Source organism: Phyllostomus discolor, chromosome 13 (assembly GCF_004126475.2).
Source record: "Phyllostomus discolor isolate MPI-MPIP mPhyDis1 chromosome 13, mPhyDis1.pri.v3, whole genome shotgun sequence".
NCBI lineage: Eukaryota > Metazoa > Chordata > Mammalia > Chiroptera > Phyllostomidae > Phyllostomus > Phyllostomus discolor.
Genome location: NC_040915.2, coordinates 2,348,644 through 2,420,732, shown reverse-complemented (window position 1 = coordinate 2,420,732; position 72,089 = coordinate 2,348,644). Strand labels below are relative to the sequence as shown.

The 72,089-nt window shown below is 46.9% G+C and overlaps 1 pseudogene; it reads left to right on the top strand.

Moving 5' to 3' along the window:
* Positions 1-33,067: 33,067 nt before the first annotated feature.
* LOC114510368 lies at positions 33,068-58,777 on the top strand (annotated as a pseudogene).
* The last annotated feature ends 13,312 nt before the right edge of the window (positions 58,778-72,089 follow it).

The following is a 72,089-nucleotide window of genomic DNA, read 5'->3' as shown; positions in this document are numbered from 1 at the left end:
ACCCGTAAACTTTCGGTTTATGAGACGACCCTCCAACCAACTGAGACACACCAGCAATTACTGTGGAACTTCGCGCAAATGCCTGCATGTTCTGCTCTTGGAAGAGTTAGTTCATTAGGTAGGAAACAAGCTTTGGGTCTCACTCCCACTGGCAACCGAGGTACCAGGCACTCTCTGTGGTCTCGTAAAGCCATAAAACGTCCCTGTCTCTAGGATGGTATAGTTAGGTTCCAAAAATATATAGCAGAACAGTCATGAAAAGAGATGTTTTCCCTTTCTTTTCTGAGAGTACATATATGCATATATACATGTAAATGTGTGTACGTATATATGTGTGCTTTTTCTCATACAGATATAAATAGGTATGGGAATATGTCTATGGACACAGGGCAGAGAGAAAGGTTTACAGTTGTTTGTATGGAAAATAATGCAATTTTTAATAAATAATAACAATAATAAATACTGTGTTTCACCTTCTCGCAACTGTAAATCTATTGTAGCCCCGCCCTGCGTGTGAGGGCAGGGGCGTGGAGGAGTGGGGGTCCTGCCTCCGGATCTGTTGTTAAGCCGGGAGAGGTACCAGGCTGAAGAATTCTAAGCATAATGCTTCCTAAAAAGAGACAATGTAAAAGAAAAACAGTTCAATATATGTAAAGTGTTATATAACAGATACTTAATAAAGTGGAAAATAACATTTAAAAGGATGGAAAAGAATACAGCTTTTATTATAATTAAACCACAAAAAAATGAAGATGTTATTTCTTATACCAAGCAAAATATTTCAAAAGCCACAAGTGCCCTGATTATACAATGCCTTCTGAGAAGGTGCAAGACATTGTAAGTATACACATATGCAGTATTGATTTCCAGAATGTTTAATGGAAAAGAGTTGTCGGACCCAGGCCTTGAATTTTTCAGACTGGAAGAAGCCCATCTTGGGGGGAACCTCCAGATAGGCAGGGTGCGGATGCGCCATCACACCTTACAGAGCGCCAGACCGCCCTGTCCCCCCCCCCCCCCCCCAGGAAGTCCTCACAAAGGAGCTCGTCTCCTCAGGACACCTCCAGGAGGCCGCCTCTGGTTTTGGATTCTCGCCTTTATCAGTGGGTTTGTCAAAAGCTGCGTCCGAGGTCTGGGGTGTTTTGGCAGAGTGAGAATCTGCACAGACTCACAGGGAGGCTGCAGATTCTGCGTGACAACTCTCGGAGACATAAACATGGGGAGCAGGAAACACCCGGGGACCACAATTGTCCGAATTCTCCGCAGGGACAGCTTGGCTCATTCTGGGGCACCAGGGACCCTGCACCTCCTCTTGGCCTCCTCAGTGGGCTCTCGACACCTTTGTCCTCTGAATGTAGAACCTTTGCTCAGGCTGAAGTGCCTGCCTTGGGAGCTTCCGGCCAGGGTGCTGGGGGATAGGAGACAAGACCAATTCCACAGCCAACTATAGACAAAACAAAAACAAGAACCCTAGAAATAATCCTCAGAAAATGACGCTTCAATATTAAATTGCCTTCTAATCCCAACCCCACGTTTCAGTTTGGTCTTCTGAAGAAATGACTTCTAGTTTCTCAACCAGATAAAAACACGTCGATGGTGTAGTCCCTGAACTGAACCCTGGGAGGGGAAAAGGAGGGCTGGAGACCCAACTGCTGCAGCAGGGGAGCTTGGTTTTTCAGCAATCGTTAGAAAGCTGAAACAACCCTCAGACACGCGACCCCCTCCGCCAGCACGACCAGGAATCGAGGTCTAGCTAACGCTGGTATTTAAGAAGCACCTGGAGCCGAGGACGTTTGCAGCCCGCGACACACAGGCCATCGCAATCAGTTCCCAGTTCCCAGGAAGAGGCAAAGCACGTAGTTGCTTCACCTGGGGTGGGGGAGCCTTAAGCTCCAGAAACTGAAAACTGGGGAAGAGGAGGGGACAGTGCCCGACTCCCGAAGTTCATGTTTCACACGCAGTGGGCGCAGCTCCGGGGAGCAAGCCCTGAAGCCCACACTCCCGCAGTCTCTGCCTGCATTTGGCAGCTCCTGACACGGCCACCACTGCACCGCCCTGCGGTCACGCGTCGGCCCTTGACCCCGCCTCTCCAGCGCACAACTGGTGACCCTCGGACAAGCACCTCCTCCCACCAACCTGAGGCTGTGGAAAGCGGCGCGCTCCTTCCCAGCCGGTGAGGCACGCAGGGCGCAGCTCCCGGGCAAGGCGGGCACCTGAAGGGCGTGGAGGGGACGGGGACAGAGGAGAGGGGTGGCGGGGCGCAGGGCCCTTCCGCAGGACCCCCTGGATCTGCGGCGGCACAAGCGACCTCGCCTCGCTGGCTCTACGCGAAGCCATCCAACAGGTCCGTGCGGCACCAGGAACTTGCGGCGCCTGTGGAGCCGGTCGGGATGGGGAGCCTGAGGATGAACCGCTCATAGCCCGCGCCCCGTGGCAGAAATGAGGGCCGTGCGGAGACCGAGAAGCAGGAGAGCACGCGGATTGTGACAATGGCGCTCCTGAGCTCCGGTTGGGGACCATCACCGCCCCCAACCCCCCACACCTCCGCTGCTCCCATCAGCAGTCTCCGAGGCCGCCAAAGCTCCCACTCCGTTTGGTGCGCCTCCAGGCGCAGCCCGCAGGCTCCGAGGGCTGTTCTTGGGGGTCCTGGCGGTGCACCCAGGAGAGTGAGCCTGTGCCCGCCCCCTGCCACTTGCTATGGGCTTCGCGGCTGCTGTCCCCGCTCGCGGCAATCCGCCCCGGAGAACCAGGTCTCTTGGCAGATAGGGACCGCCACTGCCGCCGAGTGCCCTGTGACACCAGGATTTGCACTCCCCCTTCTCCCAGCTCCCCGCACCCTCGAAGGAGCAGTGTAGTCGTGGAGTTCAGAGCTGTGCTTGGGGACGCAGGGCCGCCCCGCTGAGAAGCGTCACCTGTGGGCCTGTGCGGGGAGGAGCGCGGCCCTTGAAGACGGCGGCAGTGACCTTAAAACCAGTGGCGTAGGCTGGTGGATGTGCTAAGAAGGGCAGCCGAGCTAAACAAGCTTCCTTAGGGCCCTCCGAGGCTCAGAGTTCCATGCCTTTTCAGAACGGTGGAACACGGCATCACTTGCAACGGATGTGAGATCTTGACGTCCCTTTATCTGGACCCAGCTTCTAAGAGAACTTCGTATAAACAGGGTTAAGAGTAAAAATCAGAACTTTACAGTCCTCGCCTTCTGAACACTGTAAAGCACAATAGTTAACTGGAATTAGATCAGCAGACACTATGAACGAAGCCCCCTTAACATCAGCTCGTGGGAAGAGAGGCCAGTAAGTTTAAACATAAAATTATGTTTTAGAATTTAGAGGTTTCCTCTACTTACAAAATACTAACTTTTAAGGCAGGGTTTCTCATTATATTGCTGTCATTCGGAATGGCTACTGCTTCTTCTTTTGCAGCATCCCTACCCTCTATCCACTAGGTGCCAGTAGCGCTCCACTCCTCCCTAGTCCTGACCCTCCGAAGCCTTTCCAGACATTGCCAAATATCCCCAGGCGGCAAATTTGCCCCCAGCTGGGAACCACTGCTTTCAAGTGATGCTAAGAGCATCTTTTGGCCTTTATTACTCTCTTGTACTCAAGCTACTGAAAATAGTTTGTTTTCTAATTTATCATCAAATGTGGAGAGATTCCATTTAAAAGCTCCTGGCTGAATGCATCAGACCCAAAATTATATTTTTGCGGCTATTACTCCATTGCAAGGCCTTCCGCATGCAGACGTGCAAATCGGTGCTAATGAGAAAAAGGTTCCTCTAAGCCAACCTGTTATACAAGGCACTGGTCTGGGCAGACTAATCAGAGAAGTGTTCCTTCCCACCTGTCTGGTTCTTCCCACCAGAGCCCTGGCACCCACAGCAGTGCAGCCACCCAAGACCAAACTACCTCTATTCCTTCTGAATACTATCCTCAAAAACTGTGCCCATTTTTTTTTAGATTTTATTTATTTATTTTTAGAGAGGGAAGGGAGGGAGAATGAGAGAGAGAGAGAAATATCAATGTGCGGTTGCTGGGGGCTGTGGCCTGCAACCCAGGCATGTGCCCTGACTGGTAATTGAATCTGCGACGCTTTGGTTCGCAGCCCGCGCTCAATCCACTGAGCTATGCCAGCCAGGGCCCCATTTTTATTTTGTACCCCAAAAGTTCCTTGACCACATGGCATACACAGTAGTACTTCTTTAAAAATGTAATTTCAGAGTGGGCCACTTTCTGTTCAAAGTCTTCAGTGCATAGAAACAGATCTCAAGAAAATCCAAAGGTTGAAATTAAAGAGAAAAGAACTTTATAGCACTTATTATCAGTGCATTTAAGAATGTAAAAAAGGACAGCACCCATTTATGATAAAAACACTCAGCAAAGTGGGAATAGAGGGAGCATTCCTCAACATAATAAAGGCCATATATGAGAGACCTACAGCCAACATCATACTCAATGGGCAAAAACTTAGAGCTTTCTCACTAAGATCAGGAACAAGACAAGGATGTCCGCTGTCACCACTCCTATTCAACATAGTATTGGAAGTCCTAATCACAGCAATCAGACAAGAAAAGCAAACAGAAGGCATCCAAATTGGAAAGGAGGAAGCAAAACTGTCATTGTTTGCAGACTACATGATAGTGTATTATAGACTCCACCAAAAAACTACTCGATCTAATAAGTGAATTTGGCAAAACAGCAGGATACAAAGTCAATATTCAGAAATCAAAGGCATTTTTGTACACCAACAAGGAAATATCAGAAACAGAAATCAGGGAAAAAGAACCCATTTGCTATAACAACAAGAAAAATAAAGTACCTAGGAATAAACCTAACCAAGGATGGAAAAGACCTGTACTCAGAAAACTACACAACACTGAAGAAAGAAATTAAGGAAGACACAAACAAATGGCAGCATGTACCATGCCCGTGGATTGAAAGCATTAACATTATCAAAATGCCCATGCTACCCAAAGCTATTTATAGATTCAATGCCATCCCTATTAAAGTACCAATGGCATATTTCACAGATACAGAACAAACATTTCAGAAATTTATATGGAACCATAAATGACCCCAAATAGCTGCTGCAATCTTGAGAAAGAAGAACAAAGTAGGAAGGATCACAATACCTGATATCAAACAAGTCCATTGTAATCAAAACAGCCTGGTACTGGCATAAGAACAGACACATAGACCAATGGAACAGAACAGAGAGCCCAGAAATAAACCCAACTCTCTGTGGTCAATTAATATTTGACAAAGGGGGATGAAGCAAAAATGGAGTAAAAATAAACTATTTAATAAATGGTGTTGGGAGATCTGGACAGCTACATGCAAAAAAATGAAACTCAATCACCAACTTACACCATACACAAAAATAAATTCAAGGTGGATAAAAGACTTAAATATAAGTTGTGACACTATAAAAGTCCTAGAGGAGAACATCAGTAGGAAAATCTCAGACATTTCTTGAGCAACATCTTCACTGATATGTCCCAGTAAGGAAGGAACATAAAGGAAAGAATAAACAAATGGGACCCCATCAAATTAAAAAGCTTCTGCTTGGCTAAAGAAAACAGCATTAAAATGAAAAGAGAACCAACTATATGGGAAAACGTATTTGCCAATGATACCTCGGACAAGGGTTTGATCTCCAAAATATATAAAGAACTCACACGATTTTACTCCAGGAAGACAAAAAGCCTGATTAAAAAATGGGTAGAAGACTTGAACAGACGCTTCTCCAAGGAGGACATACAGAGGGCCCAGAGACATATGAAAAGATGCTCAGCATCATTAACTATTAGAGAGATGCAAATTAAAACCACAATGAGTTACCACTTCACACCGGACAGAATGGCCATCATAAACAAATCAACAGACAAGTGTTAGAGAGGTTGTGGAGAAAAGGGAACCCTAGTGCACTGTTGGTGGGAATGCAGACCGGTGCAGCCACTGTGGAAAACAGTATGGAATTTCCTCAGAAAACTAAAAATGCAACTGCCTTTTGACCCAGCATTTCCACTGCTGGGATTATATCCTAAGAACCCTGAAACACCAATCCAAAAGAACCTATGCACCCCAATGTTTATAGTAGCAGAATTTACAATAGCCAAGTGCTGGAAACACCCTAAGTGCCCATCAGTAAATGAATGGATCAAAAAACTATTGTACATTTACACAATGGAGTACTATGCAGCAGAGAGACAGAAGGAGCTCCTACCCTTTGGGACAACATGGATGGAACTGAAGAGCATTATGCTAAGGGAAATAAGCCAAGTGGTGAAAGAGAACTACCATATGATCTCACCTTTAACTGGAACATAATGAACAAAAGAAAAAAGCAAACAAAATGTAACCGGAGACATGGAAATTAAGAACAATCTGATAGTAACCAGGGGTAGGAGGGAGGCGATAATGGGTGGAAGGGTTTTCAGGAACTACTATAAAGGACACATGGACAAAACCAAGGAGGAGGGTGGAAGCAAGGGAGGGAGGTGGGTTTGGCTGCGGTGGGAGGGAGTGGTGGTGGGGAAATGAAGACAAATGTAATTGAACAACAATAAAATAATTTTTTAAAAAAGAATGTAAAAAAGGGTCATATGAATGAACAGATGGAGAATATCAGAAGAGAAATGAGAATGACAAAAATAAATATGTTTCGAAATCGAAAAGCACCATATGCGGAACAAAAAAATCCACTGGGTAGTGTAAACATCAGGTTACAGGCTGCAGAAGAAATGATTAGTGAAATTGTAAGCATGTTAATAGAAAGCATCTAATGTGAAGAACAGAAAGATTTGGGAGGATGTCATCTCCATTTTATTTGTTAACTTAATTGCTATTTTACTTTTAAATTTCATTTTCAATTATAGTTGGCACATACTAGTTTCAGGTGTAAAACAAAGTGATCAGACATTTAGATACTTAGGAAGTGGTCACCCCAATAAATCCAGTACCCATCCAACACCACACACAGTCATTACAAAACTGCCGAGTACCCTCCCTCTGCCGCAATTACGGCCCCAAGACTGTTCCGTGACTGCCCATTTGTACTCAACCCTTTCCCCATCTGTATCCAGTGCACCACGGCCTCCCATATGGTGACCGTCCCTTTGTTCCCTGCACCTGTGAGGGTGTGTCTGTTTTGTTTGTTCATTTTGTTTTTAGATCCCACCTACAAGTGAAACCCTATGGTGTTTGTCTTTATTGGCCTGACTTTTTTCACTTAGCACAATACCTTCTAGGTCCACCATGTTGGCACAAATGGTAAGATTTCGTTTTTTTTATGGCTGAGAAATATATTCCATTGTACATATGTGCCACTCCTTCTTCATCCATTTGTCTGTTGATGAACGCTTAGGCCACTACCAAGTCCTGGCTGTTGTAAATAGTGCCGCAGTGAACACATGGGTGCATATATCTTTTCAAAGTAGTGTTTGCGATTTCTTTGGATAAATACCTAGAAGCAGAATTGCTGTGTCCTACGGTAGTTCTACTTTTAATTTTTTTAGGGAACTTTGTGTTCTCCACAGTGGCTGCACCAGTTTGCAGTCTTGCCAACAGTGCATGAGGGTTTCATTTCCCCCATATCCTTGCTCACACTTGTTTGTTGATTTACCAGTAATAGCCATTCTGCTAGGCGTGAGGTGAAATGTCATTGTAGTAGTTTGGATTTGCATTTGTCTGATAGTTAGTGATGTTGAGAACCTTTTTGTATGTCTCTTGGCCATCTGTATGTCCTCTGTGGAGAAATATCCATTCAGGTGCTCTGTCCATTTTTTAATGAGGTTGTTCATGTTTTTGAAATTAAGCTGTATGAGTTCCTTATATATTTTGGATTTTAACCCCTTGTTAGATGTATTGTTTGCAAGTTTCTTCTCCCATTAGGTAGGTTGCCTTTTTGTTTTGTTGATGGTTTCCTTGTGGTGAAAAAGTTTTTTGGTTTGATGAGGTCTCATTTATTTACTTTTTGCTCATGTAGTCTTTGCCCAAGGAGACATCTCCAAGAAAATACTGCTAAGACCAGTGTCAAAGGGTTTATTGCCTATGGTTTTTTTTTTTCCAGGAGTTTTATACCTTCAGGTCTTACAGTTAAATCTTTAATCCATTTTAAGTTTATTTTTTGTATATGGTGTAAGAAAGTGGTCTAGTTTCATTTCTTGCATGTATAACAGAAAGAGATTTTTCAAATATTAAGATAGCTTTAGTGGAAGGGTAAGATTTAGTGGAAGGGAGAGAGGAAGGGAGCGAGAGAAACACTGATGTGAGAGAGAAACATCGATTGATTGCCTACTGTGCATGCCCAGACCAGGGATCGAACCTGTGCCCTGACTGGGAATTAAACCAGCGACCTTTCAATTACAGGATGACACTGCAACCTACTGAGCCATACCAGCCAGGGCAAAAGAGACAGGTTTATGGTGCAGTGGGAGAGAGGAAGGCTGAAAGAGTACAGTCCGCGGAAAGATGGAATCCAGAGCATAGAGGCAGGGCTGAGCTTCCCGTCGCATCAGGGACACTTGTTCTATTGAGAGTGAAAGGCAAAGAGTTTAGGTGAGTATATAGGCAAATTCGTAAATTTGGGATAAGAAAACGAGGGAAGTGTCTACTTATATTTTCTTTATTGTATACCATTTTGTATACTATTCTTAAATGCTTATTATCCTTAATGCGTGGTATAATTTAGAATTACATCATTGTATTAAGGCAGTGATAATTTTGGTTTGTATGGTATTCCTAATTCCATCTTTATCTTCTTTTCAAAGAACATTCTCGCAGAGCCATGTCTCTATTTTAATATATTCCCCTTGCCATGACCATCTTTTGAAGATAGAAAAGTGTTTCTAAATTTATCATATCTCATACTTCACGATGTCTGTCTCTCAGCAGGGAGTTTCTGTCCGATGCCCAATCCTGTTTAGTTTTCAATCAAGGGGCTCCCGGGTGGTCAAGAAAATGCAGAATTATCAACTCTTTTTTTTAAAAATAGATTTTAATGATTATGCTATTACAGTTGTCCCATTTTCCCCCTTCACTCCTCTCAGCCCTGTACACTCTCTCCCCCCACATTCCCCCCCTTTAGTTCATGTCCATGTGTCATAAGTTCTTTAGCTTCTACATTTCCCATACTATTCTTGCCCTCCCCCTGTCTATTTTCTACCTACCATCTATGCTGCTTATTCTCTGTACCTCTCCCCCTCTCTCCTCCTCCCACTCCCCTGTTGCTAACCCTCCATGTGATCGCCATTTCTGTGATTCTGTTCCTGTTCTACTTGTTTGCTTAATTTTTGTTTTAGGTGTGGTTGTTAATAATTGTGAGTTTGCTGTCACTTTACTATACATGTTTTTTCTTTATCTTCTTTTCTTAGATAGGTCCCTTTAACATTTCATAAAATAAGGGCTTGATGATGATGAACTCCTTTAACTTGACCTTACCTGAGAAGCACTTGATCTGCCCTTTCATTCTAAATGAAAGCTTTGCTGGATAGAGCAATCTGGGATGTAGGTCCTTGCCTTTCATGACTTGGAATACTTCTTCCCAGCTCCTTCTTGCCTGCAAGGTCTCTTTTGAGAAATCAGCTGACAGTCTGATGGTAACTCCTTTGTAGGTGACTGTCTCCTTATCTCTTGCTGCTTCTAGGATTCTCTCCTTCATTTTAACCTTGGCTAATGTAATTATGATGTGCCTTGGTGTATTCCTTCTTGGGTCCAACTTCTTTGGGACTCTCAGCTTCCTGGACTTCCTGGAAGTCCATTTCCTTTGCCAGATTGGGGAAGTTCTCCTTTATTATTTGTTCAAATAACTTTCCCACTTGTTGCTCTTGCTCTTCTCCTTCTGGTACCCCTATAATTTGGATGTTGGAACGTTGGATGTTGGAACCTCCAGATGTCCTGGAGGTTCCTACACTTCTCATTTTTTTGAATTCTTATTTCTTCATGCTTTTCTGTTTGGTTGTTTCTTTTTTCCTTCTGGTCCACTCTATTTTTTTGAGTCCCAGTTTCCTTCCCATCATTATTGGTTCCCTGTGATTTTCTTTTATTTCTCTTATTGTAGCCTGCATTTGTTCATCTAATTTGCGACCAAAATCAACCAATTCTGTGAGCTTCCTGATCACCAGTGTTTTGAACTGTGCATCTGATAGGTTGGCTATCTCTCGGTCACTTAAAAGGATGGATTCTGGGGCTTTGATTTGTTCTTCTATTTGAGCCATCTCTCTCTCTCTTTCTCTCTTTTTTTTTTTAAAGATTTTTATTTATTTATTTTTAGAGAGGGAAGGGAGGGAGATAGAGAGAGAGAGAGAGAGAAACATCAATGCGCGGTTGCTGGGGGTCATGGCCTGCAACCCATGCATGTACCCTGGCTGGGAATCGAACCTGGGACACTTTGGTTCCCAGCCCACGTTCAATCCACTGAGCTACGCCAGCCAGGGCTTTTCTCTCTCTCTCTCTTTTTTTTTGGTCTGGTTGCGCCTGTTACAGTAAGGGGCAGAGTCTTAGGTGTTCACCAGGGCAGGGCACTCCAGTTGCTGGGTTGTGAGTTCTATGTGGGGGTGGGGTCGAGAGGGAACAATGGCGCTTGCTCCGTTCTTCATGGGACCTCAGTCCCTTCTGCTGCTTCCCCCTGAGCAAACTGGGCCCCTCTGGTGCCAATTCCCATGTGGGTGGGCTTGTGCATGCCGTGGGACCCTCCAAGGACCTCTCCTGTGAGGCTGGGTGTCTCTCTGTGCACCTCAACTCCCACAGGTGTCCTTACACTGTTGTTTAGGGGAAATGACAGGAAAAGCCTGTACGTGTCCAGCACAGATGCACAGATGCAGCCATACATAGTACATGTCAGCAACAATGTAACTTTTTTCCCGATATTTTTGGTCCACAGTCGACTGACTTTGTGAATGTGGAACCTGTGGATACAGGGGGCTGACAGCAGCTGTGTCTCAGTATGCTCCGAGATCCCTGAACCCAAATCATTGACGATCCACATTTATTTGTACATATTGTGTGAGCCACAAAGACTTCACTTGCAAGAAACAGAATGCCTGATGAGTTATTTCCATTTGCACATGACCAGAAGTCCAGAGAAGGGTGCTGGCTGCAGGAGGGGCAGCGGCTCAACAATGGCATAGTTCAAGGTCAGCGCCTAATTCTCTGGGCCTTGCTCCCATGATCCTGGGGTCGGTGCTGTGGCTCTAGACACTGCACGGCTGTACTCAGGGTCTAGGGGCCAGGGCAGTGCAAGGGAGAGACAGTGCTCTGTTTCCCTTGCCGTGGTTGAAGAAAGAAATATTTTTCCTAGAACCTACCCCCTAGCAAACTTCTCCTAGCATGTCATTGGCCGGGACGGGGCCACATGCCCACCTCTCAACTTACAAAGAGGAGTTTCAGTACTAAGAAAGGAGGAGGGTATGGCTTCTTGTGGACAGAGGGCTATAAACTAGCCCTTCCTCTTTTAGCCACATTTGGCCTTCCCTCTTGGCTTTGCTTAGTGAGGGCAGCAGACACAACTGCCCCAGCTTTCACTCCATTACTCGACTCATGATCTTGGAACATGTCTCAACACATAAGCATCTGACTGAAGCAGACAGGGATCGAACCTGGAATGTGGGTATGTGCCCTGACCAGGAATCGAACTCACAATCTTCTGGTGCACAGGACGATGCCCTAGGCCACTCAGCCATCCAGCCAGGGCTCTTCTTAAATGTTTAAGACAGACCCTTCTAGAACAGCTTGCTAGACTCCTGAATCCCCAATATCCCAGGCTAAAGCTTCTTCTGCAGCCCTTACATCCCAGGAAAGATGGGCATCCTCTGGCCTCAGGCTTGTCACTCTCCTGGCAGGCAGCCCCTAGAGTGTTATTAGAAGTGGCGTTGAACTGAGGTTTATTAAATATCCCCAGATTCATCTCTTATTGAGTTTATGTTGGACTAGGAATATATGAGGTTCAATTTTCCATACTTTTTTGCCTATTATTTTGCAGGCTGTCTCTCTCTTTGCCAGTCTCATGGTGTATCTAGTGATATTTCTCTGTGGTTTTACCTTTCACTGATTAAATATGAGGTTAAACACTTTCCATATTTTAATTAGACATTTAGGTTTTATCATAACTTAATTTTAATTATTTGCCATTTGTGTTTATGTTTTACTTATTGATTTGGAGTGTTCTCTAAATTTTCTTTCAAAACTAAACTTATTTTAAAATACAAGCATCCCAAAGTCATTGCCTGATATATTATTTAACAAATAAACTTAAAAATCAAGGAAGTGAGGTAAGCTTCATGGCAGAGTGAGAAGTCTCCTTTGTTTCCTCCTTCAAATGTACAAGTCAGACAACTATAACTCAACAGAAGATCCCCTGCCCAACACACAAACACGACTGAAAGATCCACCCGTGGAACATTTGAAGGTGGGCAGATTGGAGGGGTAAGGGAAGCCAGACGGAGGGAAGGACAGAGACAGTTGCCACAGATGCAGCTTCACCACCTGAGAATCCTGCCAGCTCGGGAGCAGCGGAGAAACCAGGCTACAGGACTCACTCTGCAGCCCGAAGCACGAGATGGGCAGGAACAGTGGTTCCCCCCAGAGGAGATACCTATCTCTCTCCCTCCCCATCATGGCAGCTCCCAGTAGACAGGGCTGGGAAGCACTGCTGACAGCCTGGGGCCTTTACTGGAAGAGGAGTGAGCCCCAGGATGGGGAAGCTGCTCCACAGCCCCCCTACCCATGACAGAGCCAGGTAGAGAAAACTGAATGCCTTAAGCACTACACAGTACAGTGGGGCTGTGAAATTGTCACGTTGTCCCCTCCACCCCTTGCCACCTGCTCCACACCCTGGCAGGGCCTGGTGGAGACACCTGCAAGAGCACAGTGGGGCCAGTGACCTCGAGAGAAAAGGAGGCAGAGCTGGGAGCTGGGACCACAGTTCCTCACCGCAATGCAGCGCCAGTAACTGTAAGCGAGGTGAGTGCGTCTCAGACAGGGCAATCTCCGTTCTGTGGGTGTGGATACACAGCACTTCCCTTTGCCAAAGTCCCACTGCTCCCTTGAGGCCCGTGGCACAAAGAAGTAAGAGAAAATGAAAACTCGTGTTATACCACCATCTGCTGGAAAACAAAAGAAGTACCCTGTCTACCAATCTGAACTATGGACAGCAAAACAGCATTTCAGCAAGAAATGAACTCCTTACTTCAGATACGCAGGCAGACAGACCATCCGTCAAATACCACGAACAGCCTGACATGGGAGCACAGAAGGAAAGTGAGAAGTCTGCAGAAACAAATCTCAAAGTCGCAGAAGATGGTGACAACGTGACAGAGCTGCAGCCTGCAGTCATGAAGCAGCTCTGGGAGATACGAGAGGACACACTCGGGAAGACAGTCCAATGGGCTCAGGGAGAAAATTAGCGAATGAAAGGAGTACTTTGCCAAAGAGATTGACACCTTATGAACAAATCAAACAGAAACTCTGGAGCTGAAGACCTTGATGAATGAGACAGAGGCGTTCCTTAGAGAGTGCTGGAATCAGGGCAGACCAGATGGAAGATGGGCTGAGCAAGCTCGTGCCAGACACCTAGAAATGATGCAAGAGGGGGAAGAGAGGGGACTGAAGGTTTAGAGAAAGTGAAGGAACTCGATGAGAACAATCCGACTGCATTAGAAAGAGCAACCTGAGGATGATGGGTGTGCCAGGAGGAGAAGAGAAGAAGGGGACAGAGACCCTATTCAAACAATCGGTGAGAACTTTCCAAACCTATGGAAAGAACTGGACTCTCCAATTCAAGAAACTAACAGAATACCTCATTACCTCAGTGCAAAAAGATCTCTGAGACACATTATATTAAAATTGTCAAAAGTTAGTGGCAAAGAATTCTTGAGGAAGCCGGGGAGGAAAGGCCATAACATACAAAGGAAACCCCATTACATTATCATCAGAAACCTGACAAGTCAGGATAGAGTGGGATGAAATATTCAAAATATTGAAAGAGAGAAAGCACCACACACAAAAATTAACTCTAACTGGATTGCAGACTTGAAACAATAAAATAAAAGAAGAAAACACAGACACCAAACTTTCAGACCTTGATCTCAAAAGGCTTTTTGTGAAGTTGGCTCCAAAGGCAAGGGAAATAAAAGAAAAAAAATAAATGAATGGAACTACATCAGACTAAAAAGCTCCTGCACAGCAAAAGAAATCATCGATAAAACAAGTCGCCACCAACTCAATGGGAGGAGATATTTAAAAACAACGCTTCAGGCAAGGAGTGAAATATATATCCGACAATATCCCACAGTATAGCAGACAATATCCAAAATATATAAAGAAATCATACAATTAATAACAACAAAAACAATTTGATAAAAAAGAAATGGACAGCCCTGGCTAGTGTAGCTCAGTGGACGGAGTGCCGGCCTATAAATCAAAAGGTCAACAGTTCAATTCCCAGTCAAGGCACACAGCTGGGTTGCAGGCCAGGTTGCCAGTAGGGGGTGCACAAGAAGAGGCAACCACACATTGATGTTTCTCTTCTCTTTCTTCTCCCCTTCCCCTCTCTCTAAAAATAAATAAATAAAACCTTAAAAAAAAGAAAAAGAAATGGATAGAGGATCTGACTGGACACCCTCCCAAGGAAGACATACAAGTGAACAACAGATATATGAAGAGATGCTTGATATTACTAGTTATAAGGAAAATGCAAATAAAAACCACCATGAGATACCACCTCACACCTGTGAGAATGGCTTTCATGAACAAGACAAGACATAGCGTGTTGGCGAGGATGGGGAGAAAAAGGAACCCTCGCACACTGCTGGTCGGAGTGTAAATTTCTGCAGCTTCTGTGGAGAACAGTATGGAGGTGCCTCAAAAATGAAGAACAGATACTATATGACCCAGCAATTCCCCTTCTGGGTATCTACCCTGTGAAATGTGGAAACACTCATTTATGAATATGTATGTACCCCTAGGCTCATTGCAGCATTATTCACAATAGCCAAGACATGGAAACAACATAAGTGTCCTTCAGTGGATGACTGGATAAAGAAGTGGTACATATATACAGTGGAATACTACCCAGCCATAAAAAAGATGAAATATTGTTGTTTCTGGCACCATGGATGGGTCTCCAGAGCATTATGCTAAGTGAAGCAAGTCAGATAGAAAAGGATAAGAGCCATATGATTTTACTCCTACTTGGGATGTAAAACAAGAAGCAACAAATGCACAAACAAAACCAACCAACCCACAGATAAACAGCAGAATGCCAGATTCCTAGGTTTACGGGTTGGGGGAGAATGAAGAGGGGAAAGGGGGTCAGAAACAGGAGGACAGGAGGACACTAGACTGCAGGTGGGGAGCACACAACAGAATAGACAGACGTCGTATCACAAAGTTGTGCACCCAAAACTCTCAGCGTTGTTAGCCAGTGTTACCCACAAGGACTGTAATAAAACCGTGAATGTGTACAGTTAAAACAGTGAGCAGCCCTGGCTGGCGTAGCTCAGTGGATTGAGCACAGGCTGGGAACCAAAGTGTCCCAGGTTCGATTCCCAGCCAGGGTACATTCCCGGGTTGCAGGCCATAACCCCCAGCAACCGCACATTGATGTTTCTCTCTCTCTCTCTCTCTCTATCTCTATCTCCCTCCCTTCCCTCTCTAAGAAATAAATACATAAAATATTAAAAAAAAACAAAACAGTGAGCGTACGTGATGTAGTGAGCCCTGTGCTTCTTTACTGACACATCAGGCCACAGGGTCGAGCAGTCCGACAACCACCGCAGATGCGGAGCCACAGGGAGAACTGACCGTCCTCCCGCTCTCGGCAACAGTGGTACGTGACAGGCAGCTCCTGCTGACGCCCACGTTGGCACAGTCCCAGGTGCTGCTCGCAGGGCTGTGACCTGTGGCCTGTGTTAGAAGCGGGAGAAAATGGCGCGGTTCCGTGGAAGGCAGGGTAATCCGTGATGGGACTGGCCGGCTTCCCACTGAGGATTCCCAGCCCCGGGAACCACCGGGCCCCATCCCTCTTGAGTCCCGGCAGTGAGGAGCGCTGTGTCCCCGGCCTGGGTTTCTGCTGCCGGCTCGCAGCAGGGCCCATGCAGCATCCAGCAGACCTGGGTGGCCCTCAGCTCTGCCACAAGTCTCCGTGGGCAGCTCAGTGGACTGACTCCTTGTGCCACCCCCACGCTCTTTCTGGATGGCACAATTGCGCAACATAAATACTTTCTTTTTCTGGTCATTTGTTGTCCCTGACACTTGCATTACCTTTTTGCTGTCTCATTTTCCTGGTTCTGTTTAACGTAAGCAGAATCACCAGGGAGATGAGACCAAAATCCACATGAAAAGAAAATTCAGGTATCAGCCGAGTCAGACTGCGACATGTGAGACTTGTCACAACCAAACAATGGCTCTGTCTGAGTGCTGGGTCCCTTTTTCATTGTTCAGATGGGGGAGAAAGGCCAGAAATGCTCCTTTGTTTACTCCGTGATGGCTGCCTGTGCTTTTCTCAATGGTGGTTTTGCTGTGAACCATAAGCTAAGGTGTCGTAAGTGCTGTCCTGGCCTGGTGGCCTGGGGCACAGACCCTAAGGACCCCAGAGGACCGTGCAGGCCTCGGATCCCAGGTTGCACCCCTCTTGGTGGCCACTAGCCTCCTGCTCAGTTGTCACCCCAACTCCCTGCCCCCCTAAATCCAAACCACTCCTGTCCCCACTGACAACAGCTCTTTCCAGGCTTTTCTGATTATCAAAAAAATTTCAAACCACAAAACAGAAAAAAAAAACCCCCTCAGCTCAGTGAATGCAAAAGCAGAAAGGGTCCTCAGGGACATGATGCATTGCAGAGAGTGGGAAGGGTAGGCTGGGACTGAAATCACTGTGACTCCAGCGTCCCCTCCATCCCCTGGTGGAAGCGGCTGGTTTAGGGTGGCCCAAGTTTGAATCCCAGCTTCTCCTGCCTCCCTGTGGAATGGAGCAGGACTGCTGGCAGATGTCTCCTTGTCTGTAGGCCCAGGTCCCTCGGAAGAGTGAATGAGACACCTACTCTTTGGCCTGGGACAGGCAGGTGCTCAGCAAACAAGCCCTTCTCCTGCTCACCTCTCATCATCTGCTCTGCTGCCCTGGGCAGGCTCCTCCACAGCACCCACACCCCATCCTGTTTCCCATCTCGGACAATGTCCCACCTGTGACCATAATGAAAGAGACTGGGTGTCCAGCAGAGGCTGGCCGGTCCCTTTTACACCTGCCCAGCAGGTCTGAGCCAGCAAAAGCTGCAACAACGGAAGAACCCCTCAGGGCTCCAGGGGCTCAGCTGGCCTCACCCTCCAGGCCTCACCCTCCAGGCCTGACTGGATACTCCAGTCTGTCTGGGGGTGAGGGGGTTGGTCAGCAAATGTCTAATATTAGAATATTGGCCTTCCTCCATGGCCCTTGCTCCCGGGATGCAGAAGTCAAATAGCTGGCTAATGGGTTTTCCCATTAAAGCTGTGATCGCTCTTATGGAGGAGGCTCCCTGTTGAGGACGCCCTGGGCTGACTCATGCAAAGCCTTTGGCTTGGATGAGCCTGGATAGCTGTTTGGTTGATGACTTGGTCCCTTTGACACACTCAGATCCAAAGGCTGGTGTGAGCTTGACCTTCACACATCTGATCATGGCCATGGGCCTCCACCAGCCTGCAATGACAAGCAGAGGCCATGTAGCATCATGGTGCAGAGCTTGCTTGAGCTGTAGATCCTACCTCTAGTTCCTCCATGGCTTGCGATGCATTTCAAGACATTGAGCAAGTCCTGGCCCTCTCTGGGCTTGCCTTCCCCATCTGTAAAATGGGGTGGGTAGCCTCTAACAGTCCTTTCTGCCCTTCTCAAGCTCAGCGATGGCCTCTGGGTCAGGAGAGAACAATTCCCTGGGGAGCTCTCTTTCTGGCGTCCACCATCACCCCTCTCCTCACCCCTCAGGCCCTCAATTCACATTTTTGAGAAAAATATGAACATAACATAAAATTAACTATTCTGAGTGAGTCACTGAAGGGTATTTCGTACATTCATGAGGTTGTGCAACTACTGTCTCTGTCTAGTTTCAAAACACCATCATCGGCCCAAAAGGAAAGCTCTTGCCCATTACCCGGCTTCTGCCCTGGCCCAGGCAACCACCCGCCTGCTTTCTGTCTCCGTGGTTTGATCTCTTCTAGGCATTTCACAGGAATGGACAATATGTGACTTTTTGTGACTGACTTCTTTCATTTAGCATGATGTTTTCAAGGTTCATCCATGTTGTGGGCAATGCAGCACTTCATTCCTTTCGATGGCTGTGTAATGTTCCATCGCGTGTATATATGGCACAGCTCCTTTGTCCACTCATTTGTTGATGGCATTTGGGTTGTTCCCGCCTTTCAGCTACTGTGACTTGTGCTGCCAAGAACACAGGTGTGTATGTATTTGTTCGAGCACCGTTTTTGATTCTTTTGAATATGTACCTAGGAAGGGAATGGCTGAATCCTTGCTAAGTCTATGTTTAGTTTTTTGAGGAACCACCAAAGTGTTTCCCTCAGCAGCCAAATCCTTTTCCCTTCTCCCCAACAGCCCACAAGGGTTCCAATCTCTCCATTTCCTCACCAACACTTGTTTTCATTTTTTTTATGAAGGTCGTCCTAGTGAGTATGAAGTGGTAGCTCATCGTGGTTTGGTACTGGTAGAAAAAAGTGAAAATGCATGGCTCCCATGTCCGTTAGCTCATTTCGACCCTGCCAACACCTGGGGCAGGTGGGTACAGCTGAGGAGTAATGGCCTGCTTTTATTGTTTTTAATTTCATTGAATTTATTGGGGTGACACTGCTTAAATAAATGATAGGTCTCAGGTGTACAATTCTATAATATGTCATCTGTGTATTGTAGTGTGCATTCACCACCCAAAGTCAAGTCTCCTTCCATCACCACTTATCCCCCCTCCAACCTCTCCCACCTCTCCCCCTGGTAGTCACCATACTGTTGCTTGTGTCTATGAGGGCTTCTTGTTTGTTTAACCCTTCACCTCATTCGCTCAGCCCCCCAACACCCTCGCCTCTAGCAACTATCAGCCTGTTCTCTGTCTCTGTGAGTCCATTTCTATCTTGCTCGTTTGCTTAGTTTCTTCATTAGATTCTACAGGTAAGTGAAATCATATGATACTTGTCTTTCTCTGGCTTATTTCACTTAACATAATATTCTCCAGGTCCGTCCACATTGTCCCAGAGGGTAAGATTTACTTCTTTTTTCTAGCTGAACAGTGTTCCACTATGTAAATATAACACAGCTCTTTTTATCCACTCATCTACTGATGGGCACTTGGGCTGCTTCCAGATACCAGCCATCACACATACCACTGCAATGAATGCAGGGGTGCACATATTCTTTTGAATCAGGGTTTCAGGATTCTTCAGATATATTCCCAGAAGTGGAATTGCTGGGTCATAAGGCAATTCCATTTTTAATTTTTTGAGGAAAACTCCATACTGTTTTCCAAAGTGGCTGTACCAGTCAGCATTCCCACCAACAGTACACGAGGTTTCCCTTCTCTCCACATCCTTGCCAACGCTTGTGGTGTGTTGATTTATCGATGATAGCCATTCTCACAGGTGTGCAGTGATAGCTTATTGTGGTTTTAATGTGCATTTCTTTGGTAACTAGTGACGTTGAGCATCTTTTCATATATCTGTTGGTCATCTGTGTGTCCTCTTTGGAAAAGAGTCTATTCAGGTCCTTTGACCATTTCTTAATTGGACTGTTGGGGAGGGTGTTAAGCTTTATAAGTTCTTTATGAAATTTAGATATTAATCCTTTAATGCATGTATCATCAGCAAATATGTTCTCACATTCAGTGAGTTGTCTTTTAATTTTGTTGATTATTTAATTTGCTGTGAAAAAACTTTTTAGTTTGATGTAGTCCCATTTGTTTATGTTTTCTTTTGTATCCCTTACCTGATGAGACATAGAAAAAAATATTGCTATGAGAAGTGCTTGAAATTTTCCTTCTAGGATTTTTATGCGTTTGAATCTTATGTTTAAGCCTTTAATCCATTTTCAGTTTATTCTTGTGTGTGGTGTAAGAATAGACTGATTATACCTAATGAAATTGAAGCAGTAATAAAAAACCTCCCAACGAACAAAAGCCCTGGACTGGGTGGCTTCGTAGGTGAATTTTACCAAACATTCCAAAAAGAACTAACACCTCTCCTTCTCAAACTATTCCAAAAAATTTAAGACAAGGGAAGACCCCCCAAGCTCCTTTTACAAGGCTAGCATTATCCCAATTCCAAAACCAGATAAGGATACTACAAAGAAAGAAAATTATAGGACAATAACCCTGATGAACATAGCTGCTAAAATCCTCAGCAAAATATTAGCAAACCAGATCCAGCAACACATTAAAAAGATTATACACCATGACCAAGTGGGATTTATTCTGGCGATGCAAGGTTGGTATAATATTCACAAATCAATAAATGTGATATGCCTCATAAACAGAATTGAGGATAAAAATCACATGATTATTTTGGTATATGCAGAAAAAACATTTGATAAAATTCAGTACCTATTTATGATAAAAACTCTCAGCAAAGTGAGAAGAGAGGGAACATACTCCAACACAATAAAAGCCATACATAACTAACCCACTGCCAGCTTCATACTCACTGGGCAAAAACTATGAGCATTTCCACTAAGACCAAGAACAAGACAGGGGTGTCGGCTTTCACCTCTCTTGTTCAACACAGCACTGGAAGTCCTGGCCACCGCAATCAGACAAGAAGAAGAAATAAAGGGCATCCCAATCGGAAAGGAAGAAGGAAAACGGTCATTATTTGCACATGGTATGATATTGTACATAGAAAACCCTATGGACTCCAACAAAAATGACCAGAACTGATCAATGAACTCAGTACAGTTACAGGACACAAGATAAAAATCCAGAAATCAGTTGCATTTTTATAAGTCAATAACAAACTATCAGAAAAGGAAACTAAGAAAATCTCATTTACAATTGCATGAAAAATAAAGTAAAATAAACTCCCAAGGAGTTTTATAAATTTAACCAAGAATGTAAAAGATCTGTACTCAAAAAATTACAAGACACTGAAGGAAGAAAGCGAAGAAGATACAAGTAAGTGGAAGCGCATACTATGTTCATGGATAGAAAGATGAATATCATTAGAATACCTATATTTCCCAGAAATGTATATATTCAAGGCAATTTCTATTAAGATACCTCTGTCATATTTCACAGAACTAGAACAAATACCACAAAGGACCCTGAATAGCCACAGCAACCTTAAGAAAGAAGAACAAAGTTGAAGGAATCATGCTATCTGATATCAAACTGTACTACAAGGCCATAGTAACCAAAACAACATGGAACTGGCATAAAAACAAACATGTAGAGCAATGGAATAGAACAGAGAGCCCAGAAATAAACCCATGCTCTTATTTTATTCAACGAAGAAGGCAAGAACATATAATGCAATAAAGATAGTCTAGAATAAACAGTGTTGCAAAAATTGGACAGATATGTGCAAAAAAAAAAATGACCTGCTTTTACCAGGTTGAAAAACAGAGGCTCAGAGGAATGAAGTGATTTGCCCAGAGACACACCCAAACCAGTGTCCAAGACGTGGCTTTGTTTTTCTTTCCAGCACTTATCACCACTGAACTCTAATCTACCAAAGGATTTCTGGGCTCTTTCCCCCACAGAAAGTAAGCAGGGTGAGGGCAGGGGTTTGTCTTGGTCTCTCTGCTGGGAGGCCGGAGATTGTGTTGGTCAAGAACTCAGACTGTGAATCTAGATTCTCTGGGTTTGCCCCTCACTAGCTCTGTGACCTCTCCATGCTTCAGTTTTCTTGCCTGTCAAATGGGGAAAATTGTGGTCCTTAGCAAGGAGACTTGCTTTGAGAATTAAATGACTTCATGTATGTAAACAGCCTGGCATCTACAGATGATCGATCAGTGCTCGTTGAATGAACAAAAGCCAGGTCCATGTGGCGGGAACAAAGACTGCGAGCACAGCACTCTGTTCTGGTGGGAGTTGAGGAGGGAGCTGTTCTTGACATCCACACACAGCAACGCTGGGCCCTGCCCCCACCAGCCAGCATAGGGAACAGGCCTGCTAGGCCTGCTAGCCCGTACGTGTCAATCACTCCCTACTCTGGCCCTTCTTCCTTCCTTTCTGAGTTCCTTGAGCTCTGGGCCAAGTTCTTTGCTAGATCCTAGCAAAGACATGCAGTTGGCTAGACAATATCTCTGCCTTCAAGGAGTCTGTAGCATCACCTCCCGGCCTCTGGTAGAGGAACACCGTGCTGAGCACTGTGATGGGGAGGACAGAGGAGCTACAGGGGACCATGGTAGAGGAGAGGCACTACGAGCAATCCTGTGCCCTCCTATCCTTCTGCCAGCCTGAAGTCCCCTACACCCTGTGCCCTCGGAGGGCCCCAGTGCCAGGACCAGGGCCAGAACCAGAACCTCAGCTGGAACCAAGTTCTCAGCCAAGGAGCATCGCAGGACCTCAAGTCCCTGTCCAAACCCAGGGCCAGGAAGCCAAAGCTGTGGCCAGGCCCTGGGCCGGGACCAGCTATCCCTGGGACGGGTGCCCTTTCTATAAAGCAAAGCCCCAGCAGTGGTCAGTCCACAGGGCGGGCCTCCCCCAGCCTGCAAGAACGCTGCTATTGGCCATTCCAGAGTCACATGCTCCCATTTTACAGGGCACCCATAGGGGCAGGGCCTGTGCTGGGTCCTACCACCTATGAGGCTGGTCAGGATAGTGGGCGGATGTGGGTGGGATGTGGTCTTCTTTCCTTGTTTAAAATGAAAAATAGGACCTTGTCCAATTGGATACTGAGTGTTGGGTTTCTAGAACATTCTTAGAACACAGAAATCTCCCACGTGGAAAGAGTTCCATTTTGAGTCTCAGTTCTGACCTTGGACAAGTCACTTAACCACATGAGCCTCCATTTCTTCACCATAAAATGGGAATCAATAATGACAACAACTAACTTCACAGAACTGGTGGAATGATCAAGTGGGAATAGGACTTGAAAATGCTTTCTAAATTGTTTAATCATCATCAAAGAATGATGGTGAGCATCTTTCCACATGCTTATTAGCCACTCAGGTATCCTCTTTGGGGAAGTGTCTGTTCCTTGTTTGCCCATTTTTTTTTTTTTATCATCAAATAGTTTGTTTTCTTATTGAATTTTGAGAGCTCTTTATACATTTAGGGACAAGGCTATTGTGGGATGTGGGATATGTGCTTTGTCAGTACTTTTTCCTGGTCTGTGGTTTCTCTTTAAGGTGCTTTGAAGTGGTAATATGTTGCCTACAGGTTAAGGGTGTCTCTGGATGACTCAGAACAGAAACCCCAAGAAGTCCCCTTCCATCTGCAGTGTGTTTACCCTAGCCGGCTTCCCTGGGAAACATTGGGCTTCTCTCATGAGGTCAAGGGTTGGAGCCCTGAGTTCCCATGGCTAGGCTTGGGGCAGGGTGGGGAGCGAGAGAACAGAATTGGAGCATATTTCTCATGCTTCCCTGTTCTTTGGCTGGTTTCTGCAGGTGCCTGCTGGGTCTTGTCCTCGGCAGCCTGAGCCCCGGTCCCCCCTGGGAGCTCGTCATTGCCCCCTCTCACCGTCGAGCTCCACACTCCACACGGTCTGGAAGGGTAGGTTGTTGTTAGGCTGCGGGGACAGGGACAGGCTGAACCCAGCCTTCTGGGATATGCAGGCTCTGGAACCCTCTGCCCTGGAGAAGAGCAGCTGAGACCAGCCTGAGGCTTCCGGCCCTCACCAGGCACTGCCCGCCCCAGGCTCCTCCTCAGCTCTCTGGGGGACTTCTCTAGAAGCCCCAAAGCCCGTCCTCCTCCTCCCCCTTCTCAGTTCCTCCCTCCCCTCTCTCCCTCCTTCCTTCAGGCTGCTCTGAGCTGGTTTCCACAGAAGGGGAAATTCTGCAGGAAACCACAATTGGAGTGGTCAAATTTCAAGAGGAAAAGTAGGAAACAACCGAAATGTCCACCCATAGATGTTTAATTAATAAAGTGAATCTAAAGTTAAATAAAGGTACAATGTTTTTTTTCCACGGACAATGTAAATTCATGTTTGTGGGCACAGAGCAAGGACCACAGCACATTGGGTCTTTTTTCAAAAAGGTTACAGAGCCCTGGCAGGTGTGGCCGAGTTGGTGGGAGTGTGGTCCTGGGCACCGAAAGGGCATGGGTTCGACCCCGAACTGGTGCCGGGGGCAGCCGATGGGTGTTTCCCTCTTGCATTGACGTCTCTCTCTCCCCCCCGCCCCCATCTCTCTCTAAAAGCTCTGAAAAAAGTCCTCGGATAAGGTTAAAAAATAAAAATATAAATAAATCAATAAAGGTTTCAGAACAGCTTGAGCCTGTGTTGTGGACAGATGCACGGAGAGCTCACCAGGAAGGGTGCTTGGCCAGCTGAGCACATCTATTCAAGCACATCCATTCGTCTGAGCGGTGGGATTCCGGGTGATTTGTTGTTCAGCTTGCTTTAAACTTACCAGTGTTGCCTGAAGTTTTTTCAATGAGAAGAGCTGTTCTAAGGATGTGAACTTACATTTTAGGAAGGAAAAGCAAATATACATCAGAGGCTTTCTTCCCAGCTCACTCCCCACCCCAGGGCGGTGGTGGAAGGTCCCTCCTGGCATATTCCAGAAACTGCATTTCCAGCTGTGCTTTGGCACCTTGGGAGAAGGGGGACCAGCTCCCTCCCTCCCAGGACAGGTGTGAGATGCACCCTGGCAAATCGAGCAAAGTTCCTAGTGTGCTTCTTGGAGACCAAACACAGACATGGAGTCTGAGCCCAGAACGGGCCCCTTGTCCCTGAGACCCCTGGAGTTCTGCAGGGACAGCCTGAGCGGCCACTGCTGGCAACTTCCTCACAGGCTCTGGAAAGGAACACAGGCGCCAGGACAGGCTCCTCTGAGCAGAAGGCTCTGGAACTGCGGCAGAGAGCAGCTGGGACCTGGACAAGGAATTCTCCGAGCTCAGCTCAGCTTGAAAAAGTCTCTGATTCCAAGCCAACTGGAGATTTTCTAGTGAATTATGCATTCGATGGGATCCCAGAAATATGGTGGCCAAGGCTGCTGAAGACAGATCTCTCCATCTGCATTGCTTTCTTTTTCCTTCTGCATTTGAGATTATAGCTCAATCTCATTTGACACTAAAGTGTCCCTTTCACTTTCTCAAAAATTTCAGCTTTTCATCTCCCCCTCCACCCAGCCCCGGCATCATCCCTTCATCGAGAAGTATTTATCATTTTTCTAAAGAGAGAGTCTCTTCACCTTCTGTGAATCTTACAAGGTCAAGTAAAGCCCAGTGTCTGAAAAGCTCAGGGGGATTCAAGCTCCAGCTCCTCTGGGCAGTCTCTAATTCATCCATCCATCCATCCATCCATCATTCATCATCCACCCACCCACCAGATCGTCCATTCATCTGTCCATTCATTCTTGCATCCGTCCATTCAGCATATCTTAGGGCACTCCCTCTGGGGCCAAGGACTGGGCTGCGGCAAACCTTGGCCTTAGTCTCCTCCTATTCTCCTGCCCTCTGTGAAGACAGCATGTCCCCATGGAGCTATCGCAGGGAGTGGCAGCATCAGGCTGGACACATAGGACTGTCCTTGAAGACCCACCTTACTGTTTCACCTGGGATGGTAACCCCACCTATCTCACCAGGCCGCTGCGCAAGCGAGGTGATCATTGTGGATGCAAAGGCCCTGTGTGACTGGTGGAGCCCAGGCACTTGGGCGATGCAGGTGTGAGTTCTGAATTCCTTGGGTGCAGGGAGCCTGCCTGGTTCACCCCGTACTTTGAGGAGGCCAGCACAGCAGGTGCCCAGTAGCTGCCCCTGGAGGGAGCCTTGTCCACAGCCCAGGTCCTCAGGCACCTGGTGTGAGGAAATGGCCACACACGACCCTGGACTCTGGGAGCGATTTCCGCTTCTGCTACTCAGAGGCTCCAAATAGAAGAAAAATAGACCATTGTTTTAGGAAATAATGATGGTATGGAGGATTTCAGGTTCTGATTTTACTGGAGACCCTCTGCAGCCCATGGCTTCCTTTGCTGTCTTTCCGTCTGTGCTTTCCTTTCCCTGATATCCCCCTCCCTCCACGTCCCCTGGTTCTGGGCTGGAGAGCAGCCACCAAGAGTCTAAAATCAGCTCCATGAGGGTCAGCATCTGGGAAGGTAAAGTCCCTCCAGACCCTGGGGACTTTCTGACACATGTGAGCACAGACACACACAGAGAGGCAAAAACAGAGAGACAGGTATGCATACATAGATGCACGTGTGCTCGAGTGCGTGCGCACCCACCCACCCACCCACCCACACACACAAGCTCCCAGCACAGAGGTGGAGCACGATTCCCAGCGGCCTTCAGCAGGGACCTGTGGATCCCCAAAGACCGATCTCCAGCACGAAACCTTCTCCGGACCCCCTGAGTGATTGTGCCAGCAACTCTCCAATTTTGGGGCTCCTTTTTAAAAACCTCTTTTATATATAGAATGTATAGGCATATATAAATTAGTAGTGATGTCCCAAGTTGGGGGGATGGTGAACGCAGTCAGCTGGGCTATGGACAATAAGGGGACGTTGCTCTCCACAGCAACAGCGATGGTGAATGCTCCTCCCTGCCAGGGGACTGCCCCCACGCCACGGGGAGGGTCTGGGGAGTAGGGTGGGGGGCACTGTAAACAGCAGGGAGGGCAGGGCAATCCCTCACGATGGCCCTGGATCCTGTCATCCGGAACCCCCTCTTTGGACACTACCACTCACCGGACACTTCGGTTTAAAGCCATGGCATCAGTTTCAGTTGTATTTTGTCACCTACCACCACCTCCACTGGTCACCGAGTCCTGCCCAACTTCAAACTGACTGGCCTTTGCTGCATCCCCGCCTCAAGGTCCTTGAGGCACGTCCTCCTTCAGAGGGTCTACCCCTGAACTCCACAGTTCACCCTCTCAGAGCCCCCCCTTCTCCGCACCCCTCGCCTCCCGGAACCAGAGCGGCCTGGGGTCAGACCCTCCTCTCTCCACGCGGACCCCCAGCTGCCTTCTCGCGGCTCCTCATCTCACCTCCCCAAGGCTCGCCCAAACATTCCAAACTGACGCGCTCAGGGTGACTGCTGATTTTGTGAGATGTGGTCGGGGTCCCTTGGTTTTAGTTTTTAGAGTCTCATCTGTTAGAGATTTGCCCTCAATATGGGAGAGATGATCTGATGTCTGAGATGGCCTTTAAAACACTGCAGCAAAAATTAATAAATAGAAGATGAGGAAGGCAGGGGGAGAAGAAAGAAGGTGGTGATGGGTGGAACCAAGTCACAGGCACTTGAAGCTTCTTTTGCACTGTTCTCTCTGCTTTTATGGATTTGGAACTTTCCATAAGGAAAAAGTAAACAGGACCCAAAAGCAGCACCGCCCTGCTGAGGCCTCGGCGCCCCCTGCTGCTCCAGGACAAAGTGCAAACCCTCTGGGAGTGGGGGACCAGGTCGGGGCAGCTCGCCAACGTCTCAAGTTCCTAGCTCATGCTAATAAGAGGCAAACAGACTTGCAGTCAGTTGATCATTGGCTTAAACCCCCTACAGACAGGGCCACACCTTGTCGCCTGGATCAGGGTGGGCAGCTCCTGCCCCAGCCCTGACCCCATCACTCCTCTGACAGTCCTGGATGGCCTCTGTTTCCTGGGAACGGTGGCCATTGCCTTGCCTCAGAGCCTTTTCCTAGGCTATTCCCTCTGCCTGCATTGTCTTTCTCACAGTTTTTCCCCTGCCAACTCATGCTTTTCCTGAGGACTTGGCTTCAGCAATGCCTCCTCCAGGAAGCCCTCCCTGACCTCCCCAGCCCTATGTTGTCCCAGTAGCTGTTCTGCTTCCGCTGTGCAGGGAGGACCCATCTCTGCTCCTGATGGGAGGGCAAGGACCATGTCACCTTGCTCACGATTGCGTGCCTGGGCCCGGCACACAGTGGAGACTCTAAATATTTGCTCGATAAATACATGAAAGTTTGTTCCCATTTCCATTTCACCACAAAGCAAACCCACCATCCTATCTTCTTGCCACGGGAACAAACGTTTGTTAACTGCTCGACATCAGCTTTAAGCCCACTGCTGGGACTTTAGGAGGAGGGCTCTCAATCTGGCCATCCCCAAAGCTGAGCAGCCGGATGCAACCCTTCCTGGAGGCAGACATCCCTGCCCCTCACCTTTAATAGTTCACTTGAGGGTGTCAAAAGGCTGCAGCTGCAGAGCCTGCAGGCCCCAGCTCTGAGGCTCCTGTCTGCACCTCACAGCAGTGAGCATCACCTGGAGACCTCCCCTGCCCCCCCACCCAGCCCCCACCAAGACCAGCTCATCTCTGGGCTACGGCCCTGGCACACAGCGTGTTCGGAGCTACTCACTCATTCCAATGTGCATCCAGAGTAAGAACCATTGGCTTAAGTCAGAAACCAACCTCGTGGGGCCAGGACAAATGCTCCCAGACACCTGCCTCCTCCTGAGGGCGGAGAGCAACTGTACCTCGCTGCCAGGTGAGTAGCCAGCATCCGTGTGTGTGAGGGTGCCGGGGTCCCTGGGGTGGCTGTGTGCTCCCCACGCCCTCTTTCTAGGGCTTGAGCAGACACCTTGCTCTTGTTTGGGTAATGCGCATGAAGCTGTTTGGGGACCCTAGCAAGGTGCTGCCGGTCCTGCTCCTCCCAGAGCCTGTGGCTCCCAGGTGGCCATGGTGGGGTGACTCCTTGTTGGACTCGGCCTCGGTTTACAGAAGTTGTGTTTGGAGTCCTCCGCTCGTTTTCAGGATGGGTGAGGACGATGTGGCAGATGGCGGGTGCCCATTTGCTGTGCAGAGCCTAGCGGGGAGCCCTCAGGGTGCGTAGAGCCTCGTGTGACCACACGGCAGCCTGTATGGCCTTTGTTCGTGTTCTCCCCCACCCCGACTGTCCCTCTGGACATTCGCACCTGGGGGAGCTTTCCACCCAGTCTGACCCTCCCACAAAGCCTCCCCAAGCCTGGGAGGTGGGGTCACTGGGAAGAGGGCCTGGTCACCTGCCTCCTCCTTTGCTGTGACAGCGGCCTCCCCTCCTGGCCAACGTGAGCCCTGGAGGGAGGCCCGGCTGTGTGCCTTCCTGCCTCAAACTCGGTGTCTGCACTTGTCTTACCCACGTTGGCAAAGCCCTGTGGGGAGTCAGAGTATGCTGAGATGGGGCCGGCTTCCTGGGGCCCCCACAACCCCTGACGGCACCCCACCCCCCAGCCCTGAGGCGTCTGTGTGCAGACCTGTGGCCTCGGAGCCGCGGTCAGCTCAGGCCTTCCTGGGGAATAAGCCTCATTCCCACATGCAGCTTTAGCTTCAAACAAATCCTATTTTGTTTGAGAATGTCTGTTAGTGACATAGATCTCAACATACTGACATCAAAGATGTCCACTGTACAGGTGAGGAGAAACATGTCCCCAAACCGTGTAGGTAGTCCCCTCCATGCATGTGCAGAGAGCTGGGGCATGCGGACGGTGGTGCAGGATTCAAAGGTTAACTTGGAGCACAAGTGGGGTCACTGGGAGTTCATGCTCAGCACATTTCTGAAGGCTATGTTAATTGAAAATAGAAAAATACTGCGTTAGAGAAGCCAGCTCTTGGATGTTGAAATAGATCTTAATTTAATGCAGTTCTGAGTTCATGAAAGATGCTAGCAGCCAGAGCTTGGCGACCTCGAGAAAAGCATAGGAAAAAAACCCCAAAATGTCCTGTAATGTCCCAACCAGAAAAAGTGACGGGACCATGAGCAAGACTTGGCCACCCTTGGCTTGGATTTGCCTCCTGACACCCAGGGCAGGGCTCTGTGTGGGGAGCAGCAGAGCCAGCCTGAGGTCGGGGCGGGGCGGGATGCAGACACAGCCCTGCAGTTTGGTGGCCTTTGCAATAACCAGCTTGGCTTTCTCAGGAGCTTAAATCCAGAGGCTGCTGGTAAAGGATGACGGGGCTGCTAGCTGTCCCCGCTGCTGCCAATAGCAGTGTGAGGGAAGGAAACCGCTTTGAGCTGTGAGTAGAGAGGCCTGTGAGAGCCAGAAGGGTTCTTTTTGCAGCTGGCTTTGCAGACTGTCTCCAGATGAAGTGGTTTGGCCAAATCTGTGTTTTTTTAAACTGCTCCCTCAAAATGCCTCAGGGAGAGGAGAGCACCCTCTCTCTGCTCATGCCGCCTCATGCTCGGCATCTGATTTGAAGGAGAGCAGCTGCCTCCTGAACGCGACTCCACTGCCGAGGCTCCTTGTGGCCATACCCGCTGGACTGTGGCAGAAGGATGCATGGTTCCGATGGCAAAGGTCCTAGAGGAAGGTATTTCTCTCCTTGTACCAAACTCCTTTCTGATGCATGTTCGGTCTCAGGAACTGAGCTGTCGGGTCACTGACAGCAGACGAGACAGCAATGAGGGGGCCTCCACGGCTCCTGTTGCCTAAAACATGCGCTTTCCTGTTTTCCAGCGTCTCACCCCATGTTGAGTGTCGTGGTGGTGACTTGGTGTTTTCCTGTCCAGACTTCTTTTTCAGAGTGTTTGCTGCAAAGCTTAGTGACCCCAGCCTCACGCAGGGGTCAGGTGCATGGAGGCTGGAGGCCAGGCTCTAGCGTGTAGCAGCTGTGGGGGCTCTGGGTTTCTGTGGGAAATGACGTCTGAGATGGTTTTCCCACCTGCACAATGTGACCGTCTCTATCTTACTGCTAATGTTGTTTCATTTACTCCTCAGCACCCAGCACTCTGGCACGTAACCAATGTGTTCTGGCCATTGCTCTCTGAAACAGTCCCCTAATGCTAGGCTACTCCAGACTGATAAAATGCCTCATGTCTTCTCTCTTGGAGATGTAGGATATGGCTTCTCATCAAACCCAAATCTCAGACTGTCCCTGACAACCCTCTTGAAACTGGTGATTACAGCAACTAGAAAACTCTTTTGAGATGGTGTTTTCAAGGAGGTCAGAATTCATAACAATGATTTACCTTTCAGTCCTAAAGAGCAACCCCTTTCTTCTTTCTGGGGCAGCACTGAGATTACCTAAAAGTGTAGAGGAAAGGAGAGGACAGTTACTCTCTGGCCTGAGCTTCCAGGGCTGAGATGGTCCTGCAACACAGGCCCCCTCTTCCTGAAGTGCTGGCTTCCGACGTGTTGCTACAGGCAAAGCTGCCTCCAGCTCCAACTGTGAATTGAAGTAATCTAAAGCCTGAGATTGTTTTAAGCCAATTGGTGTGAGGTGCTTCTCCTGCTAAATATACAGCCGCTGAGGGCCCCTGTACTCTGCAAGGCAGGTGGGGATGGGGCAGGGGGCCAACATGGCCTCGTCAGGTCAGCAGAGGGGTTGAGGGCTTCCTTGCTGTTCCTTTGAAAGGTTCTCACCCTCCACTTCCCCAGGCCCAGCTGTGGGGGTGGGGCGGGCTTGTGGGAGGGATGGGTCAGCTCCAGGAAGTCATTTGCATGCTTCATTTGCGACTTTGCAGACCAGCTGTAGGCTGTTCTTGCTCAAGCTCCTGAGGGGACTTTAAAACTGGCCCTGTCACCCCAACGAAGCACAGCCGACATGCTGTGGCTGGTGGTGCTTTGGTCTTGGGACTTGCCCCTGGCCTAGCAGCCAGCTCCTCCCAGGAGGGCCTGTGACACTACATTCTGTCGTTCTGTCTCCAGCTCCTTTTGTCCTGGTCTCTCACTGGTTCTTGGTTCTCTCAGGCACTAATGTGAATGCCGCCAAGACTCAATTCTTGGCCTGTTCTCATACAGAGTTCATCCCTTTTCTTAAGACATCAGTCTTGGCTCTCTACTCACGGAATTCTCCAAGTTGTCTGCACTCTCCCTTCCAAACTGGTATGTCTAAGTTCATCTCGCCCACCAAGCTTACTCTCAGCTGCTGTCCACTCAAGAACAGAGTCAGCAGACTCTGGTCCTCTCTATGCAACTTTCTCTCTGCTGCAGTGTAGCTTTGCCTGTTCCGCATACTTGGAAACGCTACACACCTTTAAGAAAGCTCCTCCCTGTGTACTTGTAGAAAGTTCAAACTTGGTCTGATTTTAATAACGTCCTCACATTGAGGGACAATTCCCTTTGTGACCTTCTCGCCCACCACTGTTAGCCAACAAATACTTGAGAACCTGCTTGCTATCTGCCGTGCATTGCCACGGGCCTGAGGAATTGTGCCTGAGAGGCACACACACGGTCCCGTTGTGGTTGGGAGCAGGGGAGGAACAGGCATGAGAAACAAGGAAACACTGGGCTGTGGTAAAAGCGGTGGAGAAAATGAAACGGACGGAGTGGGGAGAACTCAGATTGTTGGGTGGGAGAAAGCTGTTGGAGAGGGAGTGGGCTGGGGCCAGCTCACGCAGGGCATCATGGAGAGTTTGAGTTTGCTGCTAAGATGGATGGACAGGCAGGAGAGGGTTCTTAAGCGGGAGAAATCCCATGATCAGATTCTTGTCTTTAAAAGATCATGTGGCTTCTGTGCAGAGAACAGATTCAAATAAGGCAGTGGCGGAAGCAGGGAGAACAGTTGGGAGGCGACTGCCACAGCATGGCTGAAAGATGGCAGTGGGCTGGTTCGGGAAGAGACAGTCACTAAACAATTAAAAGGCATGGGTCACGCTTGGGACTGTCCTGACCCAAAGGACCAGGTGGATGGGGGTGGGGGAGAGGGCCCCCTCCTCCCGCAGGCTGGTTGGACTCCTCACCACCCTGCACCTCCGCACCGTAGAGAGCTCCTTGGACGCAGCCACGTGGAAGGGGTCCATGCTTTCTTTTCAGCCCTCCCTAGCCATGGGAGGCCCTGTTCAAGCCCAACTGGCTCTGAAAGGTTTCCTTCCTCCTGCAGCCGGGGACTGGTCCCCTCGGAGCCCCCACAGTGCTGCTCACCTGCCGAGCCGGCGTGGTAATACTCCAGGAAGCCGACCCCCTGAGCCTGCTCTCTGTTCCACTGGGAGCCCCTTAAGGACTTCGAGCCTGGGTGGGTTTAACACAGTAACCCACACACCGGGCACTGAAAATCTCTTCATAACTGTCCTACCGGTGGTTTACTTTGTCCATCAGTATGTCGACTTTGGAAGTTCCTGAAGAGAGGCTGAGAAAATTTAAATACTGAGGCAAATACGCGTCTGTGAGTGAGTATGAGGCAACTGCCCCGTCCCATCAAAGATGAGCGCAGTGAAAAGCACATGGTTGAAGCACCTCAAAAATAGAGTGGCCCTCACTTGGTGGCTCAGGTGCCTGGAGCATCTTCCCATATACCAGAAGGTTGCAGGTTTGATTCTCAGTCAGGACTCGTATCCAGGTTGCAGGTCCAGCTGGGGCGTGTGTGGGAGGCAATCAAATGATGTTTCCCACATTAATCTTTCTCTCTTTCTCTCCCTTCCTCTCTCTCTCAAATCAATAAATGAAAAAAAAAAAAAAAGAGTATCCTCAGGCGAATATTTAAAAAAACTAATGGAGAGTTAGGGAAAAAAGGTGGGTGACAAAGCAAATACAGCAAAATGTCCATTGTGGAGAGGTGTGTGGTGTTCACCGAATAATCCATTCAACTTCTCTGTCTGTTTGACATTTGCATCGGAAAACGTTGAGAGTAAGGGGACAAAAGCTCAGGGACTCGAGGAGTCAGGCAGCTGTGGACTGAAGTCAAGGTCTCCATGTGACCGTCAGAGCTCCAGTGTCTCTGCCTGAAGAACAGGCCAACGCCTCCCTCTCCCTCGCGGGGACAGGAGAGTAGCCTGCATGACTGGCACTGAGACGCTTAACTGCAGCCCCTGACGTCAGGGAGGCTCACCAAGGAGCTAGCGGCCAACCGGATGCCTTGTAGAAGTCGGACTTGGAACTGAAGAGTCCAGACTCCTCTTTTGCCTGCTGTGCTGAGCCCAAGAGCCTGGGTCAGGGAGCCTGAGTGTGGATTCGAACCCTCACCCCCCCTCTGGGTTCAGTTTGGGGCTGGAGCTCTGAGTCCTACATCCATGTACTTTGACTGTGATGTCATACACCTTGGGACTCTGAAAGGCAGCTGAGGAGGGGAGAAGCCCTCTGGGCAGGGCACCGTCCAGAGCCACCTCACTCTCACACCCCATCCAATAGGCATGGCTGTCTGGCTTCCATGCAGATTAAAGGAAACCAAACAAAGGAATTGAACCCTCTAGGTGGGGAGCAGCGGGAAGGGCCAGGGGATGAGAAAGGAGAATGCAGGGGGCGGGGCCACTCAGTGACGGGCCAACAGTACAGCTGGCTCGGTGGGCCCCGGGAGTGCTCCTGCCTTGCTAGGTGTCACCAAAGTGACCCTATTTCCCAGCAAGAACTACATGGCTCGTTGAAGGAGCCAGAAGTATCTAATACACATAAGCTTTCTTAAATTAATCCTGAAGTCTTCAGCCTAAAACTCCTCTATCCACACAGGTGAGGTCATTTCTCCAGGATTCTCCATCCTATAAAGCCTGAGTGTTACTCGGTATGAGAAAAGGTTTGTTTTTATTTTAAATTTTAATCTCCCTCAGTCTGGTGTCCAAGTAAAATCTCTTGAGACTGGACTAAGATCTGAATGACCTGGAGAGGGATGCAATCCCAACGGACATGGTTGGGGACCCCTGGGCCCGGGAGGTCTGTTGGCAGCCGTGCCCAGATCCCCGAAGTTGGAAGGCCCAGCCCTGCTCTTCGGGAACTGATGGGCACCAGTGAAGATGTGCTCAGGGCCACAGGACACTCTGCTCACATGTCTCTGCAGCTGAGGGTCCTGGCCTGTCGGGGATGTGCCTGATCTTCCTTGACTTTGGGAGGAAGGCTGGCTATTCTTGTAGATGTGGGGCACTAGGAGAAGGCAGAGGAGGGAGAGGGAGCTGGGGCTATTTTCAGCTGTGCGATCTTAATTCTTCCAGCCTGTGGAACCTGGAAAGTGAAGCCAGGGGCTGCTAGCATGCTGGAAAGGCTGATGTGCCCACAGCCCGACTTCCCAGCCCTTATGCTCCAGCTTTTTCTTTCCCTCACCAGTTGCAGCAACGGCAGCGGAGAGCAGTCAGCCTGAAGCTCCGGGAGGCCAAGAAAGACGAGCAGGTCTTTGAGAGGAGAAACATCACCAGTCTTTCTACTGACCCAGCTTCTCAAGAAGAGACCATCTGGGTACGTTGGGGTTGTGTGTTTCTGCAGCAGTCGTGTGTCAACTACGGGCTTAGGAACTCTCTCTGGTTTGAAATGTTTGATCCAGAACCTGCAAGCTCTGATGGGGGCCTTGAAGGAAAGGGGTGGAGAGATCGTAGTTAGAGCCACACTGGTGTTGTCAGAAAGCCACGGGCCATCACCTCTGCGGCTGTGAGTCTGGGATGTTGCTTCTCCCATGGGGAAAGAAACCATGGGGTTTCTGATCGAGAAGACCCCACTTGCTGCCTCTCAGCCAGAAGCAGAGGATGAGGATCACGAAGGGTCTCTCTCAGCAGAGGCACCACGCTGCTCACCGTGGAAGGTCTTGCCTCACTCAGCCTTGAGTGCAGCCTGCCCCGGCCTTCCCCTCTCTGTCCACCCCAACCTCGATGATACAAACCCTGGGTTGACTTCCAGGCTTCTGCTGGCTTTTGTGATCCTTTCTGGAATGTCCTTCCCCTTCTTCCACCTCCAGTGGCATTATATCTGCTGGCCATTGCGACTATGTGCCTTTGGCGATCTTAGAGGGCAGAGATGGCTCCAGTCTGGGTTGGTGGACTTGATCATGGGTGTTCGGGCATCAAATAGAGTGGCTGCGACCACTCCCTGAACTGTCTCGGGACTCAGAACCGTATCTCTACGTACCTTCCTGTACCCAGAATAGTCCCCAAATCCCCCCATCCAAGAAAGATGAAACGATGGAAGAGTTATTTTCCTTTTTGTCCTATATTACCATGACTTAAAAAATATTGAAATATAATTCATGTACTTTGGAATTCACCTTCTTAATGTCTGTAATTACTGTTTTTTGGTATATTCACCAGGTGGCACCTCCATCCCCACTAGCTCATTTCAGAACACACTCGCCACCTCCAATGGAGACGCCACACGCAGTAAGCAGTCACTCCTCGGTCCTCCTTCCCTCTCCCCAAGCTTCTGCTGAGCATGCGTCCACTTTCTGCCTCTGCATTGACCTATTTGGGTATTTCGTATGTATGGAACCGTACAATACACGCCCTTTGGTGACTGGCTTCTTTCACTCAGCAGCATGTTTTCAGGGTTCAGCCACGTCGTAGCCGGTGTCAGCCTTCATTTCTTTCAGGGCTGGATACGTCCTTGTGTGGAGAGACCACTGTTGGTTTGTCCACTTATCCGCTGGTGGACATTTGTGTGGTTTCCACATCTTGGCTGTTATGGACGGCACTGCTTCAAACATTTGCATACTAGTTGTTAGGAGACCATGTTTTCAAGTCTCTTGGGTACATGCCTACAGGAGGCATTGCTGGGTCATACGGTAACTCTGTTCTATCCATTGAGGAACTGCCTGTGGTGAGCTGAATAATTGCCCCCATCTTCCAAAGGTCTCCATCTCCTAATCCCCAGAACCTGTGGGTGTTACCTTGTATGATGAAAGGGACTTTGTGCATATGGTTACAGTAAGGATCTCAAGATTGGGGAGATTATCCTGAGTTATCTGATGGGCCTAATGTAATCACATCAATCCTTCTCATCAGAAGGATGAAGAACAAGCCAGAGCAGAAGGAGACAGATGACAAAAGCAGACATTGGTGTGCTGTGCTTTGAAAATGGAGGAGAGGGTCCCAAGCCAAGGAACACAGGCAGCCCTACTAGAAGCTTCCTCTGCAGGAAACGCGGCTTTAATCCAGGGAAATGGACTATGGATTTCTGACCTCCAGAACTGTGACAAGTGTTTTAAGCCAGCAGATTTTTGGCATTTTTTACAGTAGCAATAGGAACTATGCTGCCAAACTGTTTTTCCCAAGTGGCTGCACCATTGAACATTTGGGTGTTCTAACCAGCATTTGTTACTGCCCATTCGTGGGTTGCAGCCGCCCACTGCGTGCACAGGGCTGTGCTGGTGTGGTTCTGACACACATTTCTGATGACCAAGGAGCGTGTTTTCATGTGCTTTTTGAGTGTTTGTTTCTTTGGAGTTTTGTCTATTGTAAACCCTTTGCCCATTTAAAAAATCATGTAATTTGTCTTTTTAGTCTTGAGTTGTAAGAGTTCTTTATATATTCTGATACCAGACTCTTACCAGGTATATGATTTGCAAATATGTGCTCCCACTCTGCTGGTCATCTTTTCACTTTTCTGATAGAATCCTTGAAGCCTAAAAGTTTTTAATTTTGAACCAGTCCAATTTATCTACTTTTTTCTTTTCTTTTCTTTTTTTTTTTTGGTTGCATGTGCTTCGGGTATCAAATCTGATAATCCATTGCCTCATCCAAAGTCCTGAGACTTATGCTTTGTTTTTTTCCTAAGAGTTTTATGTTTTGCCTCTTCTATTTAGGTAATTGGCCCATTTTCAATTTCTGTAAATGTGAGTAGGTCTCTAATTTCATTTTCTGCATGCGGATATCCAGTCATCCCTGCGCCATTTGCTGAAAAGACCGTTCTCTCCCCATTGAATTGTCTCAAGACCTTGTCACACGTCAGCTGACTATAAATTTGATGGTTTATTTGTGGACTCTGAATTCTCTTCCATTGATTCCCATGTTCATCCTCATGCCCACACAACACAAATGTAGTTACTAGAGTTTTTTAAAAAAGATTTTATTTATTTATTTTTAGAGAGGGAAGGGAGGGAGAAAGAGAGAGAGAGAGAAACATCAATGTGTGGTTGCTGGGGGCTGTGGCCTGCAACCCAGGCATGTGCCCTGACTGGGAATCGAACCTGCAACACTTTGGTTTGCAGCCCATGCTCAATCCACTGAGCTATGCCAGCCAGGTAGAGTTTTATAGTAGATTTTGAAACGAGGAAATATGAGTCTTTCCTTTTTCTTTTTTAAGGTTATTTTGGCTATTCTAGATGCCTTGCATTTCCATATGAATTTTAGAACCAGCTTTCCAATTCCTTGAATTAACCCAGCTTTCAGTGGAGATTGCGTTGAATCTAGAGATCAGTTTGTGGAGTTTGCCATCTTAACAATATTAAGGCTTCCCATTCATACACATGGGATATTTTAAAATTTTCTTAGGTCCTCTTTACATTTATTTACAATTTTCAGCATATGTGTTATACTTTTGTTAAAGTTATTCCCAAATACTTTTATTGGCACTAGAGTAAATAAAATTGTCTTCTTTTAATTTTGAGTTGTTCATTTTTAATGTATAGAAATAAAATGGACTTTTGTATGTTAATCCTGTAACCTATCTAAACCTTGTTCATTAGCGCCAAATTTCTACATCCAAGGTCATGACATCTGGAAATAGAGATGGTTTTACTTCTTCCTTTCCTTTTATTTCTTTTTCCTGTCTAATTAGCCTGTCTACAATTTCCAATACTGTGCTGAGTGAAAGTAATAAACGTGGACATCCTTGTTCCGTCCCTGATTCTCGGGGGGGAAGCTTCCAGTCTTTCACCGTTGAGTATGATGCTAGCCCTGGGGTTTTCATGGCTCTTTTTATAGGTTTAAGGAAGTTCCCTTTTTATTTTTAGTTTGTTGATTTTTTTTTTTCTAATCACAGGAGGGTGCTGGATTGTTGGATGCTTTTTTTGTATTTGTCGAGACAATAATGTGGTGTTTTCCCTCTATATTCTATTAATATGGTGTACTATATTGATTTTCCCGTGTTGGATGACCCTTGCATTCCTGAGTTCAATCCCACTTGGCCATGGTGTATGATCCTGTTCATATGCTGGTGCATTCTGTTTCCTAGAATTGGTTGAGGATATTTGCATATGTATTTATGGGAGACATTGGTCTCTACTTTTTCTTGTAATGTCTTTGTCTGGTTTGGTATCAAGGTAAAGCTGGACTCATAGAATGAGCTGGGAAGTTCCCTCATCTTTTATTTTTTGGAAGAGCTTATGAAGGATTGCTTTAACTCCCCTTCAAATATTTGGGAAAATTCAGCAGTGAAGACAATCTGGGCCTAAGCTTCTTTTTGTGGATGTTTTTTTTTTAATTAATAATTCATTTGTTACAGGTCTATTAAGATTTTCTATTTCTTCTTGAGTCACTTTGTGTATTCCTAGGAACTTTTTCTTTATCAGATAATCTAATTTGTTAGCATACTTTGTTTATCTAGTCTCTAATCTTTTTTATTTCTCTGGGTTTAGTAGTAATGACCCTACTTTCATTCCTGGTTTTAATAACTTGAGCCTTCTCTTTTTCTCTTGGTCAGTCTAGCTAAAGATTTGGCATTTTGTTGATCATTTGAGCCAACTTTTGGTTTCATTGATTCCCTCTCCCATTCTGTTATTCTCCGTTTCATTTCCTTCCATTCTAGTGTCCGTGTTTTCTCTCTGCTGCTGGGTTTGGGTTTAGTTTGCTCTTATTTGTCTAGTTTTTCAAGGTGTAAAGTCAGATTATGGATTTGAGATTTTTCTCCCTTTTTGACATATAGATTTATGGCTATTTCCCCCTGAGCTGCACTTTAGCTATGTCTTACTGGTTTTATGTTGTTTGTTTCATTCATCTCAAAGTATTTTCTACCCTCCCTTGTGGCTTCTTCTCTGAGCATGTCCTTTAACTTCTACAAATCTGTGAATTTCCCAATTTTCCTTCTGTTATTGGTTTCTAATTTTATCTCATTGTGGTTGGAGAACATACTTTGTGTGATTTCAGTCCTTATAAATTTGCTGACCTGTTTCATGTCACATGATCTGTCATGGAGAACATTCCACATGCCCTTGAAGAGAACGTGTATTTTGCTGCTCTTTAGTGTAGACGTCTGTTAGGTCTGGCTGGTCTGTACTGCTGTTCAAGTCTCTCACCAACTTGTTGATATTCTATCTAGCTGTTCCGTCTACTATTGAGTTTGCGGTTTGATGTTTCCACCTACTGTGGGCTTCTCTGTTTCTCTCTTTAATTCGTTTGTGTTGCATGTGATTTAGGGGTTGTTGACAGGTGTGCATATGTTTATAACATTTTCTGATGACTGAGCAGACTATTATAAAAAAAATGTCACTGACTTTAGTAACAACTTTTGCCTTAAAGTTTGTTCAGTCTAACATTAGTTTACCCACTCCAGCTATCTTTGGTTACTATTTGCACGGCATATTGTCTTCAGTCCATTTATTGTCAATCCATTTGTGCCTTTGAATCTAAAATGTGTCTGTTGTAAACAGCTTACAGTTGGATCACAATTTTTAAATCCATTCTGGCAATCCTTGCTTTTCGTTGGGAATGTCTAATGTATTTACATATGCACTTACTGATAAAAATAGGACTTCTGTCTGCCATTTTGCTAGTATGTCCTCTTTGTGCCCCTGCTCCTTTATCACTGTCATGTTTCGTGCTGAATAGTTTAATATCTTAATTTCCCTGTTTCTTTTGCTATATTTTTAATTTAAAAAATTTCTGTGCTCTTATTGCCATGCAAGTTACCTCTTTACATGTGTACCCATCAACATACATTTATAACTATTGCTTTGAGTTGTCTTTTAAATTATGTAAAAAAGAGTTATAATCAAACATCTTCATATTTTTGTCTTTAGTATTTACCAGTATGCATCTTTACTGGTGTTCTTGATTTCTCCTTTTTTAAAATATATTTTATTAATTATGCTATTACAGTTGTCCCATTTCCCCCCTTCACTCACCTCCGCCCTGTACACCCTCTCCCACCCACATTCCTCCCCCTTTAGTTCATGTCCATGTGTCATACTTATGAGTTCTTTAGCTTCTACATTTCCCGTACTATCCTTGCCCTCCCCCTATCTATTTTCAACCTACATTCTATGTTACTTATTCTCTGCACCTTTTCCCCCTCTCTCCTCCTCCCACTCCCCTGTTGCTAACCCTCCATGTGACCTCCATTTCTGTGTTTCTGTTCCTGTTCTAGTTGTTTGCTTAGTTTCTTTTAGTTTTGCTTTAGGTGTGGTTGTTAATAATTGTGAGTTTGCTGTCCTTTTACTATACATGTTTCTTCTTTATCTTCTTTTCTTAGATAAGTCCCTTTAACATTTCATAAAATAAGGGCTTGGTGATGATGAACTTCTTTAACTTGACCTTATCTGAGAAGCACTTTATCTGCCCTTCTATTCTAAAGGAGAGCTTTGCTGGATAAAGCAATCTGGGATGTAGGTCCTTGTCTTTCATGACTTGGAATACTTCTTTCCAGCCCTTTCTTGCCTGTAAGGTCTCTTTTAAGAAATCAGCTGATAGTCTGATGGGAACTCTTTTGAGGTTACTGTCCCCTTATCTCTTGCTGCTTCTAGGATTCTTCGTTTTTACCTTGGATTACCTTGAAGGATTGCTGCTCCTTCGTTTTTACCTTGGCTAATGTAATTATGATGTGCCTTGGTGTGTTTCTTCTTGGGTCCAACTTCTTTGGGGCTCTCTGAGCTTCCTGGATTTCTTAGAAGACTATTTCCTTTGCCAGATTGGGGAAGTTCTCCTTTATTATTTGTTCAAATACGTGCTCAATCTGTTGCTTTTCCTCTTCCCCTTCTGGTACCCCTATAATTTGGATGTTGGAACGTTTAAAGATGTCCTGGATGCTCTTAAGCTTCTCCTCATTTTTTTTGAATTCTTATTTCCTCATGCTTTCCTGCTTGGTTGATTCTATCTTCCTTCTGGTCCACTGTATTGTTTTGAGACCCAGTTTCCTTCCCTTCACTATTGGCTCTCCTCCATATATCTTCCTTCATCTCTTTTATGGTAACCTGCATCTTTTCATCTATTTGCGCCCAAAATCAATCAATTCTGTGAGCTTTCTGGTCACCATTGTTTTGAATTGTGCATCTGATAGATTGGCTATTTCTTGGTTGCTCAAAAAAATGAGTCCTGGGGGACTGATCTGTTCTTCTGTTGGAAACATATCTCTCTCTGTCTCTCCTTTTTTTTCCTTTTTTTTTTCTGGTCTGGTCGCTCTTGTTACGGTGGGGGGTGGAGCCTTAGATGTTCACTGGGGCTGGGCACCCCAGTCGCTAGATTGTGACGTTATATGTGGGGGCTGGGGCGGGAGCAGGGACGGGAGGGAACAATGGTGGTAGTTCCGTTCTCCTGGGATCTCAGTCCCTTCTCTGGGATCCTAGGTTGCATGCTCTGCCCTGGTCCACAATGCCGCCTCACTGGGTCCGCCAGCCGCAGCTTGCGTACTCAGGGTCCACCGCTGCGTTCCTGCACGCCCCGGATGGCTTATGCGCCGAGTTTGCGCCAGGTTTTCCCTGACCTCCTTGTGCCGCTGACCCGCGCCCGCCCCTCAGCTCCTCCTACCGTTCTGGATGCACGGGTCTACTTCAACTTCTTGGCTGTCCGACTTCCATTCAGATAAATCCCCTGTCAGTTCTGAGTGTTATTCTGGCTCTAAATTGTTGTTGTTCTAATCTTGGTTGTGTGTGGAGGTACGGTGCGTCCACCTATTCCTCCATCTTGCTGGAAGTCTTGATTTCTTAAAGTGATTTTAATTATTGTCTACTTTTTAGTACCTGAGGAACCTTTTTTGTCCAGTCGACTTGCTAACAACGGATTCTCTCTGTTTTCCTTTACCTGGGTATGTCTTAATTTCCTCTTTATTATAGCTGGCTGGATATGGAATTCTTGCTTAGTAGTCTTTTGGCATTTAAAACAGGCCATCCTGCTGCTTCCTGGTCCCCATGCTTCCTGGTGGTAAATCAGCTCTTAATCTGACCGAGGTGTCACGCATGACAACTCTCTTCTCTTTTGAGGTTTTCAAGTTTCTGTTTTTGGTCTGGGCTTTCAGCAGTTCGATTACGATGTGTCTACATGTGGATCTCTTGGTGTTTTCTATTTGGGGTTCATCGAGCTACTCAAATGTGTAGATTATTTTTTAATCAAATTTGGGAAGTTTTTGGAAATCATTTCTTCCAGTATACTTTCTGCCCCTTTCTCTCCTCTCCATTGTGTTATGCATCATGTATTAGAATGCTTGATGGTATCCCACAGACCTATAAGGATCTGTTAATGTTCATGTTCTTTCTTTTTCATTTATCTTCCTCAGCCTGGATAACCGCAGCTGACCTACCCTCAAGCTTACTGATTGTTTATTCAACTCTGCCCATGAGCCCCTTTGGTGAATTTTTCATTTCAGTAACTGTACTCTCCAATTTCAGAATTTCTAGTTGGTTTCTATTTGTAGTCTATATCTTTTTATCAATGTTCTCTATTTAGCAAAGTATCATTGCCACACTTTCCTTAGTTCTTCGGACACGGTTCTCTTTGCTGTTTTGAACACAGTTAAAGTCTTGGTCCAGTAAGTTCAATGTCTGGGCTCCTCAGGGACAGTTTTCACTTATTTTTTTTACGTGTACATGCCATGTTTTGCAGGTCTTCCAATTTCTTTGACAATTGGTCACTTTCAATAATAAAATGTGGCAACTTTGGATATCAGATGTCCTTTTGCCCACAATTTTCTTTGTTGTTTCTGGTGGTTGTTTCTTTGTTCAGTGATTTCTCAACTAATTCTGTAGAATCTTCATTCTCTGTTCTGTGTGGCTAGTGAGTTCTCTGCTCAGGCAGCTCAGTGGTCAGCTCAACGATCGGACAGACTTCCCGAAGTACTGGGACCCGAAAGTCCACCCAGTCTTTGCCCAGGGGTCTGTGTGCACGTTGGAGCATGCCTTCCACACTCAGCAGGAGGCTGACAGGAAGTGAAGGGTTGGGACAGGGCTCACTCACCACAGCCTGCAGTCAGCCAGAGGTGAGGGGGTGAGGGCTCCGGGCCCCTCAGTTTTCTGTGAGCACCTGCCTTCCAGGTGTCCAGGCCTATGTCCAATCTTGCAAAGACCCTGTCCACATCTCGTTCCCAGCTTTTCCTGTGACGTTTTTTATTTTTTAAGCTTCTTTTTTAAAAATATTTTATTTATTTTTTAGAGAGGGGAGGGAGGGGGGGAGAGAGAGAGAGAGAGAGAGAGAGGGAGAGAGAGAGAGAGAGACATCAATGTGCGGTTGCTGGGGGTTATGGCCTGCAACCCAGGAATGTACCCTGGCTGGGAATCGAACCTGGGACACTTTGGTTCCCAGCCCACGCTCAATCCACTGAGCTACGCCAGCCAGGGTCCTGTGACGTTTTTACCTTAGTCTATTGTTTGCCCCCAACTCTTATCCAGCACCCCTCCTTCCAAAAGCTAGTTAAACAAATTCCTCTAATTGTCTTTAAACCAGGGATGTCAAACTTATTTTCATCGGGGGCCACATCAGCCTCACGGTTGCCTTCAAAGAGCCGAATGTGATTTTAGGACTGTATAAATGTCAATACTCCTTAGCAGGTAAGCGTAGAAAGAAGGTGCCAGGCTGGATAAAACAAGGTAGAGGGTGGGATCTGGCCCACAGGCCTTGTGTTTGCCACCTATGCTTTAAACAGAAGCCCCCAGGGAAAAGACCTTTGCACTCTGCGATAGCTGAGTCAAATGAAATAAAGAAAACCTTACAAATGGGGTCTCCCAGGGAACTATCAGCCCAGTCGAATACTAGTCTTTGGGAATAAGAATCTGCAGGAAGCGCTCACTCCAGTGGCTACTGAGAGGGGTTGGTTTTCAAAGCTAGCCTGGAGCTAGCGGGTGGGTGAGAATAAGGCAAAACAGCACGCCACGGCACTCGCTGTTCTCACTGAGATCTAGACATTTTTCTTAAATAAACTCTCATAAGCTTAAGTAAAACAAATTGCTGCAAGCCTTGGGTCAGTTTCTAGAGCTCTATAAAAGCTGATTCCAACGATCGTCAGTTTTCTTGCTGCTTTTGTGGAGGAGAGGATTTTTGGAAGTCCTCACTGTGTCATTTTCACCGACGTCCACTCGCATGGTCTTCCTGCGTGTTAGGAGAAGGTTCTGGGATCCAAGTGGTGACAAGAATTACTCTCCCCCAGAGCATGAGGGGTACCCCAGAGATCGGTGAGACCTTGAGGCCAGAGAGCCATCTTCTGTCCCCGAATGAGACTCTGACCTGAATGCACGTGTCCTTGCAGGTCAGCCTCACTGTGCCGGAGATGATCAGCGGCATGAATGCCTCAGATCCAGAATCCTGTTTCCAGGCTGCCCAGGCTGCCAGGCATCGCCACACGGGCTGCTGCTGTTTACAGGCTCACAGTCAGAAATGAGCTCCAATGGCCTCTGGTTTCTTGGCAGTGGCAGAATGCTCACCCAACATAAGGACGGGCAAGTCCCTCAGAAAGTGAGGCTGAATATCTCCTCTACACTGTCCTTGAGAGCCACTTAAGATACACAAGGGTTGTCAGAGATGCATTGCTTAATTTAAATCGGCCTCTCCAGGAGCCTCTGATAGCTAATACCAGGAGGGGAAGTATTGCTGCATCACTGCAAAGCGCTGCAGGCTAAACGCTCGGCTGTTAAGTAGCTCTGACCCAGCTGTTTGTCTCAGGTGATAGTGAGGAAAGCCAGGGACGTCCATCCAGGAGGTTCTTAGTTAGTACTGGCTTCACCTGCCGTTTCTTTGTTTTTCCTCCTTCGCTACACAGGAGAATACTATCTGAGCAAAGGAACCCTCCTGTGAAGCTGACGGTCGAAGCGGGGCTCATTCCTAGGCTGATGGCATTCCTGAGGTCCTCACATGCCCCCTGCTTGCAGTTTGAGGCAGCCTGGGCTCTGACCAACATCTCAGCAGAGTCTTCAGAGCAGACTCACACCACCGTGGAAGGGGGCGCCATCCAGCCATTGGTTGAACTCCTGTCTTCCCCCCATATGAATGTGTGTAAACACGCTGTGTTGGCCCTTGGTAACACAGCAGGTGAGACCCTCCCCTCAGGGGCTAAGAAAATAGTGGGCCGGCCGTGGGGCATGCTATGGGAGTCCTTTGGGTGGTATTGTGGCCTCGATACTTTAAGTATAAATGCCTAGAAATGCTGGGGAAAGCAACAATAGGCATTTCCAAAATTCGGAGTCAAGTTCAGAGGCCCTACCTACATGGAAGCTGAAACCAGAGATAACACAGTGTGTCCTGAAGCTATACACTACCTGGGGACATCTGCCAATACTAGGTCCTGTCCCCTCAGGTCTTAGTGGCTTCAGGAACAAAGGACAAGCTTTGGGCTCATACAGTGTGGGGCCTTCTGACAGACCCTTATACAAAAATTCTACCTCCAGAGAAAGTTGCCAAGGGTACATACACAAAACTGATGCCTTAGCTTAGGGGAAGAGTCTCCCCTGAAAACACAATCCTGAAATTGGCCGCTGGAGCTGGGACTTGAGGCTGTGTCCTCAGTGTGGTCCAGGACGGCGCAGCTGGGGTCTGCGTGCCGCAGGGCTGGAAGCTGCCTATTCGTGGCTGTGTATAAATACGGAGCTCTCTGGGGGAAGCAAGCTCTGTTGGGCCCCTCAGCATCGTGACAAAGTAAGATCAGCCAAACAGTAGCAATTTTAAGTTCAGAGAATCAACAACCTCCCCGACCCAGTCAGCAGAAACAAACAGCAGGATGAGACCTTCAAGGACTTCAGATACTGGGATTAGCAGACACAGAATGTCAACTATATCTGCTTTTGAAATGCTTGCAGAAGTAAAGCACCTGGTATAGAGACTTTGCCTCTCATTTTGATTGGTTCAGTAAGGACCAGGCAAAACGGGGTGGTATGATATAACTTACACCTTGCCCAAGGGTTGACGAATTGTACACTGAGACTTCTAGGGTCCAGAGATATGGTATTCTAGCCAAAGTCGCAGACAGCTGAGGACTAATACCTGCCCACCGCCCAGCCTCTGTTCTGAGTTGTATCTGGAAGCTCCTGCCCTGGACTGAGGTCTTCTGGGAAGACAGTTTGCTCTGCAATGGCTTGATCTTCCTGAGACCCGTGCTGTAAGCGCTGTTAGCACTGAGAGAACCCTGCCCGGGCCCAGCTGGCTGGCCCCTGTGTGCTCCCGCAGGCTCTGCCGAGTGCAGCCGCTGCTGTGTGGTGCCGGCTCTCACACCGGGCCCGTCTACCCACCGACATGCTGGAGACTCAGGGTCTAGCTCAGGGCTACGCTCTCTAGGTGCCCAGCCCAGGAATGTATTGTGGCCTCTCACGCTTTACACAGACTGTTAAACATTAGTCACCTGTCCCAGGATCCTCTCTGTCCCCTCTTTCGATGTCCTGCTCTTGTCTGTTTGTAGGTGATGGCCCAGAATTCAGAGACGTCATCTCAAGCAATGCCATCCCATGCCTGCTGGCCCTGATCTCATTAACCACGCCAGTGAGTGTCTGTCTGTGTTTATTTATTGTTTATTGTATTTTGTCCACTGCCATTTAACCCCCTCACACCCCATCCCCATTATAATCACCACACTGTTGTCTGTGGGTCCACGAGTCCTTTTTCTTTTTGCTTGACCCCTCCACCCCCTCACCAGTAGCTGTATCAGGGAGCGTCTTTAAATTAGAAAACCTAGCTGGTAACAAGTTCCCAAAGTTGGAAAATTGAGGAAGTATTTCCAAATCAATGCTAAGTAACGTTGTCGCTGCCTGGCCCCTTAGGGCCACGGTTAAAAATGAGGCCTAGGACTGAACGTCTCTTTGGGTAGAAATTCATCCGTACTTGTCCTCAGCAAGCAGTGGTGCTGATTCCTTTCAAGAGTGTTGGAAAAGGTCCGTTACGATTTTCCTCAGTTTACAATCCTGCAACATCGGACGGCTGGGCTCCACTGTTCGAGGGCGCAGATGGAAGTAGTGGCTCCCCTGTCCCAGTCCCAGGTCACAAGGTTTTGGTTTGAAGATGAGTCATAGTTGATCGATGTGGCAACAATAGAGGACCCCCTGGATTAGAAATTAAATTTGCTTTCTGGCTTTGCATCAAATAAAAGGGAAGAGAAGATAGCCTCCAAGAGCCAAGGGAGTATGCACCCAGCCTTCGAGGTGAGAGAAAACCCGATACGGCTGAACCAGAAAAGGGCTGCCATGGCCAAGGGAGTTTGCGAGGAGAAAGCAGTGGAATGCGGCAAGTAGGACAAGGCACTTGGCCATCATCCTGGTGGCAAAGGGAAGCCTTCGGAGGACCTCCAGGCAGGAAGTAAAGTGGTCTGATCTCACAGAGGGCCCTTTCTGGCTGCTTGGTAGAGGATTGCAGCAGAGGGAGACGGGGAAGCCGATGGACCTGGGAGGCTGCTGTGCCAGACATGGAAGTGGCAGCAAGAAGCGGGATGGATGCCCAGGTTCTGGTTAGGTCACTTTAGATGACTGTCCTCCTAGGGAAATGGGGGAGAGGAGGGGAGGAAGCATCAGATATGTCCTTAGTTGGACATATTCACTCGAAGTGAGTGAGAGGACACGGCAGCAGCGTCAGGTGGGTGGATATGCAAGTCTAGGTGCCTGTGCACACACACGTCATCCAGCTGGGCAAGATCAATGACAGCAGGGGTCAGCAGCTTCCTTTGTAAATAAGTTTTATTGGAACACAGTCACGCCCATTCCCTTACATGCATAATTGTCTGTGTGTTACAAGGGCAGCGCTGGCTAGGTGTAACAGAGACCCTGTGGGCCCACAGAGCTGAAAGCATTTACTGTCTAGGCCTTTACAGAGAACTTGGTTAATCCCTGACCCAGAGTGTGGGGAGAGTCCAAGGCCAGGTTCTAGGGGCTCTGACACTCAGGAGTCGGGCAGAGCCTGTCGGGGAGACTGAGAAGTAACAGCCCATTCAGCAATGAAAAACCAGGTTCGGTGTCACAGATGCCAAAGTGGGAATGACTGGTGACTGAATACAACTGCCAGGGACAGTAAAGAAAGCAGCTGTGGGGTTTAGTGACTTGGAAGGAGCCGATTTCATCACTAGCTACAAAGAGGCAGGGTCGGAAAGCAGACTAGGAGGGCAGAGCGCAGACGGGAAGCTGCCAGGCAGAGAGTGAGTACAGCTGCCTCCTCGAGGGCAGACTCTGGAAAGCAGAAGTGGGGCGATGGCTGGAGAGGTGAAGGGTGAGGGGTGAAGGTCACAGAGTGTGTTTCCATACTGGCGGGAGTGATTCGGGCGGGGGAGGTGATCCTGAGGACAGAATCTTTCAAGATGAAAAGTGATGGACTTCAGAGTCAAGGTTGGAAGACTGTTCCTTGAACAGGAGGAGATCAGAAGTGTGGTTCTGATGTGTTGGTTGTAGACCAGTGGGAGAACAAGGAAGTCCTGCTTCCTCTCTGTTTTGCCAGTGAGAAAAGAATTGAGGTCATCAGTGGAGTTGAGCAGGTAAGGGCATTTTGGAGAATATCAGGAAACCTCCATCTGGTGTTGGAATAGAAAAAATACAGCTCATTCTGTGTCCCTATCAGAGATATATCACTACCTAGGACAAATTCCTGTTTGGAGCTCAAATTCTTTGGTTCACCCTGCTCAGTAATGTCAATGAAAGATGGCAGGACACACTGCCATTTGCACCTGACACTAGAAAGCAGTCTCTTGTGACAGGTCGCATTTTTGCAGCACATCATGAGGACCCTGTCCTACCTGTGCCTAAAGGAGGGCCCACAACCTTGCCAAATGGCAGTGAAGCCAATGTTGTCCATCCTCTCCTGCCTCCTGCGGCACCAAGACAGCGAGGTGCTCTGCTACACCTGCAGGGCCCTCTCCTACCTCACCGAGGTCTGTGACGGGCACATCGGCCAAGTGGTTGACATGCTGGTGCTGCCCAGGCTGGTGGAGCTCATGACCAGCTCCAAGTTCGACATCTTGGTAAATGTCCCAGGTCTTACCTCTGTCTGCATGAGACTTCCAATTAGAGTCGTGAGTTGAATTGACTTTAGCAAGTTCCGTTCTGCCCCCACCCTCTGGCTCCTTCACGCAGCTCTCGTCCTTTACCTGGAACAAAGTGCACCGTTTGCATTGCCCTGGTCTCTACTGCTCTCCAGCCAAACACTTGAATCCATGTTCATCTAAAATCCTTGTGGGTATTAAATAACATGCTTTCTCTTCATCCGATCGTTAGAAATTATAGAAAGCACCAAATCAAAGTTGCCTGTAATCCCAGATGTTAACAAGTTGGCTGATAAAGGGTGTGCATGTGTGTATTAATGTAAAGCTGACGTAACACTTGAGTTCCATGCTCAAGTATAAAAGAAAATGCAGCCCTGGCTGGCGTAGCTCAGTGGATTGAGCTCGGGCTGGGAACCAAAGTGTCCCAGGTTCGATTCCCAGCCAGGGTACATTCCTGGGTTGCAGGCCATAACTCCCAGCAACCTCACATTGAAAAAAAAAAAAAAAGAAAATGCCCTCTTATCCTTTCCCTCGTTTGTTCTCCAAGACTACTTCAGATGCAGGTGAGAAGTAAGTCAAACCAAAACCCAATACTTTGCTGTGTTATGAAACATGTCACTTATATAATATACTTTTTGAAAATGCCATTTAAAATGTAGGTGCCCCTTTCAATGTCTGTGGCTAATCCTGTATGTTATGCAGTCTTAGGGAGGGTCCTGTGCTCTGAGATTAGCGCGGTATTCCTCAGATGTCCAGGTCGGTTCGAGGATAGTGCTGGGAGCAGGGAGGGAATGAAGAGAATATCAATAAGAAGTCTCTTATCCTGGGGATGAGCAAGGCTGTGATAGGCCCACAGCACACTTCCACCTCTCACTTGGGGAGCAGACACTCAGCATAATAGGCTAGGAAAATTCTAGAACTCTTATCTCTCTCTAAAGTGCAGAGAAACCAAAATAAATCCAAAATCAGCCCTCCAAGGATGGCTGTCTGGAGCCCAGCTGTAGACCCAGCCTGGAAACCATCAGAGTTACTGAGAGGGGGTGTGAATGTACCCACAGTTGCCATCGGGAGCTCATCAGCTCCGGTAACGTAAACAACAGAAACCCAGCTCCGGTGCTAAATATGATTGAACAGACTTTATAAACGCCGCAGTCACTTTGACCATATTCCTGATGTACAGACAGAAGAGGGAGAGCATCCTTTCCTGACAAAGGTGTCCCTTCACCTCTATCCCCCTAGAGCCACTGCTGCTAGGAAGCTGCCCAGTGGCTCCAAAGTACGTAAGCAGCCATCGCTGTGCCGAATGAATAAGGGTCAGTATGTCATCATCATCCACAGGCTTCCGGAGAGCCATTGGCACAGTAGGACCAATGTTGGGGAGGGCACAGGTCTCGGTGTGCCTGCCACCTTGCACAGTATCAAACTTGTGACACTTGGTTCCACTTTGAGCCTTGGTTTTCCAGTTTCCCTCTCTACACTGTGAGCAACATCGTCAAGGGAACGGATGGCCAAACCCAGGCAGCCATTGACGCGGGCATGCTGGGAGCACTGCCCCAGCTCCTGCTGCACCCCAAGTCCTCAGTCCAGAAGGTAGCAGCCTGGGCCCTGGGCAATGTGGCCGCCAGGCCACCCAAGCACCTCCAGCAGCTCATTGCTTGCAACATCTTGCCTCCCCTGGTGACTCTCTGAGAAATGTAAGTAGCACATTCAGTTTCCTCGACAGAAGGCTACTTTCTCACAGGCTCGGTGATGGGCTCCTGAGGGAATGCAGACACGGGCTCAGAAGCAAATTAACTGAGGCCACAACAAAACTATGAAATATTAGTTCAAAAAAAAAGCGGCCTCCCATTTTGGACAATCCATGGGAAATCTAAAAACTAAACAACCATTATTCAATAAAAAGGCAGCCCCATAGCCCAGATATCCAGAAAAATCTTAAGCTGGTAAATCATCTGAAAAGAATGTGCCATCTACTCTCTACTTGTGGAAAGAGGAGGGAGGTTTTGTTTTGTTTTAGGAGGGAAAACATGTCAGGTTGTGCTGATCTTATGCACGGAAGAGGGTGGGCTCTTCAGTATTAAAAGTCACGTCGATTAAAGTGGCACTATACATGAAAGTCTAAATGCAAGAGTGGATATGCAGTAAAGCTTCCTCTTCCCTCCTGATTCCCACTTCCCCTCCCTGGGACGAGCACTGTCACCAGCATTTCTCACTGTCCCCTATAATGTTTGAGCTCTGGTTTTCTGCTGAGCAGTTTCTGCTCAGAGGCTGGGTGGTGGGGTCCCAGGTTGTCGTGAGGGGTGAAAGCGAGGCCAGGTGTGCAGCCCGAATCAGAGCACCCTCCAGTCTGTCAGACACTCCCATCCTGAGTCCCCTGGTGCGTCTGCACGTATTCTAATCAGAAACATCCAGTCATGAATCAAGAAGGAATCTTATTTCAAACTGTGCCTTCTGAACAATAGCTTGCTTGGAATCATAAGTTGTTTGGGTTTTGACTTTTGTTTTGAACTGAGGTCAGTTTTCCTGGCCACAAAATGGGAATAACTCCTTCTGCCCAGGGATAGAAGGATACATGGTAAATCAGTCCCATGTCTCTGGGCCTGGTGCTTTTATAAATGCAAGGAATGCGTTGAGCGGTATTTCAGTGGCCTTCCTCTGTAACCATGGGTCTGTCTCAGTCCCCAAGGTCACGTCTGTGAGCTCAGCTTTGTAGCTATGGAGCTTCTTGTCCAAAGTTTCACTAGGGCAGAAAGACCAGAAATGTACACTCAGGCCGTCAGAGTCTCACATTCCAAGTGTAGCTCCCAGTCTGTATCAGTTACCTGGACTGGTTCAGGTTGGTTCTGTTTTTCCCTACTCTGAGTTAATGAAATGAGTTTGAATGTAGAACCTCCCTCTAAAGCTCCATAGGAGTCTTCCAGCCTCCTTCTTGGCTTCTCAAAGATGCTGTCCTCTGCTCAAGAACTAGAGGCAGGTCCACAGGTGTTGTGTGTCAATTGCACAGAGAGTTCTGGCCGTCCCCAGCCAACCTGGAACCTGACCCAAGTTAGTGTCACTATATTTAAGTCCCTCAGGATCTGTAAAGAACGTAAGCAGCTCTCTTCCTGCAGGGACACTTTCAAGTCCAGAAGGATGCTATCTGTGCGGTGGCTAACTTCGTCAGTGGGGGCACCCTGGACCAAATGATCCAGCTCATCCACTCTGGAGTCCTCGAGCCGCTGGTGAACCTGCTCACTATCCCAGACATGAACGTTGTCATCAACGTCCTTGACATCATCTTTTTACTCCTCCAGGTGAGCTGTTCTGGACAGGCTGGCTTCTAAAATGGCAGTCTCCGAACTTGAGACATTTTGTTTCACTCTTAAAACTCAAGTAGGATTCTGTTGCCTCCCCGCTCCCTCATGTCTGCCCTCAGTGCACACACCCTGTGGCTGGCAGTAATGAGAGGGCTTTCAAAGAGGGACGTTATCTTCCTTTCCTCAAATGAGGGTCTTTGTGCCCAGCACTGTCTTAGGCGCTCAGGATATGGCAGGGCAAAGTCCATGCTCTTGCAGTGCTCATGTCGTGGCGGGGAAGGGAGTGGATAGGTCAGCCAGGGCGTTGTGGGTGAATGTGTCTGATAAGAGGTAGTCACCGATGGCTTGGGGCAGGAAGGGAAGGTGGTCTCTCACGTGCAGTAGTCAGGAGAAACTTCTCTGAGGAGCAGCATGTGAGGAAAGGCCTCAGAGAGGTGAGTGAGCCTTGTGGGTGTCTGGGGAAGAATATTCTAGGAAGAGCAAGCAGTGGGTGTGTCCAGGGCAGAGTGAAGGGATGGAGGGTGGTGGGAGATCAAGCTCCAGGCCCCCAGGGGCAGATCACATAAGTCTGTGAGGACTTGGACTTATCTGAGTGAGATGGAGAACCCAGGTGAAGGTCTGAAGGAGGGAAACACGGTCAGTGAGCCTCCCAGTTGGCTGTTTCTGATGGCTAAAGCCTAGGGTACAGTGGGAGGAGCAGCAAGAAGTTAGCAGGGATGTATGTTAAGAGGTCAGACTAGAGTTCCTTTTTTTTTCTGGTAAAGATTTTATTTACTTATCTTTAGAGAGAGGGGAAGGAAGGGAGAAAGAGAAGGATAGAAATACTGATGTGTGGAAGAAACATCGATTGGTTGCTTCTGGCCCGCAACCCCGGCATGTGCTCTGACTGGGAATCGACCCAGCGACCCTTTGGTTCGCAGGCCAGTGCTCAGTCCACTGAGCCACACCAGCCAGGACTAGAGTTCCTTTTCTATTCAACTATATGGCTGGGAATATAGACTGCAAAACCTTGAATTAGAACTCTAGACAGGTCTTATTTCTGATAGAAAGGTAAGTTAAGGCAATATTTTTATACGACTGTTTCAGTTCTATATTGCTGCATAACAAATTACACCTTAGGGACTTAAAACAAACATTCGTCATCTCACAGGGTGTACAGGGTTGGGAATCTGGGAACAGCCTAGTGGGATGCTTCTGGCTCAGGGTCCCTCACGAGGCTCACGATGTCAGTTGGGGGTTTCAGTCTCATCGGACCGTTGGATGGAGGCTGGAGGACCGGCTTCCAGGACAGCTCACTCGTGCGCCTGCCAGGCTTTTCTCACTGCCTGGACCTCTCCAGATGACAGCTTGAGTGTCCTCACGTCACGGCAGCTGGCTGCCTCGGGGGCACGGAATCTAAGAAAGCAAGGTGGAAGGCCCCATGTCTTTCATGGCCTATAAAGGAGGTCACTTCAACAGCATCCTCCTGGTTACACAGATCGGCCCTAGGTAACCCTCACACCAACATAGGGGCACGAACACTGGGGCCGGGGTCACCTGGGGCCATCTCAGTTCGGGCCCTTGTCAATACAGCTCAGCTGTTTGAAAAGTTTCAAAGTGACACCAGGGAGCTCCGTTAGAAAACTCACTGTAAGCACCCTTTTCATGTTACTGTCTCGGGAAGAACTGACCTGAGTCGAGAACAGGTTGGACACACAGTCCAGCTAGACGCAGAGACTTTGAGTGCATCACACAGAGAGCAGAGGCTTGGTGGCCAGCCGCCTAGGTTGGACATAACCAGCCCGTAAAAGCAAACGTGAGCTTTTATGGGAATTTAACTTCACCTGCTTCGCTTCGATTAAACACTTGGACTTCTTTCTTGGGAAAGTCTGGGCAAATCACATCCGGCGGGTCAGCAAAGTCCCTGTCTCAGACAGAGGCACTTGGGAGGGAAGGTTAGAAGTTCAGCATGAGACAGAAAACACTTCAAATGGGCAGCAGAGTTGAGCCGAGGTTCTTTGAAGCAGCTTTGGGGCCATTTGCTGTTAGGGGCCAAAATCCTTGGCCAGGGCTCCTGCTGCCCCCCCACCCCACCCCGGCCCAGCTTTCTTGCTGAGGCTGACCCTCGCAGGCTGATTCTGGCTTTGCTCACTCAAATCCAGTAGCTCACAGGGCTGGAGGTGACCGAGGCTCAGACATACAGTGCAAACTCTCATTGGGAAAATCGTGTGGCCCAAAGGTCTGTAATTTCACCCACCGGGGGGTTTCTGCCACTGCTCACAAAATGGTGAGCAGAGCCCCCCGGGGTGTGTCAGCAAGGTTTTTCCATCTTCCTCCACTTCCCCAGATACACTGTTCAGCTGAAGTAGTCCCTCTCATCGCAACGCACAGCCCTGGTTCCTTCAAAGCTTGGTCCTTGCTGCTGCTTGTCCTGGGAAGGTCACTCCTCTGACGGATGCCCCGCCATCCAGTGTTGCTCATTAAGAACTGGGGTCACTTTTCCAGCCTCCCATGCACGTCTTCTGTAACTTACACCTCTGGTTGTTTAGTGTATCTGACCTTCTGTACCTAACAATTATCTACTTGTCTCCCCTGATTGTGTGGGTGACACAGCACACATCTCTAAGTCACATCTCATTTGCGTGTGCCCCATCCATGGTGCATGGGCCCATGTGAGTGAGTGAGTAGCTCCGATGACAAATCTGGTGACCCGCATTGGATGAAATCTTCTCAAGTCATTTGTCTCGGGCAACTTCATCATTGGCCACAGTGTGGCTTTTGTTCCTGAGGGTCTCCAGTTCTCGTCTTTCCAGGCCTCCCGGCGTGCAGGGCCAGGACATCTGCGCTGACGTGGCACTGTGTGAGTGTTCTGTGAACTGTTACTTAAAACAATGTCTACCCAGTAGAGGTGGGGTAGCTACTAAATAGCAACAGCGATGTATTGATGGATGGCCGCATACTCAGCAGAAGAAATACTGTATTTTCGCAATGAAGAGAAACCCAAGTGTATATGACATAAATGTCCAAAGTGGGAGGAAGACCGTGCAGGTTTCCATCCATGTGGGGACCAAGAGTTCTGGCCCTGGAGCGAAGACCCTCGGGCTTTGGCCCAGCCTCACTCTCTCCCTCCTCCCCACCCACCAGGCAACGATGGAATCCCTCCCTGAGCTCCCCGAGATAGAATCCCTGTGTGTCCCGATGGAGGAACGTGGCAGGCTTGACAGAATCAAGGCTCTTCAGTATCATGAAAACCGTCAGATTGCCCTGACCACTCAGAGCATGGTAGGCGGCCGCAGTATACAGGAGTGTCCACGCCCCTGGCGGGCCACCTCTGAAGGCAGGTGGTCACCTGGCAGGTGGCTTTGCTGTGGGGCCGGTGAGCCGAAGTTGGGGTTTGGGGAGGCGCTCCTTCAGGGAGGATTTGGCTCTGAGCCCCGCCCCTCACCATGGCGAACTGGCCACCTTTGCGTAGCAGCTTTTGGGCTCCTGGAAACTGCTTGACTCCCACAGCAGCTGGTCCCACTGCCTCTGGCTTCCCAGTTTACTTCTTTCCTGCTTGACTCTTCTGGGGGCAGGGCAGGAGTATGGGAAGGGATAAGATGCTCAACTGGATTTTTATTGAAAAATGCAGACAACTGAGGCAGGCCCAGCTTTTGAAAACCATTTTCACTACTCACTGCGTTTTGCCTGTTTCTCAGCTGTGGTGTTTGGGGCTGGATTTGCAAAAGGCTTCTAAGTTTTCTGCAGGAAGCCAGGAATAATGGTCAGATAACGTCAGACCTTTTGTAAAACTTTATTGTGGTAAAATATGCATAACATACCATTTAGTATTTTAACCATTGTTTAAGGGGATATTTTAGTGGCGTTACGTACACTTACATCGCTGTGCATCCCTCCCCGCTGTCCACGGGGGAACTTTCCCACCCTCCCAAACCACAGCTCCGGGTCTGTTCAATGCTGACTCCTCCCTCACCCCTCCCCCATGCCCTGGTGACCGCCATTTCCCTTGCTGTCTCTGTACTTGTGACTACGCTAAGCATGTCACTGAAATGGAACTGTACAGTACATGTCCTCTTGTGATGGGCTTATGTCACTCGGCATAACGCCTTCAGGGTTCACCATGTTGTAGTGCGTGTCAGCACGTCTTCCCTTTGTGAGGCTAGAGAACATTCTAGTGCGCAGAGGCACCGTGTTCTGTGCCATGGATCCATCAGTGGGCACGTGGGTGGTTTTGCTCTTTGCTGTTGTGAAGACTTGCTGTGAGTGTGGGGGTAAAAGTGTCTGTTCAAGTTTCTGCTTTCAGTGCCTTTGGGTGTGAACCTGGACCTTTGGAGGAATCTCTGGGTCATTTGGTCATTATATTTTGTTTTTATCCTCATCTGACAACATTTTTTTCTTGTTGTTGCTTTTTTAAAAAGAGACAGGAATGGGGGCAGGTGCGGGGGGGGGAGAGAGAGAGAGAGAGAGAGAGAGAGAAACATCTATGTGAGAAACATCAATTGGTTCCTTCTCGTAAACGACCAATGGGGGATAGAACCCACGACCCATGGTCTAGGGACGAAGTTCCAAATGACTGAGCCACACCAGCCAGGGCGGTAATTCTATTTTTAATTTTGGATGAACCACCTACTGGTACCCATAGTGGATGCACCATTTTACATTCCCACCAGCAGTGCACAGGGGTTCCCATTTCTCAACATCTTCACCAACACTTGTTATTTTCTTCTTATTTTTATTGTAGCCATCCTAATGCGTGTGAAGTAGTGTCTAATTGTGGTCTTGATTTGCGTTTTTGTTAGATAAGGAGGGTCAGCTTGAAGTTCTTAAGTGGCCAGGGAAACGTGTGCCCGGGGGCGGACAGACTGAATGATACTCTGTGAGGTGTCAAAATTGATTCATCGGCAAATCCAGAGCCGTACAATCAATCTGACCAGGGTGGTGGACGTTGCTGACCAGAGGCAGCTCATCTTGGTTTGGGGCCACGAGGGTGCTCTTAAAGCAGAGAAGACCCAGAGCAGTGATTAGCAACTTTTGAATTTCAATCTCTTATGAAAACCTTGTGATGAGGAGGCTTGTCCCCTGCAGAGGGGTCAGATCCAGGGACTCAGCTAAGGGCTCCAGGTTGGAGACTTGTGACCTAGAAGTAACAGCTGCACCCATTGCTTCCTTCCTCGCAGTAAAGCTAGTACCCTCTGTGTCAAAACCGCATTTAAAAATGAGCGACACAAAAGGACAACTGCTGCGTGATTCCACTTGCGTGAGAGACCTGGAGGAGTCCAACTCCTAGACACAGAAAGGAGAGTGCTGGTGTCCAGGGGCTGAGTGGGTGGGGGGGACGGGGTTTGCTTAGTGAGTAGAGATTTCGGTTCAGAAAGACGCAGTGGTGGCTGCACAGCAAGGCGGATGTACTCAGTTCCCCTGAAGTCTCCACTTAACAGTGACCAAGATGTTAGATTTTAGGATAGGTATGCTCTCCCGCCACCCATCCCCGCACCTCCCCTCCCCCCTCTCTCTCACACACATACACACACCCTGCATTTAAGATCCATCTCAAGAAATATTTCAATGCCATCCTCCTTCAAATTCTCCTCTCAGGGAGCCTCCAGGCAATTAGAGCAAATTCTAACCCACAGAAGACATTAGGGAGCCCGTTGTGAGGGAACAATGTGTCGAGAGCCTGGAGGTGTGATACTGTCTCTTCTCCCCTGAAGGAAGGAGTCAATGACGCGTCATCCCCATCCCCGGACCAAACCAGGGATTCATAAAGCACTTCACATAAAAATGTCAAAGCTCCACAACTTCTAAACCAAGGACGAACCCTGAAGGGCGACTGTTTTAAGAAGCAGCACTTCTATATCCTGGTGTACCCTTTTAACACTGAATGTTAATAAAATTGTCGACATTTTCACTTGTCAAAAATGTGGTTCAACAACTTGTGTCTGAAAGCCATGTGGAATTCCTCTCCTGAGGACATGTGGTTTAATGGTTACCTTTAAGGATCTTAAAGTAAGATCTTCAAAACAGAGCAGAATGGTGGTCTGTTAGCTATCTAGACAGACTTGGACTTGTCGATTTGGTGTCACCAGTATTGCTTAAACATGTAGCTCCCTTTCCCTTTTCATATTTATGCAACTCCTATTGTTACCAGACCCAAACAGGGTCCATGTAGTCAGGAGTTTTGGCTAAAGATGACTCTAAGATTTTATGAGAAGGAGGTTTACTGCACGCCAGCAAGCAAGGAACACGCTGGGAGTTGCTCGCAGAGCCGAGCGTGCCCGGAACAGGGCGCTGGGTTTGTCTTTACTCGGGGAGATCATGCACGAACATAAATGTGTGCTTCGTCATCGCATGCATGGGTGGGGATGTTCCTGTGCCTGTGCGGTCAGTAAACATGCCTCTACACGCATTGTATGTTCAAAACTGGCAGAGGCTCCCCACCCCGGGGAGGAGTGTCAGCATTAATGAAGGCATAATGAGAGAAGTCCATGACCAGGTCGGTAGAGGGCCCTTCAGTCCCCTTCAGCTGGTCCCTCTGCACCACCCACGGAAGACAGTTCCCTCTCTTACCAACTTCTGGTCAGTGGTGACAGCGGTCCTGCAGCTCAGTGGACACTGGGCCTGCCAGTCAGTGTTCTCATCTCCCTGTGGGGAGGCTCCCTGCCTGCTGCTGAGGGCTACCTTCACTGGTGGGGTGGGATCCTCAGAGTGTTCTGTTCTTCCTTGTGGAAATGCAAGGGACCAGGGAGATTCCTTTCAGCTCCCTCTTTAGTTCATCAGCTCAGGACATTCTAGCTTGGCATGTCTTTGGCCAAGCAAAAAAACAAAACAAAACAAAAAAAACTCATCTGCCAGGACTTTGCATCTTAGACCCCGGGAACAAACACAGAGGAAGCAGAAATGGTCGGTGCGAGCTCACTTACACAGTGCAGGGCCTTCGGCTCCGTGGCGTGGGCGCTCTTGGGGCCGCCTGCTGCCTGCTGCCCGGAGGCCCGCCGTGGGTCCTGGACTCTCTCCCACGGTCTTCCACAAGGTTCTCTTCCTGTCTAGTCAGAGTGGGTTTCTGTTGCTTGCAGCTAAAGAATCATAGTGGACATGTGTGAAGGGTGAGAAGCTAAACCACAACTGGTTATTTTGTAAATCCAAAAAATCTATTCAATCCCATTCTGTCACAACAGACATTGTATAAAATTTGAATCTTTAAACTAAAAATATAATGCAAATATGTAATATAAATTATATGTAAAATATGTCACCACATAGTGTGTAAATACTATTTTATATACTATTTGTAAACGTTTTTTAAAATTAAAAACGAAAGTAGGAATGGACAAAAAAACTGATCCTACCACTCCAGCACAACTATTTTATGTTTGTATTTTCCCTTGCAGTCTGAGGCAACATACACATTTTTATTTATCTGATTCTTTGCAACATTTTAAAACTTTACTTTCTGCCCTGGCTAGTGTGGCTCAGTGGATTGAGTGCAGGCCTGTGTGGCTCAGTGGATTGAGTGCAGGCTTGCCACCTGTTCGATTCCCAGTCAGGGCACATGCCAGGGTTGCAGGCCAGGTCCCCAGTAGGGAGCGTGTGAGAAGCAAGCACACATTGTTTCTCTCCATCTCTTTCTCCCTTCCTTCCCCTTTCTCTAAAAATAAATGTTTCAAAACAAACAAACAAAAAACCAACTTTCTCCCCTACCAGTAGACTGAAGTTGAGGGAAAGCACATGGTACGGTGGTTTACAAAAATACTTCTTTGAGAAAAAACATTTTCAATTAAAAAATTTGAACTCCATTGAGATGAATCCCTGTTGCCCAAATGGTTCTCCCTTGTTGGGTCAAAATGCTGTTATCCTCTTTTCTCTCCTCTCAGTCAACTATTTTTCTTACTAAGTTTGCATAACAAAAGAGTATTTGTAGTTTAAAGATACTGTTATCAACTTACCTAGCAAGCTTTTAAAGAAGGGAGCTATTTGCCTAATGCCCGAGGTTTGTGCAAAGAGACGGTGTTCGGCACCTGGCTGAGCGCCCGCACTTGAACCTAGTGATTTGGCTGGACTGGCAGAGAACACAGTGAAGGAAGGAGTGACTGGCTGTGTCGGCTTTGTGATGTGAGGGCTGAAGTGGAGCAACTTGGATGCTCTTGCATTTATTCTGCATTTGTCATGCGCTGTAGAGGAAAAGCTGTGTGACTCCTCCGCACATTGATGCCTCATCAGTCTGTTCTTTTCACTCCTGTTGGTTTCCTATTTCTCATCTGTAACATAGGGGACTAGGCTTGAAGAATTAATAGTTGTGTAATGTTTTGTCTTCTGTGAGACTCAGAACCACCCTGAAAAGTAGGTGAGGCAAGAATGGCCATCAATTTCCAAGTGGAGAAGCTGGTGCTAGCGAGCTTATCCATCTTGTCCTGAATCTTTTAGAAAGTGGTTGAGCAGGAACTCAGGTACAAACCCCAATGTGTCAGTTATCTGCTACATAGCAAATTTTATGAAAACTAAACAGCTTTAGAAGTTCTTCTAAACAGTTTAGAAGAACTTACCATGTTGGCCTGGCTGGGTGGCTCAAGTGGTTGGAGCATTGTTCTGTACACCAAAAGGTTGCAGGTTTGATCCCTGGTCAGGGGTAATACAGGAGGCAACCAGTCAATGTTTCTCTCTCTCCCATCCCCATTCCTGTCTCTCTAAAATAAAAAAAACATTTCCTCAGATGAGGATTAAAAGGAAAATTCATAGTTTCTGTGAGCCAGAGTCTGGAGCCAGCTGAGCTGGTCGCTCTGGTTCAGAGTCTCTCAAGCTTTGCTGGCACTTCAGACTCATCTGGAGGCTTAGCTGGAGGAGGATATGCTTGTGGAGATGCTCGTGTCATAGGTGCAGGTTTCAGTGTCTCCGTGGCTGTTGGCTGGAGACCGGTTTCCCACCACGTGGACACCTCTGAAGACTGCCTGGGCCTCCTGACCACAGGACAGCCCACTGCCCCCAGAGCAAGTGGCTTGAGTGTGTGTGCATGGGAGAAAGAACATGCCCATGACAGAAGCTTCAGTATTCTATAAGCCAGTCTCAGAGGAGGTGCACCATCACTCCTGCCGGGCGCCTTTGCTTTACACAAGCTAAGACTGGTAGAATGACAGAGGGTGTGAAGACAAGGAGACGGAGATCACTGGGAGCCACCTTGGGAGCTGACTACCACGTTCTGCCACGCTACCATGTGTTCATATTTTTAAAAGATTTTGTTTCTAGAGAGGGGAAAGCAGGAAGAAAGAGAAATATTGCCATAAGAGAGAAACATTGATCAGTTGCCTCTGGTACCTGTTCTGACTAGGGACCCAACCTGCAACCCAGACAATGGGCACCATCTGGGAATCAACCTGCTGACCTTTCACTTTGCAGAATGACACCCAGTCGGCTGAGCTACACTGGTCAGGGCCACGTATTCACATTTTAAAACATATCATTTAGATCAGGAGTGTCAAAGTCATTGTCACTGGGGGTCACATCAGCCTCAAGGTTGTCTTCAAAGGGCTAAATGTAACTTTAGAACTGTATAAACATAACTACTCCTTAACAGTTAAGCGGGAGCTCGGTGCTGCCACTGGGTAGAAGCAGGTGCTGGGCCGGATAAAACAAGGTGGAGGGTTGGATTCGGCCCGTGGGCCTTCTGTTTGCCGCCTGTGATTTAGATGATCTGATAGCCTAGGGTCAGTGAATCTCAGCAAAGAGATAAAGAACCAAATGGAAAGTTTAGAACTGAAAGGTACAGTAACTGAAATTAAAACGTTACTGGAAGGGCTCAGCAGCAGAACAGAGTAGACAGAGGGAAGCATCAGTGAACTTGAAGGGAGAACAGTGTAAAGAAGCAATTAAACACAGATCCTACAACCAATGGACAGAACATGCAGAAGACAGAACAATGCTACTCAACACTTCCGAGATGCAATCAGCAAGATCCACCCTGTGAGAAACCCCCCCGGGACTCACAGCTGTTTCTTCATCTAATCCATTCTGATTTAGAAAGCACATGTGGGGGAACTAGGACTTGAGATGGAAAAGACACATCGATCTGCTGGAATGTGTACTTTATTTATATTCTGATGGCAACACACAAACCTAAAAATAAAACATACAGCATTTATGAGGTCATTGGAAATTTGAACATTGGAGGTTCGACGATATTAGAGAATTGTTCATTTCTGTTAGGTTTTATACTCAATGTTATGGTAATTAATTACGTCCCTATCTTTATGAGCTGTGTGCGCAGTGAGCATGGACGAAATGATGTTTGGCATTTGTCTCAGACAATGTGGGGTAAGGGAAGAGGGAGAGACCCACACACATGGACCAGAGCAGGCACTGTGATGACAGCTGGAGGGCTGTTAACCCTGTTCTGTTTCCCCCACCCCATGGATGTCTGAAGTCTCCAGAATTTAAAGTTAAGACATAAGCCATTGCTCTGACTCATGAGGCCCAGTTGGTTGGGCACTGCCCCTTGAAGCAAAAAGTCACCAGTTCAATTCCCAGTCAGGGCACAGGCCTGGGTTGCGGGTTCAGTCCCTAGTTAGGGCACGTATAAGAGGCAACTGATCCATGTTTTTTACATCAATGTTTCTCTCCCTCTCTTTCTCCCTCCCTTCCCCTCTCTAAAAATAAATAAAGTCTTTTCTTAAAAGAAGCCATTTTGTCTTCTTACTCCATGAAACTGATCATCTGCTCCTTTACCTTTGCAGTAAGCTGGAAGTTTGTTTTGTAATTGGGTAGCAAAAGTCTCTGTGCTGGGATATGCTGGGCAGGGTGAAAACAGATTTATCATGCTGAACGCAGGGGATTAAGTGAATCACATAAGTAATGGTGAGCTCCTCATCTCTTGCCCCACTGGGGCACGGGGTGCCGCCAGCCAGGTTCAGTCCTCCGGGCAGAGGACTAGAATATCCTCATCTGGGAAAGGTGAACATCCCAAGAGGAACGTTCTGAAGATGCTGATGTGGGGGGTTCCACGAGGAAACAACCCAGCCAGACAGCCCCAGGCTCACAGAGCTTCTGATCAGCTCCTAGTACCTCAGTCTCAAATGTGCAAACCAACCACTGCCAGACGTCCAAGGAAGGCCTCTGACATGATGGAGATGAGAAAAAGTGGTCTGGTGGGGATTTGGAAGAAACACCCAGCAAGGAAAAGGAAAAGAAAAAACAATCCTACATACTCGAGAGATAAGACATAGCTTCAATAAAGCAAAAGTGGAATGCTGTTTTTTTCAAGTGCAAGAACAAGAAGGACTTGAAAGTTTAAAATGTGATAGTGGAAATGAACAGCCCCATGGTAGGGCTGGAAGATGAACTTGGTAAGATCTCCCACAAAGTAGAGCAAAATGACCAAGAAAAACAAAATAGAAAAAATGAGATTATACAAGATGGGGCAAATGTAGGCTTACACTGTGAATATGGGAAACACAGAGTTCATTCTCACACTATTATTTTCTAATTATTGTATCATTTTTCATACAAACAATGGTAAACCTACTTTTACCCCATCCTGTATAAATCCTGGAGTCCAAGAGGTCCAAAATCTGAATAGAGGCATTCCAGAAGTAAAGAATGAAAAAAATAATGGAGGAAAGAAAATGATCAAAGTTGTAATTTGAGAGAATTTCCCAAAGCAGAAGAAAACAGTTCCAAATTTAAAAGATCTAATGAGTGGCCCAGAAAAATGGGTAGAAACGAACCGATCCAAAGCACATCACTGCCAAATTTCAAAATTCTGGTGAAAGAAAAGAGCCTACAACTTTTCAGAGAGTACAAACAATTCACATACAAAGGTTCAAGAATCAGAATGACTTTCTTTGCACTCAGCTGCCAATCAAGAAACCTTTTTATCACATACATAGGGTCTCCGGTTGACTAATCTATTTATGGAGGAATCCTAATGGGAATACATAGATCTGTGTGTGCAGGAAACCTGAACCAATTGTCAGGAAAATTAACCCAGGTTCCCCTTCTTAAATATGCAGGATCAGGCACAAGAAGAAAACCAGACTTATAAAAGAGAAAGGCAAAGATAAATATGACAACTATCCTCAGAAGAAAAGCTAGGGGGAATTAGCTCTCTAATTTATATCCTCAACAGACTGGAGAACATAGATGCTGAAGCCATAATACAAGAATATGCTATGAAACAGGGACAATCTCAGAAATTCAATAATTGTCAGAAAAAAATAAGAAAAAGGATTTAAAGATAAAGGTAAAGAAATCTTTCAGAACACAGACTGGGATGTTTAAAAACGATAAAGTTGGGAGGAAAATAAGAGACAGGATTAAGTCAGGTGGTCCACCATTGGAGTACCTGGAGTTCACAAACAGACAAAGGAGGAAACACAGGGAAAGACATTATCAAAGAAATCTTAAAATTTATCAGAATTGAAAGAATCATCTCTAAGTTGAAGGACTCACTGAATGCCAATCAGAATACATGAGCAAGGGATTAATGCCTACCTCCAATGCTGTGAAATTTCAGAACACCTAGAATAAACAGAAGATCCTAAAAGTTTCCAGACAGACACCTACAAAAGAACGACATCAGACTTTCTTTGGGGATATTGAATGCTAGAAGATAATGGATGGATGCCTCTAAAATCCTGAGGGAAAATTATTTAGAACTGATGACAGCTGTGTGGTTAGGTCTGTCCAGAGAAAGTCCAGCCTTGTTCACAAAACAAGGACGGTCTGTGCAGCATCTATGTCACTGCAGTCAGGGAGAGTGGACTGGAATGCACACGTGTGAACAGTGACGACTTCACTGTACTAGGCAGCAAGGGCAGTAGACACCACTGAGTTAGCATGTGTACTGTGTGGCCTTCACATTCAGAATGACTGAGTGAGGAGATCAACAAATCTGCATCAAATTTTGCATTAAACTTGACTATTCCTCCATGAAAACTATTTGGATGAGGCACAGGCTGCAGCTATGGGCAACAGCTTTATCACAACAACATGCCCGCTCATGAATCACAGCTCATGCAGAGTTTTTTGGTGAAACATCAAATCACCCAGGTGACTCAGCCCCCCTACAGCCCAGATTTGGTGCCCTGAAACTTCTGGCTTTTCTCAAAACTAAAATCACCTTTGAAAGGGAAGAGATTTCAGGCTGCTGAGATTCAGCAAAACACAACAGGGCAGCTGATGGCGATTGGGAGACCTGTGTGAGGTCCCAATGTGCCTTGTTTGAAGGGGACAGGGGCATCATTGTCCTATGTACGATGTTTCTTGTATCTTGTATCTTCTTCAAAAAATGTCTCTCTTTTTCATGTTACATGATTCGATGCCTTCTGGACAGAACTTGTATAAGGTATAATAATCATATTTATTATACTCAATGATATAAACTCAGAAAGATTACCTTTCAAAGGCTTTCTAAGTAAGCTACCTGATAATGTACTCCATCAAAAAAGCATGAAAACAATCTACCCCCCTGCCGAGAAAAGAGAAAGATGTAACATATAAGAAATGGTGGAACCAACCCATAGGTCTGGTGAAAATTGGCCCCAAGATAAGAGCTGTGCAGTGAGGCTGGAAAGCTGTTTGTTCCATATTAGAACAGAAAGGCAGGGAGCCCCAGGTAGAATGTCCTCAACAAGAGGAATGAAACGGATCCAAGTCATGGTATACCTGAGAATCTGGGTGATGTTCATGACATGATGAAGAAAACATATCTGTTTCTTCCATCAAGAAGAAGAAAGTAAGGCACTTCGCTGCAACAGGGGGAAAACTGTGTAAGAAACTCATTGCCAGATACAAAGCAAACCAAAGTATGGTAGATTGTGATTTAAAAAAACTCTTTTCAATTACAGTTTACATTCAATATTATTTTGTGTTAGTTCCAGGTGTGCAGCACAGCAGTTCGGCAATCATATACTTTACAAAGTGGTCCCCTGACACTTTCAGTCCCCACCTGGCTCCATTCATAGTTATTACAATATTATTGACTATATTTCCCTTGCTGTGCTTGGTATGATTTTGATCTTGATTCTAAAACAATCGACTCACAAAACCAACAGACAGAATGGGGAAGCCAACTCTACATGCAGAAGAGAACGAGAATGTCATCGTCCTTGATATTGTCAGAGTTCAGCTGACAGAGATGAGGGTGGGAGAGGAGAGGAGAGGTGGAAGTAGGGGATCAATATCTGCATCCAACTAGGAAGGACTGCAAGTTACAGGCTGACAGAAGAGTAAGCACAGGTTCAGAAAGATATTTAAAAGTATAATAGCTCTGGCCAATGTGGCTTAGTTGGTTGGAGCATTGTCCTGTAGACAGAAAGGTTGTGGGTTTGATTCCTGGCCAGGGCACATAGCCAAGTGTGGGTTTGATCCCTGGTTGGGGCATGTACGAGAGAGCAACCAATTGATGTTTCTCTCTCTCCCTCCCTCCCTTCCTCTTTCTTTAAAAGCAATGAAAAAAAATTTCCTTTGGTGAGGATAAAAAATTTTTTAAGTACAAGAACCACAAATAACTACAAAAATGGAGGCAGGGGGAGGGAAGTGTTAGCTACCCAACTCCTCGTCTTTCAAGATGAAGCAAGAAATACCAGTGTATGTACACTATTATCTGCAATAATATAATATATCTGGTGGCATCTGCATAGAAAAAAGTTCTGGGAACCTCTTCACCCACCTGCCAACCCCTGGCTGGGAGATTGAAAAGAGAGGATTCAAGTTTTGTCAATAGCAGTTTTTTAGTAATAATAAAAAACTTCAAAGTCCTCAAAGACATTAGAATTGTATAATCTCGCAGTGCACTGCATGCCCGTGGATGTGAGTCCTAAATTCCTGAAGCATAACCACATGCAATGAAAGTCTGACGAACGACTTGGGAGCCGCCCGTCGTGAAAGGGCGTGTCGGTGTGTGGGTCTCCCCCGCAGAGTCAGCACCTTCTCATTCGGTTCGGGTGAGTCATAAATGGGAAAATACTCCATATCCCTGATTTGCTTGTTGTTGAGAAATGTGATTGTGTAGAAAACTTTTGAGTGTTTTTGGTTGGTGGGGTACCATAACATTTAAGAGTTGTTAAAAATTATGGGAACTTTAATAAACTATATTTTTTAAAAAGAAAATTATGGGAACTTTTATTATTTATAAAGTTCTGGTCACCACTTGTGTGTTCAGCTGAGTGAGTACACGAAGGAAACAAAAGTCTCTCTGGGAGGCTGCAAGAACAATCACTCATATGACACTTTTACAAACTGTTTTCACACACACACACATCATCTTCCACGCTGGTAATGCCCGTGATGACAGTTTGATGTTGATATCCCATCCATTTTATAGAAGAAGAAATTGAAGCTCAGAGATTTAAGGGGCTTGCCCGTGATCACGCAGCCAGGAAACGGGAGAATTGCAGCACCTTCTGCTGCTGCCACCTCGGCTCCAGGTTATGTCCTGGAAGCAGTGATGGCTGGTGAACCCACTGCTCTGGGGTTTATCCTGGCTCCTGGATTTTTAGTTCCCCGTGCATCTGAGGGGAGGAAATGAATGTTGTTATAGTCGATGCCATGTCTCTAGTTTTGAGGAAAGGTGGGGAAAGTAACATTCCAGTGATCAAGAAATCAGAATCCAAAGGAAGCTTGAAAGCAGTTTTTATGGGACTTCCCCAGAAGGGTTTCCAAGGAGTACACCTACCCTAATAACCCTGGTATACGGGACTCAGGCTTTCTCTCTGCCCCTGGGCATAAATCCAGCTTTCTGCATAGAGTTTTTCTTCTCCTGTCAAAACCCCAGGAATGTTCTAATGAGAGTGACCTAAGGTCAAGGTGGCAACTCTCTTTGGAACTCCCTGAGAAGAAGAGAAATAGCTATTTGGCAAAACAACTCAGTGCTACCCAGACACCATATTCCAGGCGACTGGCAGGCGCATCGCTTTCCTGAGTCATTCACGGCTGGCACCAGTCTCCTGACACCCCCTCTTCCCTCCCACTCCTGTAGGGCTCGCTCTGCAGAGGAGCACCTCCGGGGAGTGGAAACTCCTTCAGGGAAGGCTGTGTCATCCTGGGCTCCACGAAACACCTCTAATGAGATGCTCCCTTTTGCCAAGGAAGCCTTCTCCAGCCCATCATTATCAAAATGTTCCATTCAGATGCAGTGTGGTTTATTTAGGATAACAATGAATCTTCGAGTCTAAATTTTCATTGATGAGTTGAGACTCCAACCATAATTCATAAATTCAACTGCAGCAAGCACAGTCTTTCTTCCTGCAGCCAGCACTTCCCGCAGGGAAGATAAAACCCCTCCCGCTTGACCCCAGGACTGTCTCTGGGCAGAGGTGCGGTAGCCCTGTCTGGTGCTCACTCAAGACATCACTGACTTTGCTCTTGAGCAAATGGCAATGACTGCATTTATTGTACCTCTGAGCGACAACCTAAAATGAAAACTCACAGCAGGAATACACTCGGCTTGTCGAGAGAGACCTGCTCGACCCTTTTAAAAAGCGAAGGTTGGGGGCTGCCTTAGGAGACATAAAGTGACCGACCACCTTGAAACTGGTGATGCTCCCGAACTATTCACTGATGATTTTTCAACTTTACGAATTTGCTGCTTAAAACATGGGGCAAAAAAAAAAATGCTCAGCCAGCAGTCACCTTCCACGAGTGTCCAGGTATAGTAGCTGAGCCCTTCCCACAGACACCAACAGCCTATCGGTGCCCATGACAAAGGGGAGCTTTCAGCCTGGCTCTTCTGCCTCATTTTAATGATTTGCTTGTATGTGGATCCCCACTACTAGATGTGAGGGACCACAGAATGCAGGGACCATGCCTAACTGACCTTTGGAAATTCTCTGCCAGCCCTGACTGGTACGGCTCAGGCGGTTGGGCATTGTCCCACAAAGCAAAATGTTGCCAGTTTGGTTTGATTCCCAGTCAGGGCGCATGCCTAAGTTGCGCATGGGTCCCCGGTTGGGGTACATTCAAGGGACAAGCAATCAATATTTCTCTTTTTCCCTACCTTCCCCTCTCTCAAAAAATGAATGAATAAAATCTAAAAAAAAAATTCTTTGCTAGGCAACTGGATTCAAAACTGGGCAAAGGACTTAAAGAGACCTTTCTCCAAAGACCTTATCATACATATACAAGTGGCCAAGAAGCACATGAAAAGATGCTAAAGGTCATTAGTCACTAAGGAAATGCAAATAAAAACCACAGTGAGGTAGCACTTCACACCCACTAAGGTGGTTACTATCAAAAAAAGAAAAAAGAAAAAAACGAGAAGAAAACCAGCTACAGCAGGCATGTGGAGAAACCGGAACTCCTGTGCACTGTGGGGGGAATGTAGAATGGTGCAGCTACTGTGTAAGAGAGTATGGAGGTTTCTCAACAATCAAAAACAGAACTACCTTATGATCCCACAATCCCACTTCTGGGTGCTCGTCCAAAGAAACTGAAAGCAGGGTCTTCAAGGGATATTTGAACACATAGGGTCATAGCATTATTATTCATAGGAGCTAAAAGGTGGAAGTGCCCGAAGTTTATCGATAGATAAATGGATAAGTGAAGGGTGGCCTATCTATACAATTTAGCCCGAAAAAGGAAGGAGATTCTGACACATTTTATAACATAGATACACCCTGAGGACATTATGTTAGGTGAAATAGACCAGTCACAAAAAGGTAACTAGTGTATGATTCCACCTGTATAAGATAGCTGAAGTAGTCAGATCCCCAGAGACAGCAGCAGAATGGTGGCTGCAGGGGCTGGGGGAGGGAGGCATGGGGGTGAGTGCTCGGTGGGTGCAGTGCTGCAGTTCTACAAGATGAGCAGAGTTTGGAGATGGGTGATGTTGTAGCACAACTTCATGGATGTGCTTAATACTGCTGCCTTTGCATGTAAAGGTGGTTAGGATGGTCAGTTTCAGATCATCTATATTTTGTTACAATGAAACAATTGGAAAACAGCCAAACTACATAAAGAATGCCTGTAGATCAGTAAGAAAGACAGAAAATCCCATAGAAAAAAGTGGATTAAAAAAAACCACACACAACAAACTACTAAAAACACCCAAAACCTTGTACATACACATCACAAACGGGATTCCGAGTGAACAAAGAAATACACTAGTGGTAATCGGAAAATGCAATTTAACGTAATGTTTACATTAGCCCTAAACTGGAACAATCCAAATGTCATGAAAGGATAAACTGATACATCATCATCCAATAGAATACTATATGAACAATATAAATCCCCAAATATCGATAAATCTCAAAAACGTGATGTTGAATTTTTTTCAAAATGCAAAATAGTAGACATTGCACAGTGTCCTTTATAGGATGTTCAAATGAAGACAAAACCGTTTGCTTAGGGATTCATACCTAAAAGGTAACACCATGAATAAAAGCAAAGACATGGTTACAGTGAGAGTCCAGTCACGGGAGGCTCAGTGCAGGGCTCTTCTGCGCTGGCAATGTTTCACTTCCATACTGTGTGGCAAATGCACAGGAGTTTCACTTTTCTGTAAATGTGCCACATTTCACAACAAAAAATTTTAATAGCACATAAAATTCCTTGCACATTAGCACATTAATAAAGGCTCAATGTTCTACAGTACAATAAAAAGGAAACACAAACTTGTATTATACATTAGTACATGCAAATGACAGAACAGTGTTTTCTAAAATACGATGCCTGGGGAGAAGAAACTGAAGTCTTTTTTTCCCTCTTCTTTATTCCACTCAGCCCTGTACCCCACCTCCCACCAGCAGTCCCTCCCCTTAGTTCATGTCCATGGGTCGTACATATCAGTTCTTTGCCTTCTCCATTTCCTATAATATTCTTAACCTCCCCCTGTCTATTTTGTACCTACCAATTATGCTACTTATTCCCTGTGACTTTTCCCCCATTCTCTCCTCTCCCTCCCCCCACTAACAGCCCTCCATGTGATCTCCATTTCTGTGATTCTGTTCCTGTTCTAGTTGTTTGCTTAGTTTGCTTGTTTTTGTTTTAGTTTCAGTTGTTGATAGTTGTGAGTTTGTTGTCAGTTTACTGTTCATGGTTTTGATCTTTTTCTTTTCCTTAGAAAAGTCCCTTTAACATTTCATATAATGA